This window comes from Vicia villosa, unplaced genomic scaffold (assembly GCF_029867415.1).
Source record: "Vicia villosa cultivar HV-30 ecotype Madison, WI unplaced genomic scaffold, Vvil1.0 ctg.001992F_1_1, whole genome shotgun sequence".
Lineage (NCBI taxonomy): Eukaryota > Viridiplantae > Streptophyta > Magnoliopsida > Fabales > Fabaceae > Vicia > Vicia villosa.
Genome location: NW_026705803.1, coordinates 280,316 through 352,404, shown reverse-complemented (window position 1 = coordinate 352,404; position 72,089 = coordinate 280,316). Strand labels below are relative to the sequence as shown.

At 32.0% G+C, this 72,089-nt stretch overlaps 2 protein-coding genes and 1 long non-coding RNA gene across 6 annotated transcripts; 1 reads left to right on the top strand and 2 right to left on the bottom strand.

Moving 5' to 3' along the window:
* Window positions 1-32,509: 32,509 nt before the first annotated feature.
* LOC131637432 (uncharacterized) lies at window positions 32,510-38,834 on the bottom strand. The gene is made up of 6 exons (XM_058908018.1): window positions 37,922-38,834; window positions 35,563-35,648; window positions 35,346-35,462; window positions 34,189-35,004; window positions 33,612-33,828; window positions 32,510-33,478 (listed from the first exon to the last, which is right to left on the bottom strand). Exons 1-6 carry the CDS (start codon window positions 38,205-38,207, stop codon window positions 32,892-32,894), a joined length of 2,109 nt encoding a protein of 702 aa, XP_058764001.1. The 5' UTR covers window positions 38,208-38,834; the 3' UTR covers window positions 32,510-32,891.
* An 8,146-nt stretch (window positions 38,835-46,980) lies between these two features.
* LOC131637426 (D-ribulose kinase-like) lies at window positions 46,981-50,634 on the bottom strand. Of its 4 annotated transcripts, XR_009294335.1 has the most exons (6): window positions 50,421-50,634; window positions 50,273-50,335; window positions 49,781-49,990; window positions 48,121-48,727; window positions 47,848-47,965; window positions 46,981-47,425 (listed from the first exon to the last, which is right to left on the bottom strand). XR_009294335.1 is itself a non-coding variant. In XM_058908012.1 (4 exons), the coding sequence occupies exons 3-4, from the start codon at window positions 49,958-49,960 to the stop codon at window positions 48,461-48,463; spliced, it is 447 nt and encodes a 148-aa protein (XP_058763995.1). In that variant the 5' UTR covers window positions 49,961-49,990; window positions 50,273-50,335; window positions 50,421-50,634; the 3' UTR covers window positions 48,120-48,460. The 4 variants fall into 4 exon arrangements, 3 of the variants coding, with proteins under 3 accessions (XP_058763995.1, XP_058763997.1, XP_058763996.1); XM_058908012.1 differs by lacking the exons at window positions 46,981-47,425; window positions 47,848-47,965 and having other exon boundaries at window positions 48,120-48,727; XM_058908014.1 differs by lacking the exons at window positions 46,981-47,425; window positions 47,848-47,965 and having other exon boundaries at window positions 48,120-48,727; window positions 50,446-50,634.
* Window positions 50,635-58,833: 8,199 nt separating this feature from the next.
* On the top strand, window positions 58,834-60,639 carry LOC131637429 (uncharacterized). Its single transcript, XR_009294336.1, has 3 exons — window positions 58,834-59,250; window positions 59,539-59,679; window positions 59,855-60,639. It is a non-coding gene; the product is annotated as an uncharacterized LOC131637429 (long non-coding RNA).
* The last annotated feature ends 11,450 nt before the right edge of the window (window positions 60,640-72,089 follow it).

The window sequence follows — 72,089 nt, the reverse complement described above, 5'->3', positions numbered from 1 at the left end:
TTTCAATATGATTATAATTTCAATCATTTTATAATGAGGTTAAAGCCAAAGGTAGTACACTAACACCAATGAGGTTAAAGGAACTACACTAACACCTATGGCGGACAATAAATCGAGTTTTTTTTCTGAAAAACAAAAAAATCGAGTTTTTCGGAAAAACAGAAAAGTCGAGTTTTTTCGGAAAAAGGAAAAAAGCGAGTTTTTTCGGAAAAACAGAAAAGTTGAGTTGTTCCGGAAAAACGAAAAAATTGAGTTTTTCTGGAAAAACGGAAAAATCAAGTTTTTTTCGAAAAAACGAAAAATCTAGTTTTTTCTAAAAATACGAAAAAAATCGAGTTTTTTATATAAAAACGAAAAATTCAAGTTTTACGAAAGAACGAAAAATCATTTTTTTTCTTCCAAAAAACGAAAAAAAATATTTCAGAATATTTAAATTATTATTTTTATGAAATTAAAAAAATAAAATTTTATTATCTTTTGGATGGATGGATATCCATCCATTAGAAATTTGTTAATGGATGGATTAGATGGATTTTATTCTTTAATGGATGGATTGGATTGGATTTTTATAAAGAGAGTTTAATGGATTGTAATGGATTAATAGATTGGTTTGGTCCATCCATTAACAATCCAATCCATATCCATCCAATCCATCCATTTTGCCACCCCTAATCATAATGCAGTTTTCATCATCATGAACAAACATGTCCAAATAGTTTTACTTTATAAACAAGAAGTCTAAAATACAGTTTTTATCAAGAACAAAGACTTGGTACTAAGAAACAAGAAGTCTAAAATGTAGTTTTTATGAAGAACAAAACAAAACACTATACAAGTATTGGAATTTCAAAGACGTATAACACTAAACTATACAAGTATTTGACCTGTCATTGTGCATCTCTAACGAAACGACTACAGTTTTTATCAAGAAAAAAACAAAACACTATACAAGTATTGGAATTTCAAAGACGTATAACACTAAACTATACAAGTATTTGACCTGTCATTGTGCATCTCTAAAGAAACGACTACAGTTTTTATCAAGAACAAAATAAAACACTATACAAGTATTGGAATTTCAAAGACGTATAACACTAAACTATACAAGTATTTGACCTGTCATTGTGCATCTCTAAAGAAACGACTACAGTTTTTATCAAGAACAAAACAAAACACTATACAAGTATTGCAATTTCAAAGACGTATAACACTAAACTATACAAGTATTTGACCTGTCATTGTGCATCTTTAAAGAAACGACTACGCTTGTGGATCTTCTTCAGCGGCATCCTCCACCCCAGCTGCATCCTCCTCCACCCCAGCTGCATCCTCATAAAACTGATGAATACGTATCCATTTGTTACTCAATGAGTGCCATGTTCGATGAGCCAAGATAGCGAAGTTTGGGTCACCCAAGATTTTGTTCCATTGTGCTTCTTTTGCAAACGGGGGAATATGGTAGCGGCGGACACCATCAGCAAGCGCATTCTCTTCACCAGCGGTCCAGAAAGTATAACCTCTACGTTCCATTGTCAGAGAAAGAGAATGAGAAAGATTGTGAGAGAAAGAGAATGAGGATAATTTCAATATAATTGTAATTTCTATCATTTTATAATGAGGTTAAAGCCAAAGGTAGTACACTAACACCAATGAGGTTAAAGGAACTACACTAACACCTATGGCGGACAATAAATCGAGTTTTTTTTTTCGAAAAACAAAAATATCGAGTTTTTCGGAAAAACGGAAAAGTCGAGTTTTTTTGAAAAAATGAAAAAAGCGAGTTTTTTCGGAAAAACAGAAAAGTTGAGTTTTTCCGGAAAAACGAAAAAATTGAGTTTTTATGAAAAAACAGAAAAATCGAGTTTTTTTCGAAAAAACGAAAAAATCTAGTTTTTTCTAAAAATACGAAAAATCGAGTTTTTTTGAGATAAACGAAAAATTCAAGTTTTTCGAAAGAACGAAAAATCATTTTTTTTTCTCGAAAAAACGAAAAAAAATATTTCAGAATATTTAAATTATTATTTTTATGAAATTAAAAAAATAACATTTTATTATTTTTTGGATGGATGGATATCCATCCATTAGAAATTTGTTAATGGATGGATTAGATGGATTTTATTCTTTAATGGATTGGATTTTTATAAAGAGAGTTTAATGGATTGTAATGGATTAATAGATTGGTTTGGTCCATCCATTAACGATCCAATCCATACCCATCCAATCTATCCATTTTGCCACCCCTAATCATAATGCAGTTTTCATCATCATGAAGAAACATGTCCAAATAGTTTTACTTTATAAACCAGAAGTCTAAAATACAGTTTTTATCAAGAACAAAGACTTGGAACTAAGAAACAAGAAGTCTAAAATGTAGTTTTTATGAAGAACAAAACAAAACACTATACAAGTATTGGAATTTCAAAGACGTATAACACTAAACTATACAAGTATTTGACCTGTCATTGTGCATCTCTAAAGAAACAACTACAGTTTTTATCAAGAACAAAATAAAACACTATACAAGTATTGGAATTTCAAAGACGTATAACACTAAACTATACAAGTATTTGACCTGTCATTGTGCATCTCTAAAGAAACGACTACAGTTTTTATCAAGAACAAAACAAAACACTATACAAGTATTGGAATTTCAAAGACGTATAACACTAAACTATACAAGTATTTGACCTGTCATTGTGTATCTATAAAGAAACGACTACAGTTTTTATCAAGAACAAAACAAAACACTATACAAGTATTGGAATTTCAAAGACGTATAACACTAAACTATACAAGTATTTGACCTGTCATTGTGCATCTCTAAAGAAATGACTACAGTTTTTATCAAGAACAAAACAAAACACTATACAAGTATTGCAATTTCAAAGACGTATAACACTAAACTATACAAGTATTTTACCTGTCATTGTGCATCTATAAAGAAACGACTACGCTTGTGGATCTTCTTCAGCGGCATCCTCCACCCCAGCTGCATCCTCCTCCACCCCAGCTGCATCCTCATAAAACTGATGAATACGTATCCATTTGTTACTCAATGAGTGCCATGTTCGATGAGCCAAGATAGCGAAGTTTGGGTCACCCAAGATTTTGTTCCATTGTGCTTCTTTTGCAAACGGGGGAATATGGTAGCGGCGGACACCATCAGCAAGCGCATTCTCTTCACCAGCGGTCCAGAAAGTATAACCTCTACGTTCCATTGTCAGAGAAAGAGAATGAGAAAGATTGTGAGAGAAAGAGAATGAGGATAATTTCAATATAATTGTAATTTCTATCATTTTATAATGAGGTTAAAGCCAAAGGTAGTACACTAACACCAATGAGGTTAAAGGAACTACACTAACACCTATGGCGGACAATAAATCGAGTTTTTTTTTCGAAAAACAAAAAAATCGAGTTTTTCGGAAAAACGGAAAAGTCGAGTTTTTTCGAAAAAATGAAAAAAGCGAGTTTTTTCGGAAAAACAGAAAAGTTGAGTTTTTCCGGAAAAACGAAAAAATTGAGTTTTTATGAAAAAACGGAAAAATCGAGTTTTTTTCGAAAAAACGAAAAATCTAGTTTTTTCTAAAAATACGAAAAATCGAGTTTTTTTGAGAAAAACGAAAAATTCAAGTATTTCGAAAGAACGAAAAATCATTTTTTTTCGAAAAAACGAAAAAAAATATTTCAGAATATTTAAATTATTATTTTTATGAAATTAAAAAAATAACATTTTATTATCTTTTGGATGGATGGATATCCATCCATTAGAAATTTGTTAATGGATGGATTAGATGGATTTTATTCTTTAATGGATGGATTGGATTGGACTTTTATAAAGAGAGTTTAATGGATTGTAATGGATTAATAGATTGGTTTGGTCCATCCATTAACGATCCAATCCATATCCATCCAATCTATCCATTTTGCCACCCCTAATCATAATGCAGTTTTCATCATCATGAAGAAACATGTCCAAATAGTTTTACTTTATAAACCAAAAGTCTAAAATACAGTTTTTATCAAGAACAAAGACTTGGTACTAAGAAACAAGAAGTCTAAAATGTAGTTTTTATGAAGAACAAAACAAAACACTATACAAGTATTGGAATTTCAAAGACGTATAACACTAAACTATACAAGTATTTGACCTGTCATTGTGCATCTCTAAAGAAACAACTACAGTTTTTATCAAGAACAAAACAAAACACTATACAAGTATTGGAATTTCAAAGACGTATAACACTAAACTATACAAGTATTTGACCTGTCATTGTGCATCTCTAAAGAAACGACTACAGTTTTTATCAAGAACAAAACAAAACACTATACAAGTATTGGATTTTCAAAGACATATAACACTAAACTATACAAGTATTTGACCTGTCATTGTGCATCTATAAAGAAACGACTACAGTTTTTATCAAGAACAAAACAAAACAATATACAAGTATTGGAATTTCAAAGACGTATAACACTAAACTATACAAGTATTTGACCTGTCATTGTGCATCTCTAAAGAAATGACTACAGTTTTTATCAAGAACAAAACAAAACACTATACAAGTATTGGAATTTCAAAGACGTATAACACTAAACTATACAAGTATTTGACCTGTCATTGTGCATCTCTAAAGAAACGACTACAGTTTTTATCAAGAACAAAACAAAACACTATACAAGTATTGCAATTTCAAAGACGTATAACACTAAACTATACAAGTATTTGACCTGTCATTGTGCATCTATAAAGAAACGACTACGCTTGTGGATCTTCTTCAGCGGCATCCTCCACCCCAGCTGCATCCTCCTCCACCCCAGCTGCATCCTCATAAAACTGATGAATACGTATCCATTTGTTACTCAATGAGTGCCATGTTCGATGAGCCAAGATAGCGAAGTTTGGGTCACCCAAGATTTTGTTCCATTGTGCTTCTTTTGCAAACGGGGGAATATGGTAGCGGCGGACACCATCAGCAAGCGCATTTTCTTCACCAGCGGTCCAGAAAGTATAACCTCTATGTTCCATTGTCAGAGAAAGAGAATGAGAAAGATTGTGAGAGAAAGAGAATGAGGATAATTTCAATATAATTGTAATTTCTATCATTTTATAATGAGGTTAAAGCCAAAGGTAGTACACTAACACCAATGAGGTTAAAGGAACTACACTAACACCTATGGCGGACAATAAATCGAGTTTTTTTTCGAAAAACAAAAAAATCGAGTTTTTCGGAAAAACGGAAAAGTCGAGTTTTTTCGGAAAAAGGAAAAAAACGTGTTTTTTCGGAAAAACAGAAAAGTTGAGTTGTTCCGGAAAAACGAAAAAATTGAGTTTTTCTGGAAAAACGGAAAAATCAAGTTTTTTTTGAAAAAACGAAAAATCTAGTTTTTTCTAAAAATACGAAAAATCGAGCTTTTTTTGATAAAAACGAAAAATTCAAGTGTTTCGAAAGAACGAAAAATCATTTTTTTTCGAAAAAAACGAAAAAAAATATTTCAGAATATTTAAATTATTATTTTTATGAAATTAAAAAAATAAAATTTTATTATCTTTTGGATGGATGGATATCCATCCATTAGAAATTTGTTAATGGATGGATTAGATGGATTTTATTCTTTAATGGATGGATTGGATTTTTATAAAGAGAGTTTAATGGATTGTAATGGATTAATAGATTGGTTTGGTCCATCCATTAACAATCCAATCCATCCATTTTGCCACCCCTAATCATAATGCAGTTTTCATCATCATGAACAAACATGTCCAAATAGTTTTACTTTATAAACAAGAAGTCTAAAATACAGTTTTTATCAAGAACAAAGACTTGGTACTAAGAAACAAGAAGTCTAAAATGTAGTTTTTATGAAGAACAAAACAAAACACTATACAAGTATTGGAATTTCAAAGACGTATAACACTAAACTATACAAGTATTTGACCTGTCATTGTGCATCTCTAAAGAAACAACTACAGTTTTTATGAAGAACAAAACAAAACACTATACAAGTATTGGAATTTCAAAGACGTATAACACTAAACTATACAAGTATTTGACCTGTCATTGTGCATCTCTAAAAAAACGACTACAGTTTTTATCAAGAACAAAACAAAACACTATACAAGTATTGCAATTTCAAAGACGTATAACACTAAACTATACAAGTATTTGACCTGTCATTGTGCATCTCTAACGAAACGACTAAAGTTTTTATCAAGAACAAAACAAAACACTATACAAGTATTGCAATTTCAAAGACGTATAACATTAAACTATACAAGTATTTGACCTGTCATTTTGCATCTATAAAAAACGACTACGCTTGTGGATCTTCTTCAGCGGCATCCTCCACCCCAGCTGCATCCTCCTCCACCCCAGCTGCATCCTCATAAAACTGATGAATATGTCTCCATTTGTTACTCAATGATTGCCATGTTCGATGAGCCAAGATAGCGAAGTTTAGGTCACCAAAAATTTTGTTCCATTGTGCTTCTTTTGCAAACGGGGGAATATGGTAGCGGCGGACACCATCAGCAAGCGCATTCTCTTCACCAGCGGTCCAGAAAGTATAACCTCTACGTTCCATTGTCAGAGAAAGAGAATGAGAAAGATTGTGAGAGAAAGAGAATGAGGATAATTTCAATATGATTATAATTTCAATCATTTTATAATGAGGTTAAAGCCAAAGGTAGTACACTAACACCAATGAGGTTAAAGGAACTACACTAACACCTATGGCGGACAATAAATCGAGTTTTTTTTTTCGAAAAACAAAAAAATCGAGTTTTTCGGAAAAACGGAAAAGTCAAGTTTTTTCGAAAAAATGAAAAAAGCGAGTTTTTTCGGAAAAACAGAAAAGTTGAGTTTTTCCGGAAAAACGAAAAAATTGAGTTTTTATGAAAAAACGGAAAAATCGAGTTTTTTTCGAAAAAACGAAAAATCTAGTTTTTTCTAAAAATACGAAAAATCGAGTTTTTTTGAGAAAAACGAAAAATTCAAGTATTTCGAAAGATGGATTTTATGGATTTTATTCTTTAATGGATGGATTGGATTTTTATAAAGAGAGTTTAATGGATTGTAATGGATTAATAGATTGGTTTAATCCATCCATTAACAATCCAATCCATATCCATCCAATCCATCCATTTTGCCACCCCTAATCATAATGCAGTTTTCATCATCATGAACAAACATGTCCAAATAGTTTTACTTTATAAACAAGAAGTCTAAAATACAGTTTTTATCAAGAACAAAGACTTGGTACTAAGAAACAAGAAGTCTAAAATGTAGTTTTTATGAAGAACAAAACAAAACACTATACAAGTATTGGAATTTCAAAGACGTATAACACTAAACTATACAAGTATTTGACCTGTCATTGTGCATCTCTAACGAAACGACTACAGTTTTTATCAAGAAAAAAACAAAACACTATACAAGTATTGGAATTTCAAAGACGTATAACACTAAACTATACAAGTATTTGACCTGTCATTGTGCATCTCTAAAGAAACGGCTACAGTTTTTATCAAGAACAAAACAAAACACTATACAAGTATTGCTATTTCAAAGACGTATAACACTAAACTATACAAGTATTTGACATGTCATTGTGCATCTATAAAGAAACGACTACGCTTGTGGATCTTCTTCAGCGGCATCCTCCACCCCAGCTGCATCCTCATAAAACTGATGAATACGTATCCATTTGTTACTCAATGAGTGCCATGTTCGATGAGCCAAGATAGCAAAGTTTGGGTCACCCAAAATTTTGTTCCATTGTGCTTCTTTTGCAAACGGGGGAATATGGTAGCGGCGGACACCATCAGCAAGCGCATTCTTTTCACCAGCGGTCCAGAAAGTATAACCTCTACGTTCCATTGTCAGAGAAAGAGAATGAGAAAGATTGTGAGAGAAAGAGAATGAGGATAATTTCAATCATTTTATAATGAGGTTAAAGCCAAAGGTAGTACACTAACACCAATGAGGTTAAAGGAACTACACTAACACCATTGGCGGACAATAAATCGAGTTTTTTTCCGAAAAACAAAAAAATCGAATTTTTCGGAAAAACGGAAAAGTCGAGTTTTTTCGAGAAAATGAAAAAAGCGAGTTTTTTCGGAAAAACAGAAAAGTTGAGTTTTTCCGGAAAAACGAAAAAATTGATATTTTATGAAAAAACGGAAAAATCGAGTTTTTTATGAAAAAACGGAAAAATCGAGTTTTTTTTCGAAAAAACGAAAAATCTAGGTTCTTCTAAAAATACGAAAAATCAAGTTTTTTTGAGAAAAACGAAAAATTTAAGTTTTTCGAAAGAACTAAAAATCATTTTTTTTCGAAAAAACGAAAAAAAAATTTCAGAATATTTAAATTATTATTTTTATGAAATTAAAAAAAATAAATTTTATTATCTTTTGGATGGATGGATATCCATCCATTAGAAATTTGTTAATGGATGGATTAGATGGATTTTATTCTTTAATGGATGGATTGGATTGGATTTTTATAAAGAGAGTTTAATGGATTGTAATGGATTAATAGATTGGTTTTGTCCATCCATTAACGATCCAATCCATATCCATCCAATCTATCCATTTTGTCACCCCTAATCATAATGCAGTTTTCATCATCATGAACAAACATGTCCAAATAGTTTTACTTTATAAACCAGAAGTCTAAAATACAGTTTTTATCAAGAACAAAGACTTGGTACTAAGAAACAAGAAGTCTAAAATGTAGTTTTTATGAAGAACAAAACAAAACACTATACAAGTATTGGAATTTCAAAGATGTATAACACTAAACTATACAAGTATTTGACCTGTCATTGTGCATCTCTAAAGAAACGACTATAGTTTTTATCAAGAACAAAACAAAACACTATACAAGTATTGGAATTTCAAAGACGTATAACACTAAACTATACAAGTATTTGACCTGTCATTGTGCATCTCTAAAGAAACGACTACAGTTTTTATCAAGAACAAAACAAAACACTATACAAGTATTGGAATTTCAAAGACGTATAACACTAAACTATACAAGTATTTGACCTGTCATTGTGCATCTCTAAAGAAACGACTACAGTTTTTATCAAGAACAAAACAAAACACTATACAAGTATTGGAATTTCAAAGACGTATAACACTAAACTATACAAGTATTTGACCTGTCATTGTGCATCTATAAAGAAACGACTATGCTTGTGGATCTTCTTCAGCGGCATCCTCCACCCCAGCTGCATCCTCATAAAACTGATGAATACGTCTCCATTTGTTACTCAATGATTGCCATGTCCGATGAGCCAAGATAGCGAAGTTTGGGTCACCCAAAATTTTGTTCCATTGTGCTTCTTTTGCAAACGGGGGAATATGGTAGAGGCGGACACCATTAGCAAGCGCATTCTCTTCACCCGCGGTCCAGAAAGTATAACCTCTACGTTCCATTGTCAGAGAAAGAGAATGAGAAAGATTGTGAGAGAAAGAGAATGAGGATAATTTCAATATGATTATAATTTCTATCATTTTATAATGAGGTTAAAGCCAAAGGTAGTACACTAACACCAATGAGGTTAAAGGAACTACACTAACACCTATGGCGGACAATAAACTAAACTAACTCGAAAATAAACTAAACTAACTCGAAAATAGTTCGGAATCTTAACACTATCTTTTTTTAATCTAACGCTTTAATTGTTAATTTATATTCTAAAAAAATTATACAAATAGAATCAACATCGTATAAATTTCAATCTTATAAATTTTATTTTATTTAAAAAAATATTAATTGAAAATGTAATATATATATATATATATATATATATATATATATATATATATATATATATATATATACTTTAAGAAATTACTTTTAAGTCTGGGAGATAACTGAGTTGAATCAAACAAAATAAACCTAATGAGTTGAATTGAGATGTTCATGAACTTTTAACAGGTCGAGTTTGAGTTGGAAAAAAAGTTCGTGAGGAGCTCGAACTCGAAGTTAAACTCGGCCAATTCTTAACGAGTGGAGTTTGAGCTAAAAAAAAGTTCGTGATGAACTCGAACTCGGCCAATTGTAAATTTTCATATATATAAAAATATTTAGATCAAGAATAGAATTTTTTCCGTATACCATTTTTTAATTAAATTTTTTTTGATAATAAATACCATTTTTCATATAGAAAAATATTAAGATCAATAATAAATTTTTTCCCGTATAAAAATATTATTTATGTTTAGGTATCGTTTACAAAAATATCTGGATCAATAATAAATTTTCGTATATAAAAATATTTAGATTTATAATAGATTTTTTTCCCGTATACCATTTTAGAATATAAAAAATTCGGATTATAAATACTATTTTTTTATATAAAAATATTTAAGTTAATAATAAATTTTTTTCGTATACAAATATTACTTTTGTGTAGGTATCATTTATAAAAATATTTGAATGAATAGTAAAATTTCGTATAAAAAAATAGTTATATCAATAGTAAATTTTTTTCCCTTATACCATTTTTTAATAAAAAAATTTTGAATCATAGATATCATTTTTCGTATATAAAAATATTTACATTAATAATAGATTTTTTCTGTATACAAATATTGTTTATGTTTAAGTATCATTTACATAAATATCTGAATGAATAGTAAATTTTTTTAAATAAAAAAAGTTAGATTAATAATAAATTTTTTCCTGTATACCATTTTTCATTAAATTTTTTTAGATCATAAATACCATTTTTCTTATAAAGAGAAAATGGAGTATAGAGATTAGGATAGAAAACTAAAAAGGTGAAGAGAGAGAAAAAATGGTGAAAATAAGTTATAATATAGTTGAATAAAATATTAAGATTATAATGGACAACTGTGTGGATTGACAACAAACCAACAATTTTAATAAGTGTAGAAAAAGTAATTTTGTAAAAACCAGAACCACTAATTTTCTTGTATTATAGATAAAAAGTCGTTTTTTCCTCTCCCTGTCTATTTTGTCCAATTTCATAATATTTAACTCTCTAATATAAATAAAACAAGTTTAGTGGAGAAAACATAAGACTTGAAGAGATAAGTTATTATAGATTTTAGACCGATAACAACTTAATTAAAAAAAAACTCAATTGTAAACTTTCATATATTTTGATGACTTCTTTCTAACTATACATACCCTATTTTATTTTCTCTCATATTATATAATTATGCGTAAGAATAATATAAAAAAAATTACAATTGTTACAACACTCTTTTAACAAACATAAAATTTATAGAAAATCTTGTATTAAGATGATGAAAATATTAGTCCCGACCACTGTTTAGAAGTGGCAATCGGACATGTCTGCCCTATTTAAACCTCCTGCAAAAGTCCACTAAAAAAAAGGACGGGATGAGGAGTGACAAACGGACATGTCTGTCTCGACCACCGTTTAGGAGTGACAATCGGACTGCCTTATTTAGACCGTTCTTGCAAAAGCCCTGATAAAAAATAGAACGGGATGAGACAGGCATTGTGTAGGGCATACACTTAAACCTTAGTTCGTCCCGTAAAAAAAAAAGGTGTGACGAGACAGAACAGACTCACGGGCACTACACCTTTTTAATCTAAACAATACAAAATTCGGGTACTGCACCTTTTTAATCTAAACAATACAAAATTTATGTTTATGCCTTTTTAATCTAAACAATATAAATTTATGTTTATGCCTGCAACTACAAACACAACGGACATATCAGATGAAACCTAAAACCTTGTCATACCCCGCAAAAAAGTGCTGACAATTTCTATTGATAAAACCATATTAGACAAACCTTTTCAATTTGCTATCAGTACCCCCATAAACTTGTGAACATTTTAAAGTTACATACCTAAAATATCACCTATACCACAAAAAGCTAACATTTTATACATGAACCAAATTCACACAAGTTTAAAATCAAATTCATGTATTTGGGGTTAAGTGGATATTTTAAGAGTGTAACTAGAAAACCAATCAATTTTATGTTGAAGAGACTCCTTTCCACACACCTCAACATCATTTCAGAAACATACATTCTTAAAATAACTTGTGTGCCGTGCAAATTAGCAATAGTCTAGAAACACGACACCAATCTTGTCCCATTTATAAGAAAAGATTCTCTTTTAAGATACATTGAATAAATAATGTATCTGGACCACATACTGTCTAGATACATTATTTATTCAATGTATCTAAAAAGAGAATCTTTTCTTATAAATAGGACCGGAGGTAGTACTTCACGGTCAAAGGTAAAAACTACCTTAAATCTCAAGTTACACAGACTTTACCCTTGGGGGCTAAACTCATTGATACGCAGTTTCAAGTTTCAGCGGATATTCATGCAATTCTGCATCTAACAACCCACATGAACTAAATATGTATAAGCCTTATCGATTGTTGATCTAACGAAAACGCCGTAGATCAACAACCCAAAACATAAGCTATACACTACAGTTATCTAAATTAACAACCTTTGACCAACCATGATCCTCTGCATATTGCTATCCTGAAGTTTGATTTCATTATTATATACATTTAAGTATAATCAGTAAGAGAAAGAAATCTCTCATTTACCTCTCTACCTTATATTCATGTAACATGTACCGATCCTGCTGCATCGAGTTTCGATTCAGAACAGTCAAATTTTTCATCCATTGAAAATTTATCCACGCTGTCGTCTCCAGAGTTGTCAGCATCATCATCACCGTCGTTGTCAGTGCCATCACCATCACCGTCACCGCCGTCATCGTCACTGCTACTACCAGAGTCGTCCTTGGATTTGAGTAATTCATCATCAGCTTCGTCAGTATCAGCATCAAAGCCAGAAGGATCGATATCCTCATCTTCATGAATGGCATGGAGTGGTGGTTTCCACAGAGTCAATCTCTTCATTCCGCCATAATGAAGTGGTTCGGAACCAGATGATTCTTGCTCAACCTTTGGAGTAACATCAACTCTGGCAACTGGCGACGGACTTTCCATTGATTTCTATTTTTTACCATTTATCGTCTTAGGACCATGAAAGTGTGGTAAAAGTAATATATACTGTTAAATGTTAATGATGTTACTGTGATTCTTGAATCTACAAGCTTCTATGCTGAGCAAGGTGGTCAGGTATTCAGCATTGTTAATACTTCATATATCTATATATATGTTCTGTTGCATGTTAAATTTATTTATATTAATGTAATTCAAAGCTATGGTTAGTACTTAGTAATCATTTATTTAAAATATAGAACCCACTTTTGTCCGGTAAACACAATCAAGTTGCCAGAATGTTTATATTTGGTTTTTTAAATTTATACTTTCATCAGAAACTTTGTTATATATGTTTTCAGTCATAAATCAACAGGCCTTCATAAAACCCACTTTTGTCCCGTAAAATCAATCTAGTCTTTAAAACTAAAAGATCATATGTTTCAGGGCTTGTTTGCTTAAAGAAAGAATTTATCTTTGAAAATTTGTTTATTGTATGTTTGATCTTATAAAAAGCATCTGTTGACAGTTTGTTTTCAAACCAACTTAGTTTAGCTTTTCAAAATGATCTGAAATCTAAGATTGTTTAATGTAGCAAATTTAAGGCAAAACAATTTAAAGTACTTGTTTCCCTAGTTAGCTACTTATCCTTAATAACTTTTGATGCTTTGTTTTGGTTGTTTATTAATTGCTTTTGCAGGTTGATTACGGAAGACGTTCACTTATAGCCCCTAACCATACATGCACACACATGTTAAATTTTGCTCTTAGGGTATGTTGAAAATACTATTGAATTAAGCGCTACTAATTCCTTTCACTGATCTGCATGCTGATAGTTGTGATTTCATATGATGAAATGCAGGAAGTACTTGGCAATCATGTAGATCAGAATGGATCTATTGTTCTTCCTGAAAAATTGAGAGTGAAAAATGGTTATATATTTCATCTGAATTGTGTGGCGGTGAATATCACACTTGGCTAATGTTTTATTTAAAACTTTGTTTGTTTGTTTCTGCTTGAGTTTGATTTTTACTTGACAATTTAGGTACCCATATTTCAAATACACGAGAGGCTAAAGGCTGAAAAGGCTGATCTAGCAGTTTCAGATGGGAAATCGTTTTGCATTTCTCATGTTAATGTTGGCCTGGATGTTGCAGCAGTTCGTGACAAAAGTCATTGATCAGAAGGTATTTGTTGATTCATAATTTATTAAGAATCTTGCTGGGACTCGAACATTGTTTTAAATGGCCTTGTCATGTGTTAATTGTAATGCATAATATACTGTTGGAGTTAAAATTTAGTTGATGTCGTTGTATCATGTACAGATATGCTACTTGAATTTGTTTTATGTGACCCTGGCAATTATATTTTCTATTAATTTCAAACAATAACTGGAAGTAATGTTTGTGTTGGTGGTATTCTAGAGGTGGTATGTGATAAATTATGGTGTTGCAGTATTCTGCAGAGGAAAACTGGATTTAGACACTTTTCTCACTATATTTTCACTGGTGGAAGATATGCTTTAAAACTGCTGATTTTATTGAATTCACCACCAACTGCAATATATTTTTCTTAGCATTACAAAGCTTTTATATAGGCTTGAATCAAAACTGACATAGAATACAATAAGATGATAATTAAGACGAGGACTCTTGGTTCTCTCAATCTTAATGTTAAAACTCTAACATAACTCTAAATAAAGACAATAATTAGAATTTGATGGTTGCAATTCTCTCATAATTCTTACTAAAGCCAGTGGTGGTTACAACACATTAATTTTAACACTCCCCCTTAATGTGTTGCTCTTTAACTCCCATTGCTTCTCTAAATTGTTGAAATCTTCCTCTTGGTAGTGCTTTAGTAAAATGTCTGCAAGCTGCTCTTGTGAACTGCAGAAAACTAACTGCACATCGCCATCTTCGATCACACTTTGAATGAAGTGGTGCTTTATATTAATATGTCTTGTTCGACTGTGGAAAACAGGATTCTTCGCCATGGCTATTGCTGATTTATTGTCACAGTGAAGCAGCAGACTTTCTTCTTGCTTTTCTCCGATATCTTCAAGTATTCTTCTCAACCACAATGATTGTTGTGTAGCCAAACCAGCTGCCAAATATTCTGCTTCAGCTGAAGATTGCGCTATAGTGTCTTGTTTCTTCGAACACCAAGAAATTACTCCTGAACCTAGGCTGAACACATAACCAGAAGTGCTTTTCATGTCATCAACACTTCCAGCCCAATCACTGTCACAGTAGCCTTTAATTTCGAGTTTAGAATTTTTTTCAAACCTGATTCCATGCTCCATGGTTCCCATGACATACCTTAGAACTCATTTTGCTGCTCCAAGATGTAAATGACTTACTCATGAACCTTGAGAGTAAACTAGCAGCGAACATTAAGTCGGGTCGTGTAGCTGTTAGATAAAACAAGCTTCCAACCAAACTTCTATACATGCTTGCATCTACTAATCTTCCACCATCTTCCTTTTTTAATTTTTCATTCACCACTAAAGGAATATCAACAGGTTTGCAGCCATTCATGCCAAACTTTTTCAAAATATTTTCAGCATATCTCTTTTGACAAATAAAAACTCCATATTCATCTTGGTAAACCTCAATACCAAGAAAATGATGCAGCAAGCCAATATCACTCATCTCATATTTTTTCATCATTTCTATTTTAAAATTTTCAACCATTTTCTTATTGTTACCCGTATACACCAAATCATCAACATAAAGGGCAACAAGAAGGATATCATCTTTACCTTGATGCTTCACATACAAGGTATGTTCACTCTGACTTCTTTGAAATCCTTGTTGAATGAAGTAGCTATCAATTTCACTATACCATGCTCTAGGGGCTTGTTTCAACCCATAGAGAGCTTTCTTCAAATTGTAAACTTTTTCTTCTTAGCCTTTAGTCACAAAGCCTTGAGGTTGCTGCACATATACCTCTTCTTTTAATTCTCCATTTAGGAAAGCTGACTTCACATCAAGTTGGTACAGGTTCCACCCTTTCTGAGCTGCTAATGCAATAACTGTTCGTACAGTATCCAATCTTGCAACTGGGGCAAAAGTTTCACTATAGTCAATTCCAAGCTGTTGTGCATCCTTTTACTACCAATCTAGCATTGGCTCTTTGAATTGTTCCATCTAGATTATGCTTTAATTTGTACACCCACTTTACTCCAATAGCTTCTTTGTCATTTGGCTTTTCAACTAGCTGCCATGTTTTGTTTTTCTCAATGGCATTTATCTCTTCTTGCATCGCATTCCTCCAAACATCTTCTTTGATTGCTTCATCAAAATTTTCAGGTTCCACAACACAATAGTTGCATCTTGCATAAATATCACTCAAATCCTTCAATTTTATTGGAGTTGAGCTGGAAGATGATGAACTTGAACTTGGTGAACTTGGAGAGGATGAGGATGCTTGCTCATTCTCAGCTGCTGAATTTTATGGTTGTAATATGATTGTAGGGACTGTTTTCTCCTTCATTTTGTCTTCTTCCCAATTCCAAGAAGCATTCTCATCAAATACAACATCCCGACTAATGATCACCTTGTTTGTCTTCAAGTTGTAAAGTCTATAGCCCTTTGACATGGAACTATAGCCAATAAAGACACATCTTTCACTTGTTTCTTCCAGCTTTGTCCTCTTTTGTTTTGGAATTTGAGCATAGCAAACACATCCAAAAAATTTAAGATGGTTCACCGACAGTGTTCTTCCACTCCAGGCTTCAAATGGAGTCTTTTTCCACACGGCCTTTGTTGGACACCTGTTCATCAAATACACAAGATAAAGTACCTGTTTTTGCCATGAGACAAAGTATTCATAGGGTCACACACATTTGTGTGTACAAGTTCCAACACTTGTTTGGCTCTCCATGCACCTTCCTTCTGAAATGGATGTCGGTGGTGTTTGCCAAGGACACATCCTTCACACACAACAGATTTTTCTTCGATTCTTGGCAGCCCATACACCATCTTCTTTTGATAGAGTAACTTGAGACTTTCGTAATTCAAATGCCCAAGTCTCCTGTGCCATAAACATGAGTCATTCTCTTCTCTGGCCATCATGCTTACATTTTTCTCATAGTTGAAAGATAGTGGAAAGCTCCTGTTGCTAGTCATCTTCACAACGACAACACTTCTTCTTTTTGAGTCAAAAATTTTGCACTCTCTATTCTCAAAGTTTAGAGAATAGTCGTGCTCCAGAAGTTGTCCAATGCTAAGCAAATTTTCGTCTAATTCTGGCACATAAAGCGTGTCATGTATGACTTTGCTTCCTTGCTTCGTGGTTACTCCAATGCTTCCTTTCCCTTTCACTTCGACATGTTCTCCATTGCCCAATTTAACTTTTGAGCCAAATGAAGAATCAATGTTTATAAATGATTCCTTCTGTCCAGTCATATGGTTGCTACAGCCGCTGTCCAAATACCAAACATTTTTACCTTCTTCATGCAATGCTTTTTGACAAGCAAAAAACAAATTTCCTTCATCAAATTCCCCTTCTGTGTACGAAGCATGTTGCTGATTTGCAAGACGACAATCCTTTTGAAGGTGCCCGAATCTCTTGCAATTGTGACATTGCGGTTTGCCTTTGTTCCAACAGTCCTTCTCGTCATGAGTGTCGCTGTTACAAATTTTGCACCATTTGTTTGATGCTTCATTCCATCTTCCGCCATTTGCGCCTCTTCCAGATCTGCCACGTGAGTTTCGACCTTTGCCTCTTCTAAACCTGCCACCTCTAGAAGACTCACCTCTAGTTTGTATTTGGGGCTTATTTTCATCATTGTTGGGCTGAATGTTGAGTTTAGATTGAAAGGCACTCTCAATTGATTTTTCAGAATGTCGTAACATCCTTTGCTCGCAGGATCTCAAAGACCCCATCAACCTTGAACAGTCAAGGTTGATAGATCCTTGGTTTCTTCTATCACACCCACCATTGGGTCAAATCTTGTTGTCAAACTAATCAGAATTTTGTCAACAATTCTGCGATCTTCTATCGTATCACCATGCGACTTCGTATGATTCACCAACTCGGAGAGTATGTTGAAGTACTCATTCAGGCTCTCGTTCTCCTTCATCCTTTCATTTTCATAATCTCTCTTAAGAGATTGAAGCTTCACCGTTCTCACCTTTAAGTCTCCTTCGAACTCTTGTTGTAGGATACTCCAGGCTTCTTTCGATGTTTTAGCTCTCATAATCCTTGGGAAGATGGATAGAGAGACTCCTTTTTGAATCATCCTGAGAACTCCAGCATCTGTGATCTTCTTCTTCTTCAACTCTTCAAGTCGTTGGCTTGATTCTTCAGCTTTTTCTTTTGATTTTTCAGCCTCCGTTGGTGCCGGTTCTTCATATCCGGTTTTGACATACTCTAGAACATCCAAAGATGTGAATAGAGTCTCCATTTTAACAGCCCAAAAATCATAGTTCTCTCCTTCAAATAGAGGAACTTTGACATTGTTGTAAGTTGCAGAAGGGTTGTTTGTGGAAGTCATAACTTTTGTTGTTTTTGCTGCAGCTGCAAGGATCTGCAGCTCTGATACCACTCTGTTGGTGGTATTCTAGAGGTGGTATGTGATAAATTATGGTGTTGCAGTATTCTGCAGAAGAAAACTGGATTTAGACACTTTTCTCACTATACTTCCACTGGTGGAAGATATGATTTAAAACTGCTGATTTTATTGAATTCACCACCAACTGCAATATATTTTTCTTAGCATTACAAAGCCTTTATATAGGCTTGAATCAAAACTGGCATAGAATACAATAAGATGATAATTAAGATGGAGACTGTTGGTTCTCTCAATCTTAATGTTACAACTCTAACATAACTCTAAATAAAGACAATAATTAGAATTTGATGGTTGCAATTCTCTCATAATTCTTACTAAAGTCAGTGGTGGTTACAACACATTAATTTTAACAGTTTGCTGGAAACAATAACAGAGAGTTAAAATTACAATTTTTATGAATTTAATTTCAAAATATCTACATTTTTAAATATCAAGAATGAAGATTTTGAAATTAAAATGTGATAACACAAGGAAACAATAACCAATCTAAAAAAATGACGTGTGTTATGAAATTTGGTTGGAAGATTTATTGCAAACCAGGAGAGTTGTGGGGCAAGGTTTTGAGAAGTACATATAATTGCACTAAATATACGGACACATATACTAGTTTATGGAAAGAGATTGTGAAGATGTTACATAATTTATTTGCAGCTGGTAGCTGGACTGTGGGAGATGGGAGAGATATAGACGCATCAAAAGATAGTTGGGTGGAATTTGGGTTATTCATAATAGATTATGATCTATAAATTCTTGATGAACTCTGATGGGGTGAAACTGTGTGATCTGATTGATGACAATGGTGACTAGAAGTGGCAGACGCTGCAGAGCTAGATGTCTCTCGATCTATTGTAAAAAATAGAAACATGTCTTCCTATGTTGGAACATGCGATGGTGAATTTTCGGTTAGAGAGATGTACAGTTCTTTGAGTAAAAATTGATGAGGATTGGATGGAAGATGTTTGTTAGTGTGTCAAAAGAGTCGAGTGTTTTATTTGGATTTTGGCTTATGATTTACAATAAAATAGAAAGGATAAAGGGCATGCACATGACACTCTATCATCATGTATTTTTTTTATAACTATTTGCATATGATTTTGATGATTTTTAGTAGTTTATGTTTGGGTTTTATGAAGAAATAAGAAGAAAATTACGTGAAAGAAATAAGCAAAATATGGAGAAAAAAATGTAGAACTGTGAGAAAATAAAGGCAATTTTTAGCACAAATTGCTTCTTGACGGTTGTCCGATAATTCAATCACATTTAGAGTTTCGTAACTCAAACTAAGGTGATTTTTTTTTGCAAATGAAAACTAACAAAAACATGCATTTTCTCATGGAATCACCGTGGTCATGATGATATCCTTTATGGTCGTGATGAAACGTGGTTGCGATGCTTTTCATTGTGGTCACGATGGCTGCTGATCTAACACGTTTTTGACTTGTTTAAAGGAAAAGAATGAGAATTTTAGAAAGGTTACAACAGTTGGAGAAAATGGTTGACGATAAGGCAATGTTGAAGCTTAGAAAGTGGAATTTTCATACATTGAAGACCTCATTCTTCCGTATGAACATAATTAGAGTAACTACATTGTCTCCAAATAGGGTGGAAAGATTTAATCTTTCAAGTCAAATGTGTTACATATTAGGCAAGTCAAAAGAAATGATTCATACTTAAAGGTTTTAAACAAATAATATACACATTACGTAACAAGGTGACTTGAAAAGGCTCAGAGCTTTCACAAACAAGTGTCTTTGTGTGTTATTATCAGATCAATAGACTAAATCATAAAGAATACAAATTTTAGAAAACAATAATTGTATGCTATGTGTTTTATTTAATCCTCCCTTAAATAACACATTTAATCCTTTTTCCTGAAGTTTCTGAACACTTAGAAAATTATTTCTTACCTCATGAACATAATACACATCACTCATAATCTCTAGCTTATTTAGCTTATTATCATAAGCATAGTTTTCACCACTCATTTCCTATTTACAAACAATTTGTGATTATTCCCAAGCACAACGGTATGAGTGAAAGTGGTATCAAAGCTTGAGAACATACCTCTATCACCACACATATGGTTTGAGCATCTAGAGTGTGTAGGTGAGAAAAAAAATAGGCTTAATTGCAACTTTAGTCCCCCTATTTTGTCTTTTTCTTGATTTTGATCCCTCTATTTTAAAAATCACTATTTTAGTCCGTTTTTAAGTTTTCTGTGCAATTTTCGTCCTCCTATTTTGCTTTTTTCTGCAAAATTAGTCCATATTCCTATCACTTTTTCAATAGAAAACTCAAAAGGGGGACCAAAATCATGATTTTAAAAATGGGGGGACTAAAATTGAGAAAAAGACAAAATAGGGGGACCAAAGTTACAATTAAGCCAAAAAAATAAGAAGGGGATTAAATTTTGTTGACTTTTTCTACTTTTTCTCTTCTTACGATCTGATATCAAATTCTGATTATAATATTAGAATATGATCCAGAGTCTGATGGATAGAAGCGGAATAATCTTGAGCATAAGTAAATAATAGAATCAGACAACACACAAGCAATTTATCCTGGTTCCCCCTACAACTCAGTAGAAGTCCAGTCCCCTTGCACTTCCAAGACATTTTCACTATAACCGAATCTTATTACAATTTGCTCAAGCACAAAAGCAAGATACTTCCAATTCCCAAACACATGAGTAAGGAACTTCAATGCTCAAGCACACAAGCAAGAGACTTCTGATTGCTCAAGCGTACAAACAAAAGACTTTACAAATTATCAAGCAACAAGAGATAGACTTCCAATGCCCAAATACATAAGTAAGGGACTTCACAAATGGTCAAACAAATAAGCAGAGATTTCACTGCTCAAGCACGCAGGCAAGAGACTTCTAAGAATCTATATAACAGATAAATGAAAATGATAGAGTGATAGTTACACTTGATATACAATCAGAGGTGTAAACAAATTACAACATATAAAACTCTAGAACTTAGGAACTTCTAAGAATGTACAATGGTAAGAAGTTCTAAGTTAGCTTGTTCTTCTTTATTTTGACAAAGTAGTTTCTCTTTTCTTGTCAAGGTGCATTGTTGTATTTTTCTCCAAATCTTTAGCTCCTTTTATAGAGTACCAAGAAAGAGTCATTGGAGAGATCTTCAAGCACAAGAGAGTCGTTGAAGATAAACATCAACACACACACTAAAACTCTTTTAGAAACATTTTTAACAAGATAAAACATTTTTAAAAATGCCTTGAAATTATGCCAGATGACTTCGGAGCTGCGGAAATTGCTAGAGGGAAAATTGTGACTTATCTAATCGATTAAGACTTTGGTCTAATCGATTAGATCAATTCAAAATTACGCCCCAGGTCATTTATACAGCACCTTAAAGATATGTAGTGAATCTATATCAAAACCTACCTTTTTGGGCATATTAACTGTCATATTTGGAGTATCTAATGGATTAGACAAATCGATTAAATAGTTAATGCATCCCATGGATCGTTTATTTTTTAGGTGATTCTAACTACTATATAAAGGAAGGTCTGTCTCACTTGAAATCACACCACTTTTCAACGTTTTCATATTTATTTGGAATTTATCTTTCTTTTTTCCTAAAGTTTTCTATTTCACTGCTAGTTGCCTAAGTGTTGTTGAGCAAAGCTCTATATGTGAGGAGAATATTTTTGCAAGTGGCCGTGTTGGTCGTTTATAATCTTAAGGGTGAGATTCCTTTAAGATATTGAGTTTTGGTTCTTAAGATCAACCATAAATCTCTAATATTAGTTATTAAGCTTCGCAGGAAAAGTCTTTGTTTTGGTTAAAGAGATCAGGCATAAATTTCTAATTGTCTTGATAGAGTAAGCTGGGGGTAAAAGCTGTCTTTAGGTTGGGGATAAGCATGTTCAAAATCTGAAGATCATATTGTATTAAAGTTTGTAGGCATAACCTTTAAAAGCTCAAAAGTCTATAGTGAAAAATATCAAGAAGACCTCTTAGGGACAAGACTAGGCTACCTTCCGCCAAACCTGGATAACTCTCTGGTGCAATATTTCTATCCTTATCCTCTTTATTTTTCAGTAATTTACTTTCATGTACTTTACTTCCGCAACGCTTACTCACTTATAAACTTATTAATACAATCTCAATTGAGAAATGTTAAAATTAATCATGTTTTTAGACGCCACAATTCACACACCCCCCCTTGAGGTCACTTTTTCAACCGGACGTAGATCATATGTCCTCCTAAACTATTGGAACTCAGGGAAATAAGCTATGAGTTCAGTGATGGTACCACATGCACTGTAGTAGAAAATAAGTTCATTTCATAAGCATTCATGTGAATGTTGTGTAACGTCGTATGATTCAATGAAAGATTGTGTAATGTTGTATGTTGTGATCCATGATGTCCTTTGATGTTATTATGTCGTGTATTTTGTAGAATGTATTTTCACCCCTATGTTTTTATGTTCTCCAATATGGATCTATATGCAGAGTATTTTCAGGTCGAGATTGAAGAGTAGTTTCAGGTCGAGATTGAAGAGTAGTAACCCAATTCGGGCAAATTCCCTAGCCGAATAAGGGTTTCTTATTTTGGTTTCCTTAAACTCGATATTTACACACTTTGTAAGGACCCTTTCACGGGAGATGTTCAGTGGTGTGTAGGATTCAAATTTTGAGTGGGATCTTCACTCGTTCCCTTCCTAAGTTTCCCAAATTCTTTGTCTCTCGTTCGCCCTTTGCCCCCTTCATCGACTAATAGTTTTCTTCGTATTTTACATAGGGTTAAGGCCTTCTCAATGGCTCGTTTAGGCTATATGCCTTTTTGCGTCCCAACTTCTCTCTGAATATATTGTCAGATCAGAGTCCTCTCTCGAAAATCTAACACTTAAGGCTTTCATCGTTTTCACCCACAACTAGCACTACTTTGATAAAGTGGTCAATGTACGCATACTAAGTTCCTCTCTCCGAGTTACTCCACTAAGAACGACCATACTCACTAGTTGTCTCTTCCTCATGATGAAATGCGTTGTAGACATGATACTTATGAAATGTGTTTCTCATGACTAATAGTATTAACAAAAAATGAAACTTACACTTGAATGAAAATAGATAGTAATGCCCACTCAATTATTCACAACTTATAATTATTAGTCTTGCAAGTCACAAATTCAGAAATTTTACATAAAAAGTTTTATAAAGTATAAGTTACAAAAGAGTGTGCATAAAACATTTTATCAGTTTTACCTCTAAGTGTAAATTGAACATCATTTTGTTGTGCTATTTTAACTATTATAGTTAATCAAATTGTCTAATAAATTTAGCTCTTTCCAACAATTTCAAGATAAGTCAACTTGAATGAAATCATATTTATTTACGAGTCTACAAGTTATAAATCGAATAATATACTTATTATGAGTTTAAAAGTTAAAATTCAAGTCTAACAACTTTGGTGAAACTAGCCTTTTAAATGGGCAATAAGAGTATGTCAAATAAAAAAAGTTTGTCACATACCATAGACAACGGGATACTCTTGTTTGGTCGGTTAGTAAAAATTTAAGAATATAAACATTTCATATCATCGACTATTCATCATTTAGATTTAAACAGTTCATGTACACTATGTCTATAGGTTCAAAATCATGCAGACTATAAGTATCAAAATACACAGAGAAAAAACTAAAGCTTTGTAAACATCAAAGCAAACAAACAATCAGCCATGTGAAGAAACATTATTCAGGAGTAATTGATTTCTTCTGTGTCTATAAATCACAAAGTATTGCTCATCCTGGACCTATCAAATACACAAATAACAAGTTACACAAACTGACATGAATATCTCACATAACAAGTTACACAACTTAAAATAGTTGGGAACTTATATGAGATTAGAGAGGCTTAGAATGGAATAAGAGATAAGAGGGAGTTTATTCAATTGACATGGATTAGTTACAATGATTTGAGAGGGTATAGAAAGCCAAATAACCAACTAATTTTTAAAACAGTCTGATTGTGACAGTTTGCTTGTGTTGCAAGTCACTCACTTGCAACACAGTCAAATTGTTACTAGAATTGAACTACAACACAATGTTCCTCCTAATTCATTTTAACTTTTTTTATTGTTCTCATCAATTTCATAAGGCCATGAAATCTTGCTCTTTCAATGTCTTGGTTCAAATAGCTACAAGTTGAAATGATTTCCTAAATCTACTATTGATTTGTTGTCTACCAACAACTTAATCTTAACACTTTCACTAATTTCAATTCTTATAACAGTATCTCCACATAAAGACATGGTATGATTTAATCCTGGTGATTACAAAGTTTTGCTCATCATGGAGCTGTCAAATACACAAGTACTTTATCTCTCACATAACAAGTTATAAAAATTGAAGTATGGTAGATTCGGGAAAGTCTACAAGAGGACACGCAAGAGAGAGAAAGAGAGGACAGCTAGCATATAGGACAAAATCTGTTAGGACCACACCTTGGCAGGGCTAGGTGTCAAGCTGTGAGTTGATAATAGATCCTAGGATTGGTAATAAATAGTGAGCAATGATTAGAGTGTCAGTATGCAAGATTTAGTACTGATTTCTTAGGAAAGAAAGGCCTCTCAAAGTTGCCTTAGTCCTTTTCGTTCTTTTTTAGTTGCTATTTCAGTACTACTGCTTGTATTCCACTAGATCTCATTTGAACTCTAGTAGGATTTGCCGCATAATTAAACAATTTCCATTATTTTCTCTATGTTCTTTCTATTTTATACTACATATACTAGATTGAACCTATCAATTTAGTACTGAATTCAGAATAGTGAGCAATGATCCTAGGATTGGTAATAAATAGTGAGCAATGATTAAAGTATGCAAGATTTGGTTCTGAATTCTTAGGAGAGAAAGGCCTCTCGAAGCTGCCTTAGTCCTTTTCTTTCTTTTTTAGTTGCTATTTCAGTACTACTGCTTGTATTCCACTAAATCTCATTTGAACTCTAGTAGTATTTGCTCTCATAATCAAACAATTTCCATTATTTTCTCTGTGTTCTTTCTATTTTATGCTACATATACTAGATTGAACCTATCGCAAGTACTTTATCTCTCACATAACAAGTTACACAAATTGAAGTATTAGTCTAACAATGATTACATCTAATAAAAGTGGTAAAGAAAATCATACATTTTCATAGTGCAGGTTCTTGCAGGTCTTCAGCCCCCCCTCCGGTTCTTCAACTCCATCTTCTGCAGCAGCCGCCGCCGCTACTATATATATTAACCGAAATAAATATTTATAACTTAATAAAAAATTTTAAAAAAAAACGCACCTTCTGCGGCATCGGCCCCCACCACCTCACCTGCGGCATCGTACACATTATGAAATTGATAAGTCATGCGCCATTTGTAACTCAAAGACTCTCAAGTGCGATTTGTGTAACACCCCTTTTCTATTCCCCAAAATATAATAAATATTCACAGAGTATTAACATGCATATAATAAAAAGGGCGTCACATGTTATTTTCACCGCAATGAAACCTAAAACAACAATACCAAATATGCACTAATCATTTTGGTCACTCAATTTGATACTTCTTACTTTCACAAAACTATGCACATCGCACACGGAATAATAAACTCAAGCAATTTCAATGAATACATCTCATACTATATTCATCTAGCAATTCAAATTAACATATTCAACTATGCTAATTGAAATACAATATCTAGGCAACATAGCCTTCAACAACATATCCAACATATCAAGTCAAATACAACCAGGATAACATTATTCAAACATAAGCACGAGTTCAAATAAAATTCCCCCCAAGTGTTACATGATCAGAGCATATGACTCGCTAACTAATCAAACAATAAACTTAGAAGCTCCTCAGCTAAATCCTTGGATAAGCTCACTAATCCTCGGAACCTGCATGATGTCACAATGAACATCATTCAAACAAAAGGGTGAGAATACGAATCATAATGAATATATATAATATGTACAATGAACATAGCATACAATAGCATTATCATTCATCACACTTTATATATTGAATGAGTTCCATAATTATCACACAAACACAATTTCCAATATCACCAAGACAACTCACATCATTTACAATCAATCACATAGCACATAATGCGACTCGAATGTGAATAATGTGACTCAAATGCATGTGGTACCAATTTGGACCCAAAGTTTCACTGCTTCCGATTCATATAGAATCTAGCCACGCTCCCGATCCGGACAAGATCAAAGCCAGCATGTGAACCCATAGTTTCACCACCTCTATTTCCATTCAAGGATCAAAGCCAACATGTGAACCCATAGTTTCACCGCCTCTATTTCCAATCAAGGATCAAAGTCAACATGTGAACCCATAGTTTTACCGCTCCTGAATCCACAAAGGAAATAAAGTCTCGCCTCTATTTCCACACAAAGATCAAAGCCACTATGTATGCATGTACAATTATCACCAAAACGTATGCAATTAAGATTATCCATACAATTTTAACATACCTCATACCACAATAATTCACACAATGAATTATCCACCAATTGTACAAAACACACATCATGAATATCATATCACATATCATGCCAACAATATTATTATCACTCAACATCAATTCACATATTACATAAATACGATTCAAGTAACATTCCTTCACTCACGTATGCATCATACTCTTAGTATTCACCAACAACAACATACACATTCGCTAAATTCAAACATCATGTATACATACAATTACCAACACATATGCAATTAAGAATTATCCATATAATCTTAACATTCAAGCATATCACATAATTAACACATTGAATTATTCACCAATTGCACATCATACATTCATCATATAATCAACATCAATAATTAACACAAGGTAACAATAGCAACACATGTTATCCTCGTGTAATATTAGTTCGTTACATACGCATACATAAATACATGAAGTTTGCCAATTGAACAACATACATCAAATAATCATCTCCAACAAAATACATTCAAACATATCATGAAATAGAGAGATGAAGAACACACATATATCACTACCCATTGCATATATATATATATATATATATATATATATATATATATATATATATATATATATATATATATATATATATATATATATATATATAAACAAGATAATGGGATTTTCCCCCTTACCTTGAATCAATCTCCTTCTATCTTCTAGTTTCTCCCCAAATCATCTTCTCTTCTCTTTTCTTGAGTTCTCTCTTTCTCTTCTCTACTTTCTCCTCTAGCCTTTTTTTCTTCTTTTCCCCCAAATGAGTTATAACCTCTAAAACCCTATTTTCCTTGATAATTTCTTTAAAGACCCCCCATGGGTGAAAATCCTACTGGAATCCCAAAAATACCATTCGGAGATGCATCTCCGAAAAAATTGAGATTTTGGTTAATTCGGAGATGCATCTCCGAAAACACGAAAAATTGTAATAAACCCCCTAAAAAATGGTCAGAGGTTTTTTCGGATATGCATATCCGAAAAAATCCCAAATTTTTTTGAGATATTGATTAATTAAGATATCATAAAATTGATATAATTTATAAGTTATGAATAATAATAATGATTATATAATTACTAAAACTATAACTAATACACAACAGTTATGATTATATAAAAAATAAATACATTAATAATTATTCAATAAAAATTTAAAATAAAAGAGATCAAGTAAGAATAAAATTATTTATATTTTAATATAAATTCCTAATTACATAGTTTTTCAAAATAATAAATAAAAATCACAAATATAAAAAATTATTTTAATGATTCATTATGATAAACAATCATTTTTCATTTATTTTAAAAAATTACAAGGTTTTGTATTAATTTTATTTAGTGAATAAATTATATATTTAATTTTATATAATTCAAAATTTACTTAAGAAATATAATAAGAATATTTTTTATTTATATAAGTTAGTAAAATAATTTTTAATTTCAAAATTATTTAGGAAATTTTGTTTATAAAATGAATTTTTTAACTATAAAACTAGTTTATGAAATTATTTTTTTATGTATCATAAAAAAAATAGTAAATAAATATCTTTATTATTATTATTATTATTATTATTATTATTATTATTATTAATTTTATATAAAAAAACATAAGGTGTTAATTTAAATATTTATTAGGCTAATATTATTATTATATCTTGATTATAATGATATATATTTAATAATATATTTTAATTAATACAATTAATTATACTATTTATTGTATTGATTTTAATTTTTTAATAATTATTGAATTTTTTCGGATATGCATATCCGAAATATGGAAGACCAAAAATTGAAATATTTCGGATATACATCTCCGAAGACACCCCTCTCAAAAAAAAGTGATTTCAAAAATGCATCTATGAAAATACTTTTTTGGTTATATCTAAAAGTTCAAAGTATTGCCGACTATAAGTATATACACTATATCTAAAAGTTTAAACAGTTCATGTACACTATAATCCGCCTCTATAGACACTATATCTTCTGTGTCTATACATCACAAAGTATGGCTCATCATTGACCTGTAAAACACACAAATAGCAAGTTACACAAAATTCACATAGATATCTCACATAACAAAAGTTACCCAAATTAAAAGTGATATAGAACTCGTGTGATTAGATCTAATAAAAGTGATAAAGAAAAGAATATCTTTTGATAGGGCTTCTTGCGGATCTTCATCCCCGCTCTGGTTCTTCAGCTCCATCCACCACCCCAGCTTCTAAGGCATTGGCGGCAACCTTTAAAACCGCAAACTCAGGATTCTCCAGAATCTTGCGCCACTGCGCCTACTTCGCAAAAGGAGGAATGTTATAGCGCCGGAAGCCATCGGAAAGAATGTTTTCTTGATGAACGGTACACGACGATTAGGATCCATGTTAACGAGGGTTTTGATTTTCAGAGAATGAAACACATGGTTTAAAATAAAATTTATTAAATGTAAAACCTCAATATATATAATAAATTAAATTATATGTAACTAAAATTAAATAACACATAAAGAAATATTTACTTATTTGGAACTAATTTAAATTAAATAATAATTAATTAATTTTATAATAATTTAACTAATTATTAAAATATTTAATAAATTTAAATTAAATAATCAATTAATTTTTAAAATTATTTAGTTAATTAAAATAAATAGTGATTAATTAATTTAATAGTAATTCAATTAAATATTAATTTATTTATTTTTTATTTGATTAATTATATCTAGGATTTATATTTTATCAATTTTATTTTTAAATTTTTATATTATTTTAAATTAATAATTTTTTTTGTTATTTAAAATAAATAAATATTTGTTCTGAATTATTAACTTAAGTATTTATTATTAAGAATATTAACAATACAAATTGATTTGTTCTATCATTTAATTTGAACGGATTTGGATTTGAGACTTATTGATACAAATTTTATCTTTTTTTAATTTTAAATTCAGAATTATTTAATATTACTAAAAATTATAGAAATTATTTGTCATGAATGTACACTGGACTAGTAGTAAGGACTTAAGATATAGGTTAAAGGTCATAGGTTCAATTCCATATAAAAACAAGTCAACGTGGCAGTCCAGTCACGGTTTAAAAGTGTGAAAAAAACCGATTAGAAAAAAATACTAGCAGAAAGACTAAATGGGTATAATTAATGAAAACCTGATAAGAACAAGAGATGAGACGCAATTTATAGGAACTGAAGAGCCACAAGGTCAACGACAATAATTCGACAGAAGATCAAAAGCCACATCCAACGATTAAGATGGAGCCTCAATTCTGTAACAACACTTGTGCGCGTGAGAAAACATGGAGGTATTCCACGAGGAAACCTTTCGGCTACACGATTAACATTAAATGTGAATGTTCTTGATGTCACATACTCTTACTAAGTGTAACAACGGAATTACTCCTCTTCCTAGGAACGTCTTCTCAACAGATCTACTTTCTCAATGAAACTTGGACTTTGATCGGTCTCAAAATTCTGCTTCGATATTTCTCACATCATTAGTGATAGCAAATGCTTGGGGAAAACTTTTTTGGAATGGTTGGAGACCCAATAAGACCGTCTCAATCCCACTAAAACTCTCCACTAACCGACGTACATGTGGACACCGCTCTAAAGATTCACATATAGCATAATTATCATGTACATCTCCATTGTTGATATACACTGCCGCATTCCACGTCGTATCAATCAAGAGTGATTCTAACTGTCTCTGATAAATGTGTGATTTTGAATCACGCTCATGCATTTTTCTCATTCACATCTCTCAAATAATGACTTGACCATTAAAATGATAACCTACAATAACTCCATCTTTGATCATCGAAACCTCAATCACCGTACCAAAAGTCTTTATGTGGTAATCATCTTCTTCATCTCATTCATTTTCTATTCTACTATGAAGTAAAAAGTATTAGCAACTATAAACATTCATTCCCCATTCTTCAGGCAAAAACATTATAATGCATAGAAAAAAGATGTATTAATATTACATTTAAAGAAAATGAAAAATAATTAGACATTGAACCCTAAAGTGCCATATGAGAAAAAGTTTATAATGTGTTCGGAACAAAAAAATTGTCTCATTCTTTATAAAAGAAAATAAAAAGTCGTTTTTTCCTCTCCCTATTTGTTTTGTCCAATTTCATAATATTAAACTCTCGAATATAAATAAAACAAGTTTAGTGGAGAAAACATAAGACTTGAAGAGATAAGGTAATATAGATTTTAGACCGATAACAACTTAATTAAAAAAAACTCAATTGTAAACTTTCATATATTTTGATGACTTCTTTCTAACTATACATACCCTATTTTATTTTCTCTCATATTATATAATTAAGCGTAAGAATAATCATGTAAGATAAAAAAAATAAAATTACAATTGTTACAACACTCTAACACCCATAAAATTTATAGAAAATCTTGTATTAAGATGATGAAACTATTCGTCCCAACCACCGTTTAGGAGTGGCAATCGGACATGTCTGCCTTGCCTTATTTAGACCGGTCCTACAAAAGTCCAGTTAAAAACCAGAACTGGATGAGACAGGCATTGTGTAGGGCATACACTTAAACCTTAGTTCATCCTCTAAAATAAAACCTTAGTTCATCCCGTAAAATAAATAAGGTGTGACGGTAAAATAAATAAGGTGTGACGGACAGGACAGACCCACAGACACTACACCTTTTTTTAGTCTAAACAATACAAAAATACAAAAATTTATGTTTATGCCTGCACCCACGAAGACATATTAGATGAAAAAGACTTAAACCCTTTGTCATACCCCACGAAAAAGTAAACCATATTAAACAAACCTTTTCAATTTGCTATCAGTACCCTCTTAAACTTGTGAACATTTTAAAGTTACATACCTAAAATATCACCTATACCACAAAAAGCTAACATTTTATACATGAACCAAATTCACACAAGTTTAAAATCAAATTCATGTATTTGGGGTTAAGTGGATATTTTAAAAGTGTAACTAAAAAACCAATCAATTTTATGTTGAAGAGACTCCTTTCCACACACCTCAACATCATTTCAGAAACATACATTCTTAAAATAACTTGTGTGCCGTGCAAATTAGCAATAATCTAGAAACACGACGCCAACCTTGTCACATCGACACCGATAATAATTTTAAAAACGAATCAATTAAACATAATCACAAATATCGGTGTCAGTTTCAGACACCGAAACTAACACGAACACATATTTTTTCAAAAGTGTTGGTGTTACAATAGCACCCTCACAATGAAGCTCCAAGTCACAACATTAATCCCACCACATGATTGATGGAGATCACAGCGCACGGTTGCGAATACACCATTAATCTCATGCAACAACGACAGAAACACATTGTCGATATGATAGTTACATATCGCCATTAATAAGCACAGATGCAAAATTATCCAGATAAAAAAATCCTTATATAGTACTTCATGGTCAGAGGTAAAAACTACCTTAATCTCAAGTTACACAGAATTTACCCTTGGGGGCTAAACTCATTGATACGCAGTTTCAAGTTTCAGCGGATATTCATGCAATTCTGCATCTAACAACCCACATGAACTAAATATGTATAAGCCTTATCGATTGTTGATCTACCGAAACACCATAGATCAACAACCCAAAACATAAGCTATACACTACAGTTATCTAAATTAACAACCTTTGACCAACCATGATCCTCTGCATATTGCTATCCTGAAGTTTGATTTCATTATTATATACATTTAAGTATAATCAGTAAGAGAAAGAAATCTCTCATTTACCTCTCTACCTTATATTCATGTAACATGTACCGATCCTGCTGCATCGAGTTTCGATTCAGAACAGTCAAATTTTTCATCCATTGAAAAATTATCCACGCTGTCGTCTCCAGAGTTGTCAGCATCATCATCACCATCGTTGTCAGTGCCATCACCATCACCGTCACCGCCGTCATCGTCACTGCTACTACCAGAGTCGTCCTTGGATTTGAGTAATTCATCATCAGCTTCATCGGTATCAGCATCAAAGCCAGAAGGGTCGATATCCTCATCTTCATGAATGGCATGGAGTGGTGGTTTCCACAAAGTCAATCTCTTCATTCCGCCATAATGAAGTGGTTCGGAACCAGATGATTCTTGCTCAACCTTTGGAGTAACATCAACTCTGGCAACTGGCGACGGACTTTCTAATGTTGCAGAACTGCCAGTCATTGACCCATCGACCACTGCAGAGCTAGATGATGACAGCTTGGTCTGGGAACCGGTATTTGAAGCTATAATGCTGCAAATGTCGGGCTTTCCCAATATATCAACCCACTTGTCATCAATCCAATCTTGGGCAATCCGAATCTCGTCCTTCTTGGCCAACATATACTTCTCCTCACCTAAAGAGAATCACATCACCATGAGATGTCTTATAAAAAGGAGAGGATGATTCACTAACTATTGTTTATTTTAGCATAAAAATGAAAACAGAAAACACTACAAGTAAACGGCACCGAGTAATTTAAATCATACCAGGGGAATACAGCCGATAAGTTCCAACTTCAGAAACATCGACAGCAGTTATAACACTTTCCCACCATCCGTCACCACACCAGGCATCCACTGCTGCTCCAACCTCAAATGTACAACCTTTAGTAAATTCAGGAGGGCGTGGTCGTACGGTTAAACGGCCATAATAACGCATGCCCAGTTTGTCAGGATTTGCCACTCTGGATGCAGGGAGCCATTCCTACACAAATTAATAACAGAGTTGAGAACCGTATTCTTTCACTAGCTTCACTAGGACACAATTAGTGACATGATATGACTTCTAAGCCCAAAACTCACCATAATCATCTTTGTAGCACTGACACCTCTGAAAAAAAGGTGTCTGTGTCTGTATCAAACATCGATGCCAACACGACACCGACACTTGTGATTACATTCAATTTATTTATTTTTCAAACAATTACCTGTGACGATGTGTCAGTGACGGTGTCATGTCTAGTGTCTGTGTCCGTGCTTCATAGATACTCATTATTTATACTATACTAGTACAGAAAATTACTCTGCCAATAGATAGATTAGATAAGGCATTGGCAATGCATACCTCGAGTAGGCCTTCATCATCTGCGTCCATTAGGTCATCATACTGGACCTTCAGCTTCTTCTGAGATGCATACAAGATTGTACATCTAAACCAGCATCCTCTAATGCCACTATCTTGACAGAGAAACTCAATCTTATCGTTGACCTTAAAAGGCGGTTCAGGCTTCGGTTCCATAACCTTAACACCCATTGTTTTCGACAGTTTTAGTTTCAGACTAGGATATTTCGGTTCACCTTTTGACATCTCATTCACAGGAGAAGAGTATTGAAGACCGGACGAACCATTTTCAGGCACCAAATACTCCACAGAATTTCTATTTTTCTTACTGCCGTACCTCAAAGAATCATCTAGAGTGAAGTTCTCACCATCTTCCAATTTTGGATAGTTCGTCTTTCTTTTGGAAAGAGTAGGGCTAGGGCTGTTCAAACCCGAAAGTATAGGCTGGTTACCATAACCGCGCAGCTTAGTAAGTGCGAAGGGTTTGAGCTTATTGTTTTTAAGCTGCCTAAAGCATATATGAATCTCAGGTAAAGAGGTATTCGGCAGCAACTCAGCTTTGTATTTTTCATAATGCTTGGGAGTCAGAACTGTTGCAGGCCCATTGACGCACTCGGCGCTGATCACCTGAACATTAGGTGTGATGAAAACTTCACCCTCTTCAAGATCAAGGTCTGGAATCACATGCTTAACCTCCTGACCGCGGTGAAACCACCTTACCTTGACCCTTTTTTGTTTCTTTTTGTCTTCATACATATCTTCCAAGTAACCAAGGTAGGGATTTTCATCTTCAGCCATAATATATACAAATGAATGAACCTATAAATTTGAAGAAATATTTTAGAATCATACAATTACCCCTGTATCACAATAAAAGTCAATGATACCAAGGGCCTGTTTGGATTTACTTATTTGAGCTTAAATACTCATAAGCTCCTGTGAGACTGTTTGAGAGAGTTTATGAAAATAGTGTATGACATTGTTTTTTCACAAGCTCTCCACGATAGCTTACAAAAATATTATATATAAAAACAGTTTCACAAGCTTTCCATGATAAGTGTTTATGCTATAAGCGCTTAATTAAGATGTTTATCCAAACAGGGCCACGAGAATGTAAGGAAATGACAGACATGTAACAGCAAAACAACTTGTTTACTTACATATATGGTTGTCCCTTTCCTGTCAAACCCGGTGTAGTGCTTCAGCGATTTAGCACAAAACCAAGCATTGCCTGACCATTCAATATCCGAGCTTTGAAATTTCAGCTTCTTAGAAATCTGCAGTGCAGAAAACACAGGCATGGTGAATTAATCATGTCATATAAAGATACAAAGGGAACTAATAAGAGGTTGATTTTATTCGTCGTCGTTTCTATACCAGTTTATCGGGTATTTTTCTGTTATTGGCGTACATATCAAAAGATCCTGGTCCTAGAGCATTTTCTGAACCATCCAGCAGTGCATCTGTCAGAAAAAAATGAGGTTGCTCAGAATAAAAGCGGTTAAAGAAGATTGACAGACCATGTTGTAGCAAACAAAATACATGGCAAAAAGTAATAATATCGATAAAAATCACAAGGAGATTCGTTTCAAAAATCCTCCAAGTGAGATTTACATTAAAAGAGCCTCAAATAAAGTTGACCATAAAAAGCGGCTGACTACACTAAGTTTAGGTAGCAATTCATTAGATTGAATCGGGATTTATCACATTGAACTGAATCGGGATTCATCATAATGAATTGAGATTCATATCCAAAATACATACACAATAGAGATTTGTATAGATTGGGTTCAGTTTTGTATCGGGTCGAGATACGGCGCACATGTATCGCAGGATACAGGTATCACAAACCCAACACAGCAACTTAAACAATACATCAAGATCCGAGACTCGCGTAAATAAAACAAGAAAGAAAATTATTAGGGTTTGATCTTCAAAATCTAATCGATTCATTCAAAATATCGTACCATGTCTAATGCATTAATTGAGAATAAAAAACGGAATGAAATAAAATTGACAGATCCACAGACATAAATTCAGAACACACAACACAGATCTAAAACACAATAACAGATTACAGTCTAATACTAATGGAACGATTAGGAAGTTAATAAACAAAATGAACAGTACCCATTTCCTGTTGCATCCAACGTATGGGATTAAAAGGCATCTCTACTTCACTACTCTCTGTATCCATAGTACTCTCTGTATCCATAGTACTCTCTGTATCCATACTCACTGTATCCATAGTACTCTCTGTATCCATAATCACAACGACGGCCTCGACAGTATCGAAGAAGCACAGACTTGAGAAATTTTGCAATCCAGTGTTTTCAGATCTGATTTAAAGTAACGTGTCGGTGGGATTTAATACTGCTCGAGAGAACGTATTACAACACCTTACAAGCACGTGACCATTAGGCATTATGTCACGTTACAAGCACGTGATCTTTACATATTGTCACGTTACAAGCACGTAATCTTTACGTATTATGTCACGTTACAAGCACGTGATCTTTACGTATTATGTCATGTTACAAGCACGTCATATTTACATATTATGTCACGTTACAAGCACGTGATCTTTACGTATTATGTCACGTTACAAGCACGTGATCTAATATACTATGTCATGTACAAGCACGTGATCTCTACGTATTATATCACGTTACAAGCACGTGATCTTTACGTATTATGTCACATTTAGCTCCGAGAGGTTCCTCAACCCTAAAACCCTAGTTCTCTTATTATTACCTCGACCTTCCACTCTTGCTCATTCTTAATCTTAATATTTGATTGTTAAAATAATCCGCAATTTTATAAATCACATAAACAAAACAACATGCCATAAACTAGAATAAAAAACTAATCACGACAACTCTCACATTTATTCCACTTACCATGAATGCAACAAGCATGGATGCTAACATGGTGATCATTTATCAGCCATAATACCAAATATTTACAAATATGGCGTATAAATTCCATAAGATATTGCTCAAGGAATATAAATGTAACATTTATTATGATAGCTATCTTAATTCAAAAATAAACAAATTCAGTCAACAAATAATCAAAATCAATTCACATTTTCAAAATTTTTTCATCGCTCACTCTGAGCCATGATTATGAAAATTGAAAAACACCTTTCAAGAAACAAAATGTACAGAAAACAACTTTGAAGCAAGCAGCCATCAATAAACAACCAAAGCCGAATCTTTACGATGAGTTATATAGAAGACATGGGACAACCAACGTAAAACCTCATTGAGTATTAGTAGCATGGATCATGGTCTAAAATTGTCCGTAACCGCAATTACAACCACAACGTAAAGGCTTTTGAGGTATTCACAACTGAATCACGACTGCAAGCACAACTACATACACCACATTTGTTCACAATTTATCCATAGTTTCTACGTAACCACAAACGCAATCACACTTGAAAACCTTTGCATGGATCAACGTTAAGGTTGTCATGAATCGTCATGGAAAATTCTTTTGCTGCCAACAAAGACATATAAAATTCATACAGCTCAGACTTAACAAAACCCTTTCAAGAAGTACATTGTGTGGTTGATACAAAAATCAATGTAGCATTCGACAAGAGCACATGAACTCATGTATACAGAAAAGCCATTCATTCATAAAAACAACACAATTCAGTACATACACATGAATCCACAAACAATACTTTTTCACAAACATCAAAACACATGAGAATCATACAAATTACCTGCACGACGCGAATGATTCTTCGAAACCAAATGATTAAGCCAGTCCACAACCTCCCTCCTCGCCCTCCATTTATAAGTAACGTTGATAGATCCATAAGCCTGCAAAAACTGTTGAGGAACAACATACATCATGTGCCTCACACTCCTCTCCGTCCCAACAACAGCTAGCACAGAATCCCCAGACACATGTCTCAAGTAAAAATGAATCACTCGGTTCCCACGCTCTTGACATATCACTTGCTCCTCCCATGAAACAAAAACAGGATCAATCTCATCACTAGACATCCTTCAAAACCCAAAACCCAACAACAACAACAACACTCTAAACTTTATCACATTAAACCACAACAACAACGAAAAACAACGATGGATTGTCCCTAAACCAACCCCAAATTGATACTAGTAAAGCAAAAACCCTACACCAAAAATTCAAACTTTGAACTAAATAACCAAACCGACAACAACCCAAATGAAAAAAAATAGTTTTTTTCAAAAGCTATACGAAATGGGGCAAAAGGGTATGATCAAGATTAAATAAAAACGAAGAAAGCGTCATGGTAGAAAAACTTGAAGTGAAGTCAAACAATGTGGCCTGATAAAAACAAACGCAAAAAAACAAAGAAACATGAAAGGCACATTCATCGTACTACGTCATGAGGTTTATGTTACGAGAAACAAAAACCCAGGTTGTTTTATGAAGTGGGGTTCAAGCAATGGAAGAGAGAAAGAGAGAAAAAAAATGGTTTTTCGGAAGGTGAAAAAGAGGGTTTAGAGAAAATGGTTGAATCGTTTTATAGGGTTGTTGAAGAGAGTGAAAACGATGATGAGTGAAAAAAAAAAAAAAAACTTCACCTGAAGAGAACGGTGTTTTTTTTTTTTTTTGCCGTGAAATCAAGAGGAGGAGGAAGTGGTGGAACATGGAGGGTAGTATGGGGATTTCGGTGTTTTGTGAGAGGGATATTCCGGTGTTGCAGATGCATGTTTGTTCTTGACACGTGGCGTTTTCGTGATTCTTTTTTGACCATTTGATTCCATCATGGTAGTGGGAGTATATAGTGTTTTGTATGTGTCTTGTTTTTTTTATTGGAAGATTCTATAGGGTTATTGTTCCCGAAGTCCAGGATTTTAACCAAACTCTAGTTGTGAATTGTGATCCCGAAGTGTGAAGATAATTTATGTACACCCTCCGGTCACATTTATAAGCAAAAAAAATGGTTTTCACGATTATTAAGAAATTCAATTAAGTGTAGTTAACTTTTTAGATTTCGGAAAAAACATTGATTAAATTTACTATAATATCCTCTTTATTAAATTTAATGAAGTATTGGAAAATGAAATATAGGGGTATCTTAGAAATTACAGCATTAAATGATTTAGTAATAATTGATTTTTGCTTATAATAGTGACCAAGAATTAGATCATCTTTTTTGCTTATAATAGTGACCGGATGGTATACTATTTATTAGTATTAGAAATTAACATGTACAATATTTTAATAAAATATTTTTTTACTAAAACTCCTTAAGATGTGTTTTTACTTTTTAGGATTCTCGTTTCTCGAGATAGTTTTTATAACGGTTTTCATCAACACATCATCAATCTTTTGTTTTATGTCGGAATAATGGTTCAATTTGTGGGACTCGTCTATGATTCCTACCAAATTTCAGTTGAGTTCATCATATTTTTTTAGTTGTGTTGTCTCATTGTTTTTTTTTTTAAAAATTAGATAATCACGAATCCTCTAAACCATCAATAGTAACTTTCAACTCAATTTGACTGTCCAATCATCTCAACATCCTTCTAACATTTTCAACAATTACTCCAATGTCAACCCTCTAAACAACCTTAACTACATACACAAACACATGAGCCAGAAATATTTCAAAGCCTTCAACACCTTCAAGACACATTAGGGATGTAGAGAACAAATGAACTCATAACAAAAAAATTATAATCTGGTGCAACCGCATAATGCTCACCTTTAAAAGAGAGACTCTTACATGTAAAATAAAAACAACAAAAAGCTCGGTTGCGAGTCACCACGTAATTGAAGATGCTATAGGGTGGCAACCTTAGGGCTATGCATAACGTTATTCTTGGTGATGTCCCAACAAAATACAAGATGGATTCTAGATCGCTAGAACGTCGCTTTACTCGAGCCCGTAACTCTCCCCCTCATGTTTGGCGAGGAAAAGATGGCAACAACTCCCTTCTTGAAGATCTCTGACCTAGAAGATCCTTATTACATTGTTCCCAATTAAATGACCCCTTTCACCGTTTGAAGAACATATTCTCAAAACTCATTATTAACTATAGGATTTCCTATTCTCTTGAAAAGCCTCTGAATCTTGACAACTACAATGGAACTGGGGATCCGAACAAGTAAATTGAGCACATAGATATTATGATCGATTATCATCATGCTAATAGTGCAATAAAATGAAAAAAAATTGTGTTAACTCTCAGAGGACGCCCCTTGTGGTGTGGTTCATGACCTTAGAGGATAACTCTCTTAATTCCTGGAAGAAGTTGTGTAACGAATTCACAATGCAATTTACAGCCTAAAACTGTCAACCACGGACAATAGTTATCCTATTTACCTTGGATTTTGGTAAACAACCGCTAGTCTTTCAAATTTGATACTTTGGTTACTTACAGGATCGACTAGATTGATCATAGGACATATGTGTATAGTTTTGTTTAAGGTTTTCTCAATACTAACTTCTTCGATGTTAATAATAAAGTTAAAATGTTGTAAAGACTGTTTATGAAAAGTAAAAGCAAAAATTGTAACTTCGATTGGAATTTAAATTGAATGGAAATGGCTTTAATGCAAGTAAATTGTCATTGAAATAAATAGGGTGTTTCATACGTACATGTTCTTAGAAACTCTTTTCTCAATAACACTTAGATACTTTGAGTGATTTTGAGTTTGGTACAATATAAAACACCCAGAAATTTAATGCTAAGACCCCTATTTATACTACTTCGACACTAACGGTAACAAACAGTCTATTCTCTAGAGGATGACATGTTCTCGTCTGCATGCGCTTCGCCTTCCATAAGTCTCCACGCGTCCTTTTTAAGGAACAGATAAGGCTAACATATAGTTATCAGCCTCATTTCAAATTCTCTTTGTCGAACTTATATTCGAATTATCTAAAAATCTTCTAAGTCCATAATTTTGTTAATAAGACCATCTTTTTGCCAGATTGTTGCCCTTTCCGCTAGCTAATTTACTCGTCGAAGGCAGCTTATTTTCCTCAAATATTTCCTTAATTTCTACTAGGACATATCATATCTTCTTGATCGTCGAAATTAAAGCCAAAAAATTGTCTCCCAAAATTGTCTTTTTTGACTGAGTGGAGAAAGGGACAATTTTTATAGCTTCTTGACGTGACAATACTTACTGTTGTGGCGCTATGGTCATAATGACCACTTTTCCAAAACGTCTCATCGAGACGTGCTATATTGCAACCATTATCATTCCTATATTCTAGGGGTAAGGTGGTCACTAAAAGGGTAACCGTTTACCCAACCTCTCCCAAGAAGACACGTGTCCCACTAACTTTTTCCTTTGTTCTTCCAAGAGAAAACTGGAACGACTTTACCCTCTATAAATAAGCTCTCATCTTCAACATTTGAAACTTTTCCATCTTTGAATCCATAATCTTCATCTCTTCTTGCAATTTTTCTTCAGAAAGTTAACTCAAACACATATTTCACCTTCCACATTTCATACCTCCAACAATGGCGCCTTTGAAGACCAATAATAACAAAGTTTGTCATCAAAAAGAAGATTTTCAACACCGGTAACTCAGATAGCAACTCCTTTGTTGATGGGGAACCAAGAATATGTTCCTGAACCGCCTCTTCTTGAAGAGAAACTCAGAATTTACCAATCCTATATACTAATCCCTTTAACTATTGCTGGTGAGACTCGTGCGTATATGGGTCCTTTGCTTGGCCCTAACGTTGTTGCTGAAAAACTCACTCCCCAGAGGTTGCAGATGTTATTATGGAGCTTGGGTTTCTTGTTGAGCAAGTCACTGCAAATCTTCTGTGTAAGCAAGAGGCTTCAAACAAGATCGATAAGAAACTGGAAACCCAAGTAGTCGAATGAGATGCAGCCATTGAATCTACCATCAAGGTTGAAAACTTTGAAAAGTCTTTTTTACAAAATCAATAAGAATTTGATACTTGTGCCACCAACATTTCTGATGGGGAGAAGCAAATCAAAGAGTTGCAAGCCAACATTCAAAAAGCTAAAGCTTGTCAAGAAAAGATTCGTCAATTTGACTGAAATTAGCTTGCTGAAGAGATCAAGGTGGGTGTCCACCATGTCGAAAGGGCCTAGAAATTGGGGACCGAAATCGACACCCTGACTCTTAACAAATATGTGATTGAGCGTCGCCTGTTGGTGTCTACTACGAAGTACAATCGAATGAATGCTTCTCTCCCGAATGAATTTTGCAATTAAAGTAAGTGGTGTATCATCTTTAATTTTGTGGCCTTTAATTTCTAAACAATGTTGCCATGAATGACTCAGCCATTTTGGCTTTTAATTTTGAACATGCATTTATTTTGTTGACATTTTAACTTCCTGAAGTATAGGTTTATATATTTTTCAAATATTTTCCATTACTCTCAGGAGTCTTCGATCTTCTGCTAACTCTTCGATTTCATAAGTATTATTTGAAAAGACTTGGACAATTTGAAATGACCCTTCCCAGTTTAGAGACCATTTACCCAATGTTCTATCTCTTTAATCCATGGGTATGATTACTTTCCATATCAAATCCTCAGTCGAAAAAGTTTTAATTTTGACCTTTTTATTATACGCTTTATCTACTCTCTTCTCTTACCTTCTCATTAATTCCAAGGCATTTAGTCTTTCTTCATCTAAATCAACTAGTTCGTTAATCATCATATTCCTATACAACTCAGATGGAATTTCTTATTGCCTCTGAACTCTAGTTGATTACAGACACTTTTTAACGGGTAAAACTACAACATTCCCATACGTCAATCAAAAGAGCGTAACATTTGTGCCTTCCTTAGGAGACGTTCGACAAGCCCAAAGAATTTGATCCAAGGTCTTACGCCAATTCTTTGGCTTCTTTTCCACATGTTTCTTTATCAATCTAATCACTATTTTATTTGCTGCCTCTAGTAGACTATTTGTGTGGGCCCAATAAGGTGTCGATGTCAATAGCTTAATCGCTACTTCGTTAGCAAATTCTTGTATTTTTCGACCAGTAAACATTGGTCCTTGATTAGTTGTAATAGTCTCAGGGATTCCAAATTTGTAAATTATATGCCTTTGGATAAACTCAATAATCGCTTCTTAGTCAACATTTACCAAAGGTATATCTTTGATCCATTTAGTGAAATAATTAATACCTACTAAGATGTATCTTTGACCTTTAGACGAAGTTGGTCGAATTTCCCTAACCAAATCTAATGCCCAACCTCTGAAGGGACAAGGTTTCACTATGGAGTGTAATCCGCTCACAGGAACATGTTGAATGCCTTCATGTATCGGGCACTCTTGGCAACCTTTAGCAAACTCGATGAAATCTTTTAACATTGTAAGCCAGTACATTCCTTGTCAAAACAACAAATATTTCATTTTGTGACCAACTTGATGAGCTCCACAAGCCCCACTATAGACATTCGCGAGGGCTAAATATGCCTCACCCTCGCTAAGAAATTTGAGAAAAATTCATTTAGGTATCTTTTTGAACAATTTGTTTCCCATAAGAGTATAACTCAGAGCACGATACCTGATTGTTTTGCTCTGCCGATGATGTTGGGTTCTCCAAATAACCCACCATTGGCTTTCTCCAATATGCATCTGTTAAGATATCAACAACCAATATTTCAAAAAAAAAATCCGTCTGCATAACTTAGCTTTGTCATCTCTAAATCTGATGGGGATAACCTGGTTGCCATTACTTTTCCTCAAACTTCAATCAAATCTTCTAACTTTTCTTTTGACACTTTATATCTAGAAGCAATTCGGGATAAATTATTAGCCTTTTTATTCTTAAGTCGAGCTTTATGCCTAATGTTTACGTACTCGAATTTTCGTAGAAATCTATTCTCTATCATGAAGTACATAATCAAATTTTCTTTGACGCATTTGTATTCCCTAGTTATCTGTTTGACAACCAGTTTAGAGTCACCACTTATTTTGACTCTAGTTTCCCCTAAATCCAACAAGAGTTCAAGGCTAGTTATCAAGGCTTCATATTCAACGACATTGTTTGAGCAAAGACCTTATATCATGTATTTGAATTTTGTTAGGAGAAATAATTAGAACTCCTACCCCAGTCCCTTATCTATGACTAGAACCATCGAAATATAATTTCCTAGGTTCAGGTTCTACAAAGTTTTGGGGAATTTCAACCAAAGCATGGTCAACGATAAAATCTGCGACCACTTGCCCTTTCATAGCTTTTAAAGGCATGTAGGTCAAAGAGTATTTAGTTAAAACCAGTGCCCATCTCCCAATTCGATTATGCAAAATTGGCTTTGAAAGCACGTGTTTTATTATATCAAAATGAGACGAAACATACACGTCAACAAGCTTTACGTAATGTTTCAATTTGGTACATGAGAAATACAGATACAAGCACAAATTTTCAACATACTATATCTAGTTTCTTCATCATTAAGGACTCAACTAAGATAATAAATGGATCTTTTGATTCCATTTTCATCCTCTTGAACACGCATAATCCCTATAGTTACATTCGACGCAGAGAAATTTATAACCTCATACTTTTACTTCTACAAGGCAGTGACATAATTGGAGGACGAACAAGATAATCCTTGATTTTTTCAAAAGCCTTCTGTTGTGCTTGTCCTCATTCGAAACCTTCCTTCTTTAGTCGAAGAGATGAGAAGGCTTGAGTCTTTCCACTTAGATTCGAGATGAACTTCTAAAATTTTTCAACGAATCAATCGCTCAATCAATGTGTTTAAACAATTTGATAATGGAAATTTAAGTGCGAGAAAAATAAATAGATAGATAGATAGAGAGAGAGGACACGAAGAGTTTGTTTAGGCAGTTCACTGATCGTTCTCGCTACGGCTACGTCTTCCTCAATTCTAATTTGGAATTGAGATATCAATTTTACTATAAAATTTTTTTTACAAGAGATGTCAAGCAATTCAACCTTACAAATCCTATGTTTGATGTTGATCCTTGCACTTTTCTTCCCTTGGTATGAGTTTGATCTAGTCACCCAACAAACACCAATTGATTCCCCTTCTCACGCTAATCCTTTACAAGATACTGTAGTTCTTCAAAGCTTTCACGCGTCGAATACAAATTATGATTTGTTGTTATCCCAAGATTACCAATTGATTCACCGTCTCATGCTACTCCTTTGCAAGATACCGCAATTCTTCAAAGCTCTTCACTCGATCGAATCCAATTACGTAAATCTAGTCGAAAATCCACAAATCTTCACTTTGATCTTGGAGTAAAAACCCTCACAGTTTTTCTGATGAAACCCCCTAGATTCTCAACCCAACCTTGGGTTATAACAAACCTAAATTGAATATTATCAACCAAGTATAGATGGCACCCAAACAATGAATGATCATGTATACGTTGTTTGTGAGTATGCATAGATGAGAGGTTGAAGATGAAGAGCAATCAAGTTAGTGTTTATAGTTTCATCAAGTTGGAAATGATGCATGTATTATATATATATATATATATATATATATATATATATATATATATATATATATATATATATATATATGTATGTGTGTGTGTGTGTGGTGTGTGTGTCGACCCATGATGGTGGACATTGATGCACGTGTCGACCTATACTGGTTATGAGCCGACACGAAGTTATAGAATTCTACATGCTTTACAACTGCAGCACATGTGTCGACCTAAAGTTCGTATGTGCCGACACAGAAAATTTTCTTTAGAACGTGTCGACCTGAATTGCGGCATGAGCTGACACATGATTCTAGAAGCAACAGGCTTCAATACATCAGTACATGTGTCGACACGAAACACATATGTATCGACACAACTTCAATGCATCAGTACATGTGCCGACATAAAACATGTATGTGTTGACACAACTTCAATACATCAGGACATGTGCCGACACGAAACACGTATGTGTCGACACATGCAAGTGACTTTTGTGCAAAATGTGATTTTTCATGCATTGTACTAGATGACAACCACTTCAAACTTGTTCTATATGCTTTCTAAGATTCCCAATGACTTCTAATGCAAGGGTGCAAACTTATACTCAGAGACACCGTTCAATTTACAGAAAAGCTAAATTGATCCTAGTTTTGACATCATGCAAAATATCATCTAACAAGCAAATGCATTCACATCCTCCCATATTTTGATGATGGAAAAACTCAAGTCTTTTGATGATGCTTTTCGTGTCTTCATGAAGGCTCCCCCTGAATATATGCATCCATCTTCCCTTTTTCTTTTCCCCCTTTGTCAACATCGAAAAAAGACAAAGCACATAATGAGAAGTATCAAGATTGACACAAGCTCCCATACGTAAGAGCGCACAGAGGCGGTTTACAAAAGTAAGAGCGCAAACACACATGCTCCCATACGCACGGAATTATGCAAAGCTAATAAACAGAGAAAGGTCGGACATAAGCAAACTATATGATAATAAGACACTCACACTATAAGAAAATTAACTTTCGGTGACACTCAAAAAGTGTCACTAAAAGTCAATAATCTGTAGGTAAATGTCTATTGGACTTTGAGTGACACCCACACTTGGCGTCAACTTTAAGGGGGTGTAGTGTGACACCAAATTAAATGTCACAATAACTTTTAGCTACGGTTAAGTTTTTTCCTGCTAGTATTAGAAATAATAGAAACTCTAGCTACGGATTGTTTTCTTTTAGCTGTCACTAGAACTTCAAATAATATAATTTTTATTATATAAAAATATAATAAATTTATAAATTCAATTTTTAATATAATTGAGAAATATTACTATTTAAATAAAAGTTATTCATTTAAAATATTTTCCATTACATTTTGAACCATGACAAAGCTAAATAACTAAAATTAAACTATTATACCATTTTCTATTAAATAAATTCAAATAGTTCAATATAGAAAGATTGATTTCATATTATATTGATAAAAACTAATTACAAAATAAATCATATCCTTAACATCTTAGTATATATCCAACTCCATATTATTATTTTCTATATTTGAATTTTCACATAAAATAAAATAAAAATCCTTTTTTTTATATTTGTATGTTGATGTATCCATAACTTTGAAAGTCCTGCTATCTTCACTTCCATGTATCTGCATCTAAATTTTTCCTGATCAATATGCAAACAAAACTAAATAAACTATGCATAACAATATCACACACCTTCTAGAGAAGGATACAACTCAGTTTATATTCAAATTCAAGCTATTGACATAATGCTTTTTCAAATACTTCTTTGTCAGGTACTTCAAATACCTGCAGCCAATGAGATGTTATCAAATCAAAATGAATTAGTTCAAATTAATCAACACAAGATGTTTCGAGTATAGTCCAAAATTGTTATCATAACTTCAATATAAAACAAATAAATTGCAAGGTATCATAACTTCAATATAGAACAAATAAATTGCAAGGTAAATTCAAGAAAGCACTCCTTTGGCCAACAAGATAACCTTCAATGAATTAGTTTTGGTAACACACAACAGAAAAATCAATTACACGGAGGTAACCAATAGCCAGGAAAAAGATTAGTGCAATAGACTAAACTAGCCACAGATCAATGGTAGCTCATAAAATCAAAGTAGAACATAGTTCAACAATGATTCAACATTACATAAATGCAAGAGTTTAATATATAAAAAAACACCACATAAAATCGCAGTTGGAAAAGGAATTACCTTTTGGAGAAATTGCTGTCAGAGGTAACAGTGATCTTGGATTTCTCCCTGGTAACGGTACAGAGGAGAGAGCTTACAGAGGAGAGAGCTTAACATCTTGTATACCTTTTCTTTTTTCCTTCATGTCAAAAAGGTGATTAATTCTGATTTCATAAAGTACAACATCTAAGAATTGGGCCGGGGGAGGATGCAGGACCAATTCTTAAGCAGTTACATGCGTGAACCGTGTTCACGCAATCAACGGCTGAAAAACAGGAAATCTGGGTGACTGACCTGAAGCAGCCTTAACCATTTATCAGCATTATGTAAAAGAGAGTTGGATAATTGGCGCTCGTATCCACCACTTGGAGTCCACAGGGGTCCCTTGAACTTGTATGAGGCGAGACCAAAAACAGGTAAAGATATTTTTGGGACACCATCCATCTCAGTTGGATGTGATGGTACAGGAGGCTGCACTCTTTGTGAACCTGAAAAGGAGAATAATATTTGTTCCATTAAGGCAATTGAAGCAAAATATGAATTAGACAACTGGTTATCATCACATACACTTGTAGCATATTGCAATGATTTAACCATGGAAATAAATTAAGCACTTATAGTTGGCAGTGTAAGCTTAAATATATGCAATTGGAAATCTTTCACCAGCTTTTGGAAGAGGATAGTAGTCCAGAAGAGATGATTGTGAGGGATTGATTTGTTCACTCAGTTTCTTTAATTGATCATCGGTGAATAGCTGTTTAAGAACAACTCCACCAGTGTTTGAAGCACCGCCAACAAGCCATTTATCATCAAGGCGATGACTATACACCCCAAACCGAGAATCCTCAATTCTTGTGTTGCTTAATAGTTTAATAGCAAGTGTTGAACCCAATGAAGTGACCTATTCAAGCATTATGAGGAAAAAAACTGAGTCAGAAAAGCTAATGCGGTCAGAGCATCCATAATGGTGGATCTAAAGGGGTGGTAAGTTTATAAGCTTTGGAGTTAATAAGAACCCCACCATTGGAACAAAGAGCCTACAGAAACTCCACAACTTATCTCATGATTGAACCAAAGTGCATTTGGAATAGTATTTTTGTAGACAAGGATACATTTAAATAGTACTTGGTGGATGAAATGTAAGGATGTGAGGTTATTAATGAGACATATATTAATGAGACTATGATTGAAAACCTCAGTTGTGTCTACTTGATAAAGTTTCAATGGTCATCAACATGCAACAAAACAAACTAACCGTTTATGTGTGAGTGTCGGTGTGAATAAACCGACACTTGTGATTTCGTTCAATTTTTTTTTCTTTTCAAATTAAAATATTACCGTTTTCAGCGTGTTAGTGTCGGTATCGTGTCCGGTGTTTGTGTTTCATAGATTACAATAGATAAATAGAAGAGAAGAAAGGCATTATATAAAGTAACTTTCTCCAACAAAATCAGATCTGTCAGTTAGCGGCATGTGTTGCCCTTAAGAATAAGGTTTTTGTATGATCATGATGAAAAGGCCAGAATGCATGTTTCAGATTATTTAAGATCTGCAGATATAGACTAACATGAGTGAGTGCTAAAGGAAAATTAACAAAGCCAAGAATAATCCTAACAACACACTTTCTAACATATAGCAGAATATGCTATGGAAGGGTCTAAAAACTAGGAGCTCCAATCTCATTTTTCCATATACATTGAAGAAGAACCTTCTTTTTTGTTTCAAAATGATTTACAGAATGGCAAATCTACTGTCATCACAAGAACCTTCTTTTTCCATATACATTTAAGAGTCAATAGACAGCCATGCCTAAATGGCAGCACTTATACTCAATTTATGATACAGATGCAAATTTTATGCCAAAACTGGAAAAATATGCACATGATTTTTTATGTTAGCAAAGGAGATACCAAAAGTAGTAGAAGTAAAAGAAAAGCAAGTAATCAAATATTACCTCAACCAATAAGTTCCCTGATGTCATTATGTGTGCTTGGTCTGATTCCTTGCTTTTCAGCTTATGGTATCCTTTTGGAACATTCAGAACATCATGAGGGTAGTAAATTTCAGCATCAAAATACAAAAGGCCCCACAATCGAAGCATTTTCAGAATTTCTGAATATATAAGTGACAGCATTGCAGGTGAGCCTGATCGATGAGTCAAAACCTGCTCAGAATATTTAAGTAAATCTATCAAATGTCTTCCATTTGCATACACAAAAATTTCTCTTAATTGCACTCCCAGCAAAGAGATTCCAAAAACTGCTACAAAACACACTCGTTTGCCTAAAACCAAAAGCTGTAACTAAATTTTACCATTCTATGACACCAAGAAATCCTCTAAGCATCAAAGTGCTAAAGTAATAAATCACAAACCTAATTGAAAAATTAGACAAACAAATAAATTTTCTCATTCACGTACCGAATCTTGTACAAAATATAAAATCACCTGAACTTGAAGATATGAAACTCGGATCAGTTTTTGGTTCTAAATCCCCAATGTACTCTATATCTGAATATGAAAATGAAAGATAAGATAGATGAGTTTCAGAATTGGAAAACCATTTTTGTGATTGAAAAAGGAATCTGAAACTCACAGTGAATGAAAGATGAAAAAGGAACCTCACAGTGATTGAACCATTTTTGTCAACGATTTGTGTGAACGATTGAACATTTTCAATTTGAGGGTGAAGAACGATTCTCGATTTCAGTGTGAAGAACGATTTTCGATTTCAGATGTGAAGAACATTTTTGATTTTGGGGTGAAGAACGTTTTCGATTTAGGGTGAGGAACAGTTCGATTTCGGTGTTATGGTGAGAATAAAATAAAATAATTTTTTATCTATACTAATTGTTTTACAATCTATAATTAGTTTTTGTAAAAATTATTTTTTTTTTAAATAAGGTTATACAAATAAAAGGAAAAAGAGTATAAATATAAATAAAAAGAAAAATGTATTAAATATAAAGATATTTTAGTAGTAAATAAAATTTTTTATGGTGAGAATAAATTAAAATAATTTTTTATTTTTACAATCTACAATTTATTTTTGTTAAAAATTATTTTGTGAGCAAAATTAATTTTTGTTTAAATCAAAAAAATTATTTTAATTTTTGTTATCATAAATAATTAAAGCATTTTTAATGAAAATAGTAATATTTTTTTAAAATATAAAGTTAATTTTGATTGCTTTAAAGTAAAAATCAATTTTATGTTTTTTTGTCTAGTAGGACAATAGTGATAGAGTAAAGCTGTAGGTAAAAGTAATATTTAGTGACAAATATTAGTGATAGAGTAAAACTGTAGGTAAAAGTGGTCTTTCGTGACAAATATTAGTGATAGAGTAAAACTGTAGGTAAAAGTGATATTTAGTGACAAATAATTAACCATCACTAGAAATGAGTGTCACAATATGGCATTTTTTTTGTAGTGTCATTTATCTTAATTGTCATAATAGGCCAGATAAACAAAACCATGGCACAAGCACTTCAAAGAAATGACATTGTTCTTAATACATAAAACATAATTGAAACAAAATAAAATATGATATGCAAGATGCAAGATGCAAGATAATACATTTAAATATGCATGAACTCCAAACAGAAAATACCTCCTAATGATAAGAGACATCAAGCTCTAATGACCCATATAGTTTCCTCGAAATAGTCTTCCACCATGGCCCATTGAATCACGCATGTCCTGATAGAACTGCATGCTTTCTTTATGATTCTGAACACCCAAAGACACTGTGATGTTGATCCTGGTCTAAATGGGAGCATTGTTTTCACGAATGTTATTATGAGTAGCCTAAAGTTGTGCAGTAGTATTGGATCCAAAGATCTCAAAGTTAGCATCTTAAGAAGCCAAATGTTCTTGCATGTTTCTATATCGTTCGTCTTAAGTTTCTTGAAAGTTTTTGCGCCAAACCATTTGCTCCTCATACCACTCATCATGTTTGATCTGCATGCTCTAAAGCATAGCTAATACAACATAATCATTACCTTGTAAGCCTGAGCTATAATCTTGGTAACCGCTCTCATACTCCTGGTATTCATTACTTGGTTGTGGCCATGGTCTCCATCCTTGATTTTCATTAGCTTGCATCCAAGTGGTATCTTGTTCTTGTTTAATATCATCCATATTCATATCTTCCTGATTATTTTCTTCATCCTACTTTCAATTATAAGTCATAGCTGATACAATGTACTCACTCTTGCAAGTCACATCTCTTTGATCAGTTTTAACATGAAAATACACCCTGATTCTATCTACCAAAAACTTACACCAACATACTAAATTTATACGGTGGCTTTTATAAGCACACCATTAATATTCTCTTACATGCTGGAATAAATACAAACTGTACTTAATTGGTGTATGATGTCAATTTCTTTCTTTCAATCATTCTTAGTATTGGTGTATGATGTCAATTTGTGTGTCTAAATAACATCTCTTTCTTCCAATCATTTTCTTAGAGGCTACATTTATTCATTGAAAGAGATATATTATCTTGTTGTGTCTCATTTAGAGCTCCCAAAGTGAATTTGAACAATAGGGGCAATGCACGTTCATTTGATACAAACTAAGTTTAAGGATCACACTCAATTGCTACCCAAACATGCACATTAAACCACCACTTGGCTTATCTACTAATGATTCAGAAACATGCACTTATTATCGACCAAAACCTCTGTACGATTAGTTATAAATTTAGTAAATTATATAGATTTCAAATCATAAATATATTATTATATATACACACAAATATTACTTAGTAATACCTAACCTTTACAATCTTTTGCTAACCAATCAAGAAAATAAAAACACACATCAATGTTAATAAGGGCCCACTGAAACAACATATGTGGTCAATCAGGTGTGGAGTTACGATCTCTTGTTTCACAAGTACTATTAGAAAAGTTGTATATGAAAATGGAATTTAGAAATGAATTTTATTCCGAGAGAAGGGAATTAATAGTTTAGAATTTGAATCGTCACTTTTAATTTTTTCTTTTCAACTATCTCCTTCACAATCACACTATTATTTTTATCTCCCTTTAATATGTTCTCTCTTCTTTTTTTTTTTATTAATTTTTGTTAATTTTATTACACTTGTTTTTAGTGAAGGTGAGAAGAGAAAAGAAAAAAAAAAGAAAAAGAAGATTCATAGTCTAAATCAAATCAAAATTTATTTATTTATTTTTTATCTAATATTTATTTCATATCATATACAATGTCTTAATTTTGAGAAACTCTTAATCCCCTCTTTGGCCTTCTTTTGTTTTAGAGGTGTATCTCCGAAAATACATTGTTTTATTTTAAAGTTTATTTGTTCCGTAGGTGCATGTACGAAATATTTTCAGGTATACAATGTCGTGTCTAAGATTCTTAGTTTGTGGGAGTTGGATTGAGAGGTGAAAATCACTTATGTGCACAGAGAAGCAAATTAGTTGGCTGACGCGTTAGCCAAGTACAGTTTCTCCTTGAAGGAGCAATAGTATAGTTTGTTTGTTGAGTGTCCTGAGAATTTCAAACATGTTCTCATAGCATATGAGAATTGTGTTAGCACTCCTAGAATTATTTGCTTGTAATTTATTATTTTCAAACTTTTAGCCCTCTAATCAATAAAAAAAAAACAGGGTGATACACTGAAAATATAAAATGTTTTTACACGGTCAATCAATTACTATCATGTATCCAATTAAATCACTCTTTTATTTAAAAAAATAATTTAATGATATAGCTAATTGATAGCTTTAGTGTTAGTCCACTACCTTTTAACTCTAAAAAAGAATACTAGTCTTTAGACACATACAAGAATTTATCATAATTTACTATTATTAATTTTTTATTAAAAAAAACTAAATCAAAACATGTCACCGAGATTATTTTTAATTATAATAAATGAAACAATATAAATAAATAACGGCAATAATTGTTTCTTGAATTTACGACCAACAATAAGAAAGTTAAAATTAACACACAGAGAAAATAATACCACGTATTTGGGTTTTTTTTCGTTTCTTTCTATCTTGCCAATAACCATTAAAAAAAACACATTACCTTTAAAATGCAACGATCGATATATATATTATTTCATGATTTAAATCTCTCAAAATAGTTATAGTAAATATATATCAAATCTTCCATGAATTTGTAAGAAAAAAAATGCATTAACAAATGTATAAATGGTTTCAGGCACTAACCACAAACCATCTTAGTAAATCAAATAGGAAGACATCTGATACCAATTATTATAATTAATTTAGTAATTAATAGTTAAAATATTAAGATTAAAATTTAAAACTATAATAATAATTTAAGATGAGAGCGGAACAAACATTTTGAGCATGAAATTTTAGGATCTACTAAATATTGATCTATTTAGAATTATAGGAATACCATAACAAATTCAAGAATAAAGTTTTTATAGACACTGACAACAGTAATTCTGAAACACAACAAAAGTGCAGAGACAAGTGACAAATACGTCTCGACTTGTGGATCTTCTTTATCATGTATTCCTAAAGACTTAAACACTCTTCCGATAGAAGAAAGATATAATTTGCTTGCAGATCACTATATTGAAGATCATAGCTTATTTACAAAGTAATAACCAATTAAGATTCTCATTATTTTAAAATGGGTCATTCTCACATCCACTCATATTTGAATTTTTATTTACTTAATTAATTAATTAATTATTAAATAAAAATCTAGTTAGTATTTTTAAATTTATTATTAAAACTCTTAATTTTTATAAATGGCTAATATATATATATATATATATATATATATATATATATATATATATATATATATATATATATATATATATATATATATATATATATAATAATTAAATAATATTTAAATATAAAATATTCTAACATTCTTTATCTTAGGATATTCGAGTACTTCGAACAATTTTCAATGACATCTTAATCATTGATAGTGTGCAGTGGATTGTACGGTCCTTTGTGGCTAAGACATGCATAAAAGGTTTATGAAGCATCATTTTTTTTACATTTGTGACCCAAAAAAGATCCTCTTCTTCATCTTTCCAACTTCGCTCTTTCTTGTGAGCTCTTATGCACTGATTTCTTAATTAAGTTCATTTGTGATGTTTGTTCGGTGGTACCCAATGCACATAGGATGTCATCATACTTGATGAATATGAGGATGGATCTATTGAAGGAGAAAGTTGAAACTTCAAAAAATAAGATCAAGAAACAAAGATCTGAACCTTTTAAGAAAAGAGAAATGAATCTCTTAATCAGAGGACATTTGAACGTGAAAATTTGTGGGAATTAGATTTCGGGTCCCACACACAAAACCAGTGTTTTTTTATGGAACAAGAATGTTTGATGAGCGGTAAAATGAGATCTTGGTACGACGAAGAAAGCTTTTAGTGCGACGGAAAAAGGGCTGACCTGTAAGGTTAGAACTCCAACGCTCAAATTAGTGAGCAAAAGAGAAATAATGTTAGAGTGAAAATTGATTTTAATACCTGAGAATGACACCCTTCCGCTCTTATATAGTGTGATCAGTTAAAACCGTATACAGGAAGTACAAAATGTAGTGTGGACATATGTTTGATTGATTTGGGTGACGAATGATGTCGTAGGGGGTGAAGTTACATGCTTTAGGCGAGAACAAGGGAGCACCTCTTCCCCACGTTCACTTCCTTTGTTTTGTCTCTGAATTATTTTCCTTGGGCCTTGTGAATGACCCAAAACAATTTTAATATTTGAATCAAGTAATTTGGATACATTCATCCAATGCATGACCGTCTTTGAGGGCGTGCAAGACGGGCTACCGTACAGGGCCTCAAAATTTTCACAGCTAACTTGTAGCTAAATAGGGCCTCATAAAATATTTATAATGGTTAAACTATTGTCAAATAAGGTCTATATTTGATTTTCTATGATTAACTACGACTAATCTCCACAGGGCCTCTGAAAAAATTGAGACGACTCCAATGTTATGTTTTGTTTATAAGTTCGATCATGCAATAAAGTTGACTAAGTAATCTTATACTAACAAATTTGACCTACATTTGTAAGCAGTGTCTTGTAAATTTAAAATTCCTATTTATTAATTTCTCTATCGGAGAACAATATTGCTTCTTCCGTATTATTTATCTAAACATTGTGAATTTAATAATCATATGAATATCAAGCAACCAAGATAAAACATATAATTGACACTATATTTTGTAGACGATGCTTATGTAAATTGTAAGATCTTCTTCCTTTTAATTTATTAATTTGTATGGTAAATTTAGTTGAGTTTGATAAAACAATAAACCCGTAACTAACTACTCCCTCCGTTTTTTATTATAAGTCGTTTTAGACTTTTCACACGGATTAAGAAAAAGGGTTAATACCTATTTTCCCCCTGCCATATAGGGGTCATTTGAAAAACCCCCCTGCAAAAAAAAAAGTTGCAAGAATTTCCCTAACATTTCAAAATTCTCTCATTTTTTACCTTCATCATATCCAGTCAGCAAAAAAGCTGATGTGGCATGTATTTTTTTTATTTTTTATTTTTTTCTAATGACGTGGATGCCCAGGTGGCTTTTTATTTTATTTATTTATTAATTTTAATGCCACATGTATTTTATATTATTTTTATTTTTGGTTAATATAAGGTTAATATAAGAAAACATGTTAAAAATATGTTGAAGGTGGGAGTTAAACCCACTCCCTTGGCCACTAGGCTGAAAGTTCCAAGTTGTTATGTGTTTGCATTTAATTATTGTTATAATATCCAACTAATTATTTGCATTTAATTAATAATTATATATAACTAATTATATACTAATTATATTAATTTAATTTAATTTATATTTTCTAATTAATATTAGTTTAATTTAATTTAACATTTATGTTTAATTTAATTTAATTTATTTTATTTAAAATTATTTTACTATTAACGTTATATTTAAGTTAATTAATTTAATTTAAACAATTTATATTAATTTAAACAATAACGTTATATTTTTGTTATAATTATTACTATTTTAGTTTATATTTTACTGTTATTATTTTTTTAATATTAATTAATAACATTAATAGTAAATTAAATTAAATATAAATATTAATATAAATTGTTTAAATTAAATTAATTAACTTAAATATAACGTTAATAGTAAAATAATATTAAATAAATTAAATAAAAATAAAATAAATTAAATTAAACATAAACGTTAAATTAAATTAAACTAATATTAATTAGAAAATATAAACTAAATTAAATTAATATAAACAAATATTAATTAATAACGTTAACAGTAAAATAAATTAAATTAAATTAGATATAAACATTTATATAAAATCTTTAAATTAAATTTATTAAGTTAAATATAACGTTAAAATTAAAATAACATTAATTAAATTAGATTACATATAAACCTTAATATAAACATTAAATTTAACTAAACTAATATTAATTAGAAAATATAAACTAAATTAAATTAGTATAAACAAATATTAAATAATAATGTTAACAGTAAAATATAAACTAAAATAGTATTAATTATAAAATATAAATTAAATTAAATTAATATAAATTTATATTAGTTAAAATTAATTAATTTAGTTTATATTTTATAATTTAATTAATTTAAACAGTAAAATAAATATTAATTATTATTTTATAATTTAACTAATATTATTTAATAACGTTAACATTAACTAATAAATATTAACTAATAACTAATAATTATTAACTAATAATATTAATATTAATATTAATAATAGATTGACCAAATTGCCTAAATTACCCTTTCACCAAAATTTATTTGCACTAATAAAAGGTCATTTTTGTAACTAACAAATTAAGTATTCACTCTTTCAACTTTATTGAATGGATGCACCAAGTGTTAGCTTTTCATTGGTCCGAATTAAATAACATTTTCCCTACAACTTTATTGCATGAATGATGACATCACATGTAAGCCATAGATGATGGAAGTCATATTTAAATTTCTTTTACATTTCATTTTCCCACACTTTCTTACTTTCATTTTAATTTTTCTTAATTTATTTATTATCACAAAAAATATTAATAATCTATTTTTAAATTTTAATCTTACTAAAAATTTCAAATTTCTTTCGCATTTCATTTTTCCATACTTTCATTTTAATTTTTCAACATTTATCTATTATCGCAAAAAATATTAATAATCGATCATTTAATTATTATTCCCAAAAATATTTAATTATTTCACGGGCCACTATCAACTCAATATTTAATTTTTTTAATCGATCATTACACATTTTCTCTATCTTAATTAAAATTTCAAATTTCTCTCACATTTTTTCACACTTTCTTACTTTCATTTTAATTTTTTTCTCTATTTATTTATTTATTTATTTATTATCTCACGGGTCACTATCAACATAATGTCTATTTTATTTTAATCAATCATTGTCTTTATTTGAGAGATAATATCTTTATTTTTATTTTTTTCTCCATCTCACGATTTTTTATCATTATTTAATACAATTAATCTACTATCTATTCATTAATAATAGATTGACCAAATTGCCTAAATTACCCTTTCACCAAAATTTATTTGCACTAAATTCTCCATCTCATAATTTTTTATCATTATTTAATACAATTAAATTTCCATGATTATTGTTTATTTTACATTTGTTTTTAAATATATTTTATATCGCATCAAATTATTTTTTTTATTTCACGGGTCATTATCAACATAGTAGCTATTTTATTTTAATCAACAATCTATTTAAAATAATAAAGCAAAAGGAGTATTTTGGCAAGTTTGCCAAATGTCACTCTCTTATGCTTTATAGTAATTTTTTCCAATCTATTTATAGTAACTTCTAATTATTTCATTATATTTTAAAATTTTATTTTTTATATATTTTTTAATTATATTTATTTGTATGATTATTCAATTTTGGGAATTTGAAATTGCAACTTAATACTCATTGGAAAATAGAAAGTCATTTAGCATATTTTCCATGTGAACCATTCATTTATCTTAGCTTAATGCTAGAAAAGAAGAAAAAAATCCAAACTTCTCATCTCTCGATGCTCTCTCTTTCTCTCTATTCAAACTTTTCTCAAATTTATTTCTTCCTCTTTCAAGAATTCATACAAGCTTCAACGGTTTAAATCAAACACCACACAAATTCACATCAGAATAAAAACAATCAACTAAACAAAAAGGGTAACGAAGCAAATCCGAAGATGTTGCTGATGGTGACGGCGGATGGATGGTGCTCATCGGTTGGGAGCTGCTCGCGGCGGGATCCTTGCCGGAGTGTGAGACTATGCGGTTACAGTTGTGAATGAGGGAGGATCTCTATGGATCTCGGTGGTATCGTGGAGGCTATGCATTGGCGTTGTGTTGCTTGAATCGGTGTCGATGTTAGTGATGGTTACAACAGGTGCATAGACGAGCAAGGATCTTATTTGTTTTCATGTTTGCATGTATGATGTTATCTCCGTTTCCGTTATCTTTGTTAAAGTTTGAGTTTCTTAGTTTGAAAAAAATCTCTTGCAATAGAATATTGGATCTGAAAACATCATTTTCATTTGGTATGTTTGACTGCTTTTCTTTTTTATTTGCTGAGTTAATTATCTTCTAAAATATTCTGCATTTTTTTACCTGTAACAAATCTGGTTTCAACATGTAATTGACATGAGATTTGGTTTTATTTGCTGTTATATCACAGTTAGCGAGGGAGGACTAAATCAGTAACATGTGGTGTTTTTTTTCTCTCAACAAGCAAGATTGGTGTACAATGCTATTAAAATGGGAGTAGATAAAAATGTCAAGAGTACTAAAAGAAGAAGAAGAAACAACATATGTACAGGTTTGATATGATTTTCTCCTCTCTGATTTGTTTTTTTTTTCTTTCTAAATTTCATGTAATTTTGTGTACCCATCTCTCAGTTATATATGTTTGTTCTTTACTCTTTTCTTTCAATTTCTTCTTATTTCTAAAATTCAATTCATATTTGATTTCGTTTTTTGTTAACTGATTGCAGAGTATTAAGTTTTTTTCCTGCTTGCAATGGTGAGACCATTTGAGTGTGTCAAAGACATTTTCGACCATAAAGAACTCTGGAAGCTCGCCGTTACAGTTCACCATAAGTGGAATGTCATATCCAACACTAAGGAGCACTTTGAGATGATTGTGGTTGATAAAGAAGTGAGTTCAAATATTGCATAATGTCCCCGTTAGTTTGAATGTGTTTTGTTTTATGTTTTTGGTTTTATGTGTTTCTTGAATGTTATAATGTTTTTGATTGATTTCCAATTTTATAAGGGACTGATATCCATGTGGTTGTTCATCCGTTTTATTGCAAGACTTACAATTCACAATTAGCTGTAAACGACACACTGTCACTATATCAAACTTCCAAGTTCTACTAAATGATGTTGTCTTCAAACCTTCCCAACATAAATTTCTTTTGAATTTTTCCAGAGAAATTGAACCACTGTTGGTGATACAAACAACAAACATTCAATTCATGAAAAAGTTGTCGAAGTTACTTCCTTCAGTGACCTTATTTCAGGAAAATGGAAAAAGGATGTATTGATATGAAAAATGTTTTGATTTTGTTCTATGGAAAATAAATAAAAAAATTTAAGTCTCCACTTACGATTTCATTCTGGTATTTTCTAAACAAGTTTATGGAAAACTTCTGGCAGAAAAGAACATAATGACTCTAACATGATTTTGTTTTAACTCTAAGGATTGAATCTCAGAATTGTGGTTTTTAAACACTGGTAGTGTTTAAAACATATGGGAAGCCAAGAGAATGTTAGAAAGAAGTCATGAATTACAATTAAAATATATGCTAATTCATTTTAGTTTGGTTGTGTATATTTAGGTAGTTTTCTTTTTACTAACCATTTTTTATTTTGCGAATTTTGTATCAGGAAGGTGGATGAAATGAGTTTTCATGTACCTGACTCAAATATTACAAACTAATGATTTTTAACATTGCCTAAAGCCCATGCATGCACTATTTGGGTTGAAATCCTTGATTACTACTTCAAATATTGCATCTTACTATGTAGTACTTATTTTTATTTCTATGTTGATTTATCTAAGTTGTTTAATTTAATTAAATTTTTACTAAATTCATATGTGGGAATTAATCTTTTCTTTTTATATTGATTTATCCTTTAGTGAATTAGTATTATATGTGTTTTTAGATAAGGTGTTTTTTTTTAAAAAAATATACTTGATCATTATTCTTATTCTCTCATTCAAGAAGAATTAAATTCTTTCATTTAAGAAGAATTAAATGTTATTAAAAAGAAATAATAAATAATTAATAAAAAATTGATTTGGGTAATTATGGAAAAACACAAAATAATTTGTTATTAATCGACGTAAACTTGAACAATATTAATCGGATCTTAGCATTGATTCTACCTATAATCTTTGTCTTTGAATTGATTAACCTTTTTCAGAAACAAAACAAAATTTTCTCAAATTAATTTTATTATATATTTTATTTAAATTAAAATTAAAATTATTATGACATTTATTAAGCCACCATTTAATTGAGTCACTATAAATTACATTACAATCAACTTGAAGAATTCAAAAGGCAAAAACTATTTACAATGCATCGCAATTATGGTACACAACTAACAATACATGTATTATTGCATTTATGATACACAACTCACAATACAACAATTAATTAATTGCCAAATGAAATTAATTAAAATTAAGAAGAAATAAGTAAATGCTATTAAAAATATAAACTAAGTAATCAATAAAAAATGATTTTTCTCTCTCTTTTCTTTCGTTCGCTCTTTCGTCATTCTTAAATCTAATTTTTTTATTTTTTACGAATATCTACAATAATAAATGTTAAAGATTAGATGTAATATAAAATATTATATATAATAGGCTGTTAATTTATGAATGTTTAAGGGTGCATTTGGAAGGAGTTTTGGTGTATTTTTCTTATGGTTAATAGATAAAATGAAATTTATATTTTATCATAGTTGATAATAATTTTCTAAAATAAATTATCAAATATTTTTTTAACAAACATTTTTTTTAAGATATGAATGGTGTAAGATTTTTGTAAACATCCGAAATTATATATTCTTAATATTGTTTTATTTATTTTCTATTCATTTAATTTATTTTGTTAATAAGTTTTAATTTTTGATTAATAAATAAACCATAATACTTTTAGATTAGGTCTTTTTTCTATTCCTTTTAAAAAAATAATAAAAAATAATAATCATAATTTTTAGAACCCTGAACGTCATTTTCCCTTTTGTAGGATTTTCTTCTAAAATGTAAAATATTGCAGAAAAATAAGTTTTGAGTTACTCTAAGATAGAAACAGAATAAAAGAAAAATAAAAACTAATAAAGTAGATTTAAGTGTCATTATCAAGATAATATCCATAATTTTGAGTTGTGATAATTTATTCAATTTTGAAGAAATTTTTGATAATCTTAAACTTTTGATTTGCTGAAGTTATAGCTTTAAATTTTCATACTTTTGCTCACATTAATATTCACTTTTCGCTTTTATTTCATGTAAATATACTATTTCTATTTTAAATTTTTTGTTTATTGACAAAGTTGTGCTTTTTTTATAATAAATCAACTATTAATATATATTTTCTTTTCTATTGATGACTACCTATTGATCACTTTTTTTTTGAAATATTTTGTATTTAATATTTAAATGTTATTTAATTTGTTCAGGACTCATTTTTTATTTTTTATGTGCATTTTATTTATAGAGTATTTGAAAATAAATAAAATTTTATTAATATCTTAATAACTCTTTGTTATTTAATTTTGTTATTAAAGGTTAATGTACAATTTTATTTAATGTTATTTTCAATTAATAAAAATAGTAAATTATTCAACAAATTTTAATGTTACTATAACTTTATTTATAAATTATAAATAATCATAAAATATTTTTTAATTTAAGAAATTTTGTCCCGTGCCTCGCACGGGTAAACTCACTAGTTACTATTAATTGAGAGATAATTTTTATTTTTAAGTGTTAATATTTCATTTTTATTATCTCCATCTTATTGTATTTTTTATATGATTATTTAATATAATTGAATTTATATGATCATTTTTCATTTATAATTAAACCATAGTGATCTATATCATTTTCTTTTAATTGTTGTTGGACCGTCAATTCTTAAATTACTTGACCCAAATTTGCTATTGTGTTCTTAACTTATCTTAAACATTTTTTTGTGGATCATTGTTTTCTATATAATTATTGTTAAATTTACAATTAAGTAATTTATTTCATATTTTTCATTTATATTTAAAATTTTACATTTGCATTTGTTAAAATTTTATTTTTTTTCTCTAACTCACATGTTCTTTTTTATATGATTCTTTATTACACACAAAATTAGCACATGAATACGATAATAATGTTTAATCTTAAGGGCCACTTTCAATACAATGCCTATTTTATTTTAAACAATAATGACTTTTATTTGAAAACTAAAGTATTTATTTTCAAATTTCAAAATGATTCCTATGGATATTCGGTTTTCAAAGAATTGGGAGTATAACAGAGCAATCAATAAAACTCAAACTCTATTCAAGTAAAACAATTCCTTTTAATTATGCATATTGCTTATAATTCCTTTTATTTATATTATTCATATCATTACAAAAATACTACACTAGAAAAAAAATCACCCGTGCGGAAGCACGAGTCTCTGACTAGTAATGAAAATAGTAATTAAACAAAAAGTAATAATAAAACGTAAACAGTAGCTATTATATACTTGTTAAGGCTATGTTTGGGAGCTTGGAGGGGAATGGAGGGGAGGGCTTTGGAAAATAGGAAGAATTGGATGAAAAGGATAAAAGAATTTTGGGTTGGAGGGTTTTGGAGGGTTTGAGTTTATTCATAACACCAAAAACCCCATAAAATGGGAGAACTCAAAAATTGTATTGAAGGAGGGTTTTGGAGGGTTTTGAAGGGTCTAAATAAATTTTGCAAATATCTTTTAGGTTGTTATAGTATTGTGAAAATTAAAAATTTAGTAATGATAATGACTCTTTTATCATTCTAAACAAAATCATTTTTTAAAAAAATGTCAAATATTTTCCTATATTTTTTTAAAATTTCATTTTTGGAAGCCTTCCCCTCCCCTCCCCTCCAAACTCCCAAACATAGCCTAAGGGAACCATATGTCATAAAACCAACCATAGCGTAGTGGTAATGTGGTTTACTTGGATCCTATGGTACATGGGTTCAACACTCATGGGACCAGTTTTTTAAACTTTGATATTTAACATTTTAAGAACTAAATAATATAATAATAATAATACAAATACCACATGGAATTAAATTAAATAAAAAAATAATAATAATGCCACGTTGGCCAGCCACGCAATTAAAATAATAATAATAAATTATAAAAAAGTTGTCACATCAAATTTTTTGATGATGTGGCTGGCTAAAGGTCGAAGTTGAAACTTTTAAAATTTGTTAAGGTAATAATTGCAACTTTTTTTTTCGCAGGGGGGTTTTTCAAATACACCCCATATGGCAGGGGTGAAAATAAGTATTAACCCTAAGAAAAATAATAATTGTTGTATGAAAATGAGAAATTATGAAATTTTTTATAAAATTATCCTTCATTAATGACATGTGGAAGATAAATTTATATAATTGAAAGGAGAGAGAATAATAAATATTTAAGGATATAATAGGAAAAATAGCATTAATTATTCATTGGAATTGTAAAGCGACTTATATTAAAATATAATTTTTTTTTTCCAAAACGACTTATAATAAAAAACGGAGGGAGTATTATTAATTTGCCTAATAAACTTAATTGAGTAAAATGAACAATATTTTGTCAAAAACAAATAAAAAAAAGTCTCATATTATTGAATTATTTATTAGAAGCATGACAAAAAAATTAGTGATTAGAAAGCAATTATTGATGTTAATGACATTAAGGTTAATGTGTGCAACAATTCAATATACACGCAACATAATCGCATTGATAATTATTGTATATTTGACAAAAAGACTAATTTGGCCACAAAGAAAAACTTAATCTATCATCAATGCACTCCAAGCAAGCAACCATGCATACATGGAACAACTCTCAAAATAAGATCCAATTAAACTTAATTAAGGCGTGATACAAAATTAATACACATATCGTATCCCTCAAGTTATTCATAATTATAACTTAATTACAGCATTTTTTTTGTATTTTTATCATTCACCAATCAACTCCTATATATAGTGATGAATTTGTAGTAACATTTGCATTAAGCAAAGTTCTTAGCAATGACACTAATTAAATGGCTTCTCCATTCAGCTAGCAGCTTTTTAGGGTACCCTACAGAAGAAGTCAAGAATAAGTGCTTAAACAATTTGAAGGAGGTTAATGATGAAAATATTTGTTCTTATGAGTTTCAAATGCCTCTTCACTATCCACGTTATACCAAAAGTGATTATGAGAAGATGGAAGAGTGGAAGGTGGAATTGCTTCTTAAGGAGTATGGATTAAGTTTCAAGGGCAGTCTTGATGAGAAGAGATGTTTTGCAATGGGAGCATTCTTGTGGCCTGATCAGTATTGAGGGAGATTATTGTTGTACTATTATTTATCATAATATCACATCAAATTTGTAGCATTACAAAAAATACTCCTACGGTAAAATGGGCTGAGATATAGTGTATTATATTTATTTTTCAACTATGTTGATTCATCTTTACTTTATTAAATTATTTTAATTTAATAAATAAATAAATCAAATGAAATGAATATTTTGATAAAAATTTTAATCCATTACTTCAATTGTTCAGAAATTTCCATAGACTCTCTCGCTAGCCTAAGAAATTCTGTTTATTCAATTCTTTCGGTTAATTAATTAGTGACTCTAAAAATGCAACACATTTCTAACTCTAATTCAGTAAACCTATGCATTCAGTTACTTTTTTTAGATCGGCAAAACTCTTAAGTTAAAGCATACTACACCTCGTCTCTAAATATAGTACACTTTCGAGTTTTTTTTCTGAAAATTTCTTTAGTCACCTCCCTATGGGGGTCACCCCCAGCGAAAATCCCAAAATACCCCTGCTTCGGAAATGAACTTCCGAAGCGCATGTTTTTTTTTAAAAATTTCCACAATTCGGAAGTGCATCTCCGAAAACACCTCATGGGGGGTGTCTTCGGAGATGAACTTCCGAATTATGCAGCTGTGTTTTTTTTTATGTTTTATCTAAAACAGTCTCGCATTTTCAACGGCTCTCGCTCCTGTTGAAAAAAAAACAAATAAACGACATATATTAAATAAGCGACATGATCATGATTCTCGCGTAAAACGCCTTCAGATATTGCTTCAGAGAAATTTGAAGCATGTTTCATTTCATCGCCGCGAACACTATCCATCTTCTGGATTATAAACATAGAACTTTGACTTTCCCAGCGCACCCCTTTGTTTGATTTTTTTGTAATGACGTCCCCTGATGATAATGATAAACTATAGCTTACATTGATTGGCTCCTTTGTCTCGCGAAAACTCAAGTTGACAAGACTTTGAACAACTTCATGTCTCTTACTTTGTTCCATTTTCAGGCTACAACATGCAAGAAAACCAAGAATAAGCTTAACCAACCCCCTTAAGTTGAGAATATTATTTGGATCAACATGCTCGAGTTCAACATCATCATTCACAACAGATGATTCTTCTTTGGATAGTGACTCAGAGATATTTCTAGCACCAACTTTTCTGTAAATATCAGATAGTTTACTCTTGAACAATGGTGTCATGTTATGCTTAGGATACCATACAAAAACTTTCTCGATCTCAAAAAGCTTTTTTTTATGTTTTTTCTTAAACAGTCTCGCATTTTAATTAAACGCAAACGGCAAATAAAATAAGCGACATATAAACAGAAAATACTAATATGATAAATAAAATCCAAAAACACTGTGCGAAAGATACAATCCGAAATCAAAACAAAACAAAACAAAACACGTCAAACAAAACAAAAACACGTTATTCTGCCCGACGAGCGTTACAAAATACACATCAAACAAAACAAAAACACATTATTCTGCCCGACGAGCGAACTCCTCCGAATGAAGATACTGATACCAATCCTCATCCCACTCAGTCTCAGAACCATCAGCATCAACCACGACTCTCACGCCAGATAGTTGAGCTTGAGCATCCGGGCCCCGGGCCCCCTGGGAACGAGAAGTAGAGCCGGTCGAAACCTTCTTCTTCTCCTTCACCTTCTTCACTCCGCGAGAGCACGAAGTAGAGCCGGTCGAAACCTTCTTCTTCTCCTTCACCTCCTTTTTCCCCTTAGCGCCACCCATTCCTGACATGTTCCTGTAAACAATTGAAATCGATTAATATGCGAGACAAAATAAAAAACTAAAAAATTTGAACTTCTGATACAATTCGGAAGTTCATTTCCGAAAACTGGGATGGAGGTGTTTTCGGAAATGAACTTCCGAAACACCCCTGCGATAGAGTTTTCTGAAACTTCCATGGCAGACCCCAAAATCAAACATAAAACCAATTCAAAAAGTTTCTAAACAACCTAAATACTACTAACAACCAGTCCATATATCATTTATGCAATTGAAACCCTAAATAACATGCATTTGAATAATGAATCTAACAAATTTAAAACTTACAAATTGAGTGATTTGTGGGTTTTTGAATGTTGTATAGCAATGTGATTGGAGCCTTGATGCAGCCTTGGAAGTGTGTTTGCACAAATTTTCGCCTTTGGTTGTTTTTGATTTGAGTTAGGGTAAATGAATTGGGGGAGGAGGAGTGTTTTGATAAATCTGCAGAACGCGCAGTATTTCGGAAGTGAACTTCCGAAATGCTGTTTTCGGAAATGAACTTCCGAAATAAGATAATTTTTTCAAAAAAAAAGGCGTTTTCGGAGATGCATCTCCGAAAACACCTTTTTCTTGCATTTCGGAAGTTCATTTCCGAAGTCAGGGGTAGTATGGGGTTTTCACCAGAGGTGGACTAGAAGGTAGGGAGGTTGGCAAAGAAATTCTCTTTTTTCTTCCTTTTCATAAGTCTTTCTTCAAATTTCAAAATGTATTGCTAAATCTTTTACACATATATTCTTCATTAAACTGTTTTTTATTTATTTATTTATTTACAATTCACATTAAATATTTTATACAAACATTAAATGATTCTCTCTTCCAATGATAAAGTTGTAAAATTATATAAACAATTAACAAATTTATCATCTCAATCAAATTTTTTAATTCCCATAATTTTTTATGGGGTCTTATTTTTAGGGGACTAAGCTAATATAAGGCAGCACAATTTATTTTTCTAGACCCATAAACATATCACTAGAATAAAAAATGAATGCAGTTGAAGAATTGGTGATCTTGAATAATGATTTCGATTTCTAATCCGATGATAAAGGGTGGACCTGCATGGTTATTACGCCAACTTCAAATCAATTCAAGATTCAATATGAGTATACTGAAAGTGAAGATAAGAAATTGTACCTTGATCTTAGCGTGTGAAATAATTTTATACCTTGAGTCAAGTGAAGTTTATTTGAGATTGGATTGGGCCTTATTCATTTGGGCTTTTTGCCGATCTAGAATAGTTGCCACTAAGGCTTTTCCGGCCACTGAAGGAGCCGAGGGAAGCCTTAAGTACCATTGACCGACCTCCATGACGTGATTCGATGTGAAATAGAACTTAAACGCTTAGGGATCTGTTCCGGTGAACAAGTGCATTTAATGCAATTCCATTATTGAAACGCTTTGTTACCATTTTTTGTCGCGTGCAGTGACGTGACCAGCTAGGGTATGGCGTAGTTTAAAAAGTACATTGCTGCAGAAAGTTGTTGCACACAAATCTTTTGGTTAAAACAACAACTTAGTGACTACGGCTTAAATCTTGGATGCATTCCACTAAAATGTGACAACACAAGTGTTATCAACATAACAAAAAATCCAGTCATGCACTCAAGAACCAAACACATAAACATTCGACATCATTTCCTCCGCGGTTATGTTCTTAAAGGTTACGTTGAAGTCTCATTCGTGGATACGCATAATCAATTAATAGACATCTTCACAAAACCACTTGCAAAGGAACCCTTCTTCAAGATTAGAAGAGAATTGAGAATTTTGGATGAAAACGATGTAAAATGAACGGTACACGTATTTATATTATTTAAATTTTCATAATTTTTAATAATTACATTTGTGAAACTATGTTATGATTTGTTTTTGCTTGAAATTTTTTGATCACTTGATGCCTAAACATTTTTGAATTTCCAATTGCATCGTTTCACATGGAAATCGATCCCCCCTTATTTAGAAATCGATTTCTTGAGTTGACGGAGGCAAATATGACTGTTTTAAATTCTGAACGTTTTCCAAATAACACCATTTTTAACTTGCATGGTTTCAATAAATTGTACATTTTCAAAATGGTATTAAGGCACTATATAAACACTATATTTTCATATTTGAAATTCACCTCTTCCATTGCAATTTAACAAACTCTTACTCATTCAAATTTCAATCAAGTGTCATTGTTTCTTGAACTTTCACAAAGAATTTTTCTGCATAACTTTTCATATCGGTCCAAAAAAATTTATTCCATATTCATAAACACTTTAGCACTATTATCATTATAAATTACTTGGTTGGAATGGAAGATCAATCTTATTGATTGATACATATTCATATACTCTTTTACTTAGAAAAATTCCAGAATTAATTATTAATACCTTGCTGTCCAGGATTGTTGGAAGCAAGAGGTTGAAAGTGAGAGGATTGTTCTCATTTCAACTTAGTAGTTCACAAGAGGATTTTTCTAGTGATAGTGTTTGATCTTGTACAAGTTACCAACACTAGTGAAATCTCTTTCATGTTGAAAGGGGACTGGAGTACTCTCAGACTTTAAAGGGAACCAATATACATCCTGTGTCCTTTATTTTTCCATATTTTATTGCTTTCACAGTCTCACCATAAACCAGAAAAATAATTCCATCTTCACTAAAAACTGATAAAATTTTAAAGAACCTAATTCACTCCTCTTAGAAGCATTTTGTACTTAAACTTTTATCCTTTAGGATTTCATGTTTTCTAGTCGTGATAAACAATAATACAATTGACCTAGTGAGTGATTTTGAAGTTGGAACCTCCTTTACATATGTAATGAGAACATCCCCTAATTCTCATCTTCCTCCCCATGATAAAGGTCTTTTAGAACCAAAAATCATCACCTTATATGACGATTCCGAATCAGAAAGGGTTTTTGGAGATTCCTTGGGGGAAGAAACTTCGTTTTCTGATTCATTAGATGCCCTTATATCAAATGTTGGCGGAGGAATAAATCGCGTTGAAGTCTCTATGCCTTTGGCGTCTTGTCATAAAAGGTATAAGCCAATTTACGAAGGAGAGAACACAGTAAATATTACATTAAGCTTCTCATGTAGACTGATGTTTGTGAGCCTAGCGACGCTGATGTGATGACCCACTTGAATCTTTGAAGCAAATCAGTTGCGTTGGAGTATGACTGGGTATAGACGTAAAAGTATCAAACACTTCCTTAGCTTTAAGCGTCGAGGCCGCTATAGACGTAACTGGTATTGTGGTCAGTGATCCCTTAGAGTGGTTAACCCTTCCGGTGATAGGGAAAAGAGGATATGCAGTTCTTTGATGATTGTATAGTCCCCTTGTATGAATGTTTGTTTACAAGAATAGGGTTGCCTTTTTTTCCTGTTTGAGGTAGTTGTCTTGAAATATTTTAAAGTTGCCACTTCCCAAGTTCATCTGGGATCCTCGGCATACATAAAGGTGTTTTAACTGTGTGCCGAGCACAAATTAAGGAAGTCCTCTCTTAGCTTATTTTTATCCTTTCCATGTGAGATGCACTTTCTCGAATAACTTCCGTAATCACAAGCTTATTTACTTTCATTTGATTAACCCTTGGTTAAACCCGTTTATTCTGGACTAGGGCGATTATCTATGAATTTTTTGTTGGTGAAGCCTCTCACACTTACGCCTTATATCGTTTTCTACTGTCTCACTCCTACTGTACCAAGCTGATTCTTTTTCTCTAGACGAAGTGATAATGAAATAGGAAATGCAATATTGGTTTCAGGAGCTTGGCTATGAGAAAGGGTTCGGCCTTGGTAATATGACCCCTATCGAGATGAAAAAGAGGCTGATGGACACTCATGTTATCTTGAGTACAGTTAAATGGAATGAGAGGAGAAAGATTTTTATAAGAGCAATGTCTCCAAGCTTTTATTTACATGTGTGATTGTGTTTTGTAGATAACATGGATAAAGTAAACAAGTTGAAGTTGTTCCACAATCTTGAAAATGCATCATATGATTCATTTTTAGTTCACCAAAGTATAGTTCATCACGTTAGCTTTCTAACGCTCCAAACGACGCATTAAACCGAGTCCAGAAACTTAAGTTATGGCATTTTAAGAAAATAATGCAGACTACCTCAAGCCCGCCCGGCCCTAGGAGCACTCCACTCGCTTCCAGGTCGCTAGGAGCTCGCCCAGCGAATTGAGCAATTTTGGGATATCATTGCTTCATTCGCCAGACGGCACTGGGGCGAATTCTCTGCGGCTTCGTTCGCCCAGCGGTCTAGGGGTGAAACCCCTCTCCCCCATACATTTTTTCAGGGACCTAATATTTCTCGCCTCGAGCTCGCCTGACGACTGGGTGGTTAGGTCGACGGATTTGCGTGAACAGAGATTCTTTGTATGTGTTTCCTGCACTAAATAAGTCTCAATTTCTTGCGATTCTGGTCCAATAACAATTCAAAATGCTTATAAATCATCATGTTTTCATAATACAAAAGTCGCACATCATCATGGTATCATATACATCAATTCATAACACTAAAAGCGCTGTCTAAAGTAGTTTTTTTTATTTTTGGTTTACTAAAAGCGCTGCCGTAGGGGGGCCTTTAGCAGCGCTTTTAAACTAAAAGCGCTGGCTTAGGTGGGCCTTTAGCAGCGCTTTTAAACTAAAAGCGCTGGCTTAAGGGGGCCTTTAGCAGCGCTTTCCCTTTAAAAAAAAGCGCTGTCTTTACCTACAGCAGCGCTGGAATAGACAGCACTTTAAAGCGCTGTCTAAAGCAAAAAAAAGCGCTGTCTAAGGTCTTGTTTGGCGTAATGATATTGTCATAACCAACCAAAAGCCCCAAAACACAACCTACAATTATCTAAACCTTATATCAAATATA

What these genes read in the sequence shown, in the direction of transcription:
- LOC131637432 (XM_058908018.1), bottom strand. Translation starts at nt 38,207, where the DNA reads ATGTCTAGTGATGAGATTGATCCTGTTTTTGTTTCATGGGAGGAGCAA. An exon ending in GAATCATTCGCGTCGTGCAG is followed by an intron (nt 35,649 to 37,921) that starts GTAATTTGTATG and finishes TTTTTCTGACAG; the next exon opens with ATGCACTGCTGGATGGTTCA. An exon ending in ATGATGAAGGCCTACTCGAG is followed by an intron (nt 33,829 to 34,188) that starts GTATGCATTGCC and finishes TAATTTGTGTAG; the next exon opens with GAATGGCTCCCTGCATCCAG.
- LOC131637426 (XM_058908012.1), bottom strand. Translation starts at nt 49,960, where the DNA reads ATGCTGTCACTTATATATTCAGAAATTCTGAAAATGCTTCGATTGTGG. An exon ending in CAGGGAACTTATTGGTTGAG is followed by an intron (nt 48,728 to 49,780) that starts GTAATATTTGAT and finishes ATGCTTGAATAG; the next exon opens with GTCACTTCATTGGGTTCAAC.